The following is a 72,089-nucleotide window of genomic DNA, read 5'->3' as shown; positions in this document are numbered from 1 at the left end:
AAAAGGTGAACTACAATTATATATTCTTCAAGCTCATCATAATTTTTTAATAGTCAAGCATTTTGGATACAATAAGACTTTGGAGCTAATATCTAGAGATTTTTTGTGGCCTTAAATGTGGAAGGTAGTCAAAGACTTTGTACAATCATATGATATTTTTTTAAGATCCAAAATTCCTTGTCATCAACCTTATGGACTTCTTTAGCCATTATCAATTCAATAACAATCATGGTCTTTATTTCTATGGATTTTATCATCAATCTTTGAATCTCAGGCTTATATGATTCTATATTTGTGATAGTAGATTGTTTTATTAACATGGTACTTTTTGTACTATGTATAAAATCTATCACAAGTAAAGAAATGATTAAGATTTTTTTTGACAACATCTATTGTTACCATGGATTACTCAATAATATTAAATTGAATAAGAGGACTCAAATTATATCAAGATTTTAGAAAATCCTTTTAAAGATATTAAAGATGGATATAAAGCTCTCTTTGGCTTTTTATTTTCAATTTGATGGATAAACAGAACTAGTGAATTAAATTTTGGACCAATATTTGAGGTATATCCTCAATTATTATCAAGATTATTGAACAATTCTTTTGTCATTAAAAAATTTTATGTAGAATAATTTCATATATTCTTCTATTCAACAAATATCTTTCTTTGCCAATTATAATTATCATCCATGACTTGATACTTTTGATTTTTCAAAAGTTGATAATCTTGAGAGAGAAGATTAAACAAATTATTTATTAAAACTACATGTAATAATCAAGGTATAATTAAAGAAAGCTCAAGAATCACAAAAGATCAATGTAGATGCCTATTACAAGGAACAACCATAATTTAACGTGAGTAATAAGGTATCGCTACTTCATCATAATATTAAAATTACTTGTCTTTGTAATAAGTTGGACTATCATAAGCTTGCACCTTTTTTTATTAGTAAATAAGTCAATTATATCTATTAGAATCTATAAAGATCCATTTTGTGTTCCAAGTATCTCTTTTTGAGCCATATAAATCATTGAATATCTTAAAAAAGAAAATAAATGCCACATCCTTCTATAAAAGTAGATAATAATCAAGAATTCAAGATAAAAGAAGTCTTAGATTTAAGGTGGTGCCAAAATAGGTATCATGGATATATTTAGATATTTTAGTAAATACTTATATGATTAGGTAGAAGTAGATAAAAATAAATAAAAGTAAGTTAATTTCATAATACCTTTTAGGAAAGCTTCTTAAAAGCTTTATAGACACTGCTTTGACTTTACATGTGTTTGTAGTTGATTGATAGGTTAGAAACTTAGTCAACAAGTTAATTAAGTGTTAGTAGCTTCCAAAAAAAAACTAACTATGTGGCATACATATAGAAAACTTGCCTTACAAGTTAAGATATGTGTCTTGCAAAGTCAATATGTTTTGGAGGTCCTACAAGACATGACTATGTAGCTCCTAGTTAAGAATATATATGGAGGCAAGAATAAAGCCTTCTTCTTTCTTATCAATACTATTTTAGTCCTTAGTCTTATTTCTAGACTTTCTACTCATCTTGTTTTTGATAATAGCCATTTTAATTCAATAATATATCATCTTTGAGTGACTTTTTAATTCTTTTCAATGTCACAAGAGTGTATTGAGGATTTCTTTTTTTAAGATTCATGTCCTTAACAATTTGACAAAAGTGCTAATTTATTGTTTCTATCTTGTTTTAAAAATGAGTAGATTATCTCACTTCTATTATTACATTTTGAAGGTTGTAGATTACTAATCTTTAAACAAAAAATCTTATTTTTTAGTACTGATCTTTTTTATAAAAAAAGTAGATTATTCCTCTTTATAGAAATTTTTATTTGATATTAGTGATTATAGATTATCCTCTTCTAATTTAATTTTTTGAACTTGTTTGAATTGTCTATAGAAGAAAAGATTATAGAGGCTACTCTTAGCAGAAGTGAAAATAGATTTGAAACTATTGCAACATGAGCTTGTTAATACTTTAAAAGTAGAAATCATTCATATTTTCAATATGAATCATGGAAGAAGTTGTACTTCTATAAGTATGATGGGCACAAGAATTAATATGCTTAACAAGTTTGATGGAATAAGATCAAAATTTTAAAGATTTTTGCAATAAGTCAAGCTTTATTTAAAGTTGCATCTCTTCCAATATCCCAATGGATTTATTCAAGTGAGATTTATAGATACACTTTTATCTAAAAGTGATCTCTTTTAATTTATATCTTTAATAGAAAAGGATTTGTAACTCCTTTACAATTTGAATTCATTCCTAAAAGTGTTTATGACAATATTTGGAGAAAGTGATTAAAAAAGAGTAGTAAAAATCAAGCTCTTATCTTTGTGGCAAGCATAACAGTTAGCCACCATATATGCTACTGAATTCTAAAACCTAGCTTATGACGTAGATTGGAATGACAAAGTCCTTATCAATCAATTTTAATATGGATTGAAGAATAATATCAAAGATTTATTAGTAACAATGTAAAAGATAAAAAATTTAGAACAATTTATTACTCAATCCATTGCATGCAATAATTGATTATTTGAAAGACATCAAGAATAAATACTTGATTAAAGAGAAACAAATCAAATAATGACTGTAGCTCCTAAGTTTTTAGAAACATATTCATTAAGGTCCAAACCAATTCAAATTAATACAATATAATTTAAATTCTTCATGGAGCAAAAAAAGATTCGATGACATCAAGAGGGCTTATGCTTATATTGTGGTGAAGTTAAATACACTATTCAACATTGTCCAAAGAAACAATGCAACTACAAAATATAAATCATGGTTGCCAAAGAAGACAATGTCTTAAAAAATGAGTATTTAGCCATAATAGGCACCAAGCAACTAAAATCTTACATAATTTCAAGTAAAGATCTTATTTTTTATTTAGATCCTTCACCTTATTTTACATTAAAAATTTATTTAAGACCAAAAAATCACAAAATCTTAGTTTTATTAAATTGAAGAGCCTCAACTTTTTTTTTATAGATAAAGATTTTATCAAAAAATAAGACATATTGTTAATTGAAAAAACTAAACCTATATATATAGAAGTCATAGATAGTCATTTTCTATCTTTTGGAGATTTTATGTATAAGATTGTTCCTTTAGATGTAGTAATTAAAGATCATATTATCATAGTAATATTTAATGTAATAAGATCTTCATCCAATTTGATTATTTTAGGATTATCTTGGTTAGAAAAGTATAATCTTTAAATAGATTAGATTTCTCATAACCTTAATTTTTTTTAATAGTTTAATCCAAAGTCCCATTAGTAAAGTAAAAATACATAAGTCTACTACATCCAAATCTTTTGTGATAGGTGCGATAGTTTTTATGCATGTCACAAATAAAGGGTTATCTTTTGCTTTATATGCCACATTTCTTTTTAATGGTGAAAAGATGTCAAGTGATATTTGTAGCCAATATCATGATTTCTAAGACATTTTTGAAAAGAAGAATACAAATATTCTTCCTAAGTATTATTCTTATGATTGTTCCATCGATCTTCACAAAGAAGCTCAACCACTATTTGGACCAATTTATAACCTATCACAAAACAAGTTAGCTGCACTCAAAGAATACATTGATAAAAACTTGACTAAAAATTTTATACATCATTTTAAATTTCTAGCTTAGACTTGTATTTTATTTTTAAAGAAAAAAGATAAATCTCTGTAAATTCGTATAGACTATCAAGGATTCAACAAGATCGCCATTAAGAATATGTATCCTCTACCTTTGATTTTAAGACTTCTTGATCAATTGAATCAAGATAAGAACTATGTAAAAATAGATGTATAAGAACCATATAATATGGTATACATTAAAAAAAAAATGAATAAAAAATTACATTTTTATTTAGGTATAGACATTTTGAATATAATGTCATAACTTTTAGATTCATGAATGCATCAATTGCTTTTCAATATCTAATAAATAATATCTTTTATGAATTTCTTGATAATTTTATCATCTATTATTTGGACAACATCTTAATCTCTTCTAAGAACATAATAGAGCATGTAGTTTATGTTTTTCATATATTACAAAAACTTAGATATACAAGATTATATGCTAAGTTAAAAAAGTGTGTATTTGACACTACTCAAGTTGACTTCCTACGATATATCATTTCTAACAAATGGCTAATGATGGATCCAAAGAAGGTCTAGACTATCATGAATTGCAAGATTCTAAGAATAATAAGACTCATACTATACTTTTTGGACTTTGCCAATAATTGTCAAATCTTCACTAAGAATTTTTTTCAAGTTGCAACTCTACTTACATGTTTGATTTAAAAAGACAAACTTAAGTTGAGTAAAGAAGCCAAAACATTGTTTGATGCTTTAAAAATGGGAGTTTATTTTTGCACCAATCTTACATTGTGTTGACTTCTCCAAGGCATTTTTTATGGAAATAGATGCATCAAAATTTGCCTTAGATATAGTATTATTACAAATAGGAGCAGATAACAAATTCCATCCAATAGCTTTTTATTCCTAAAAAAATTCAATAGCCAAGATTAATTATGAGATCCATGACAAAGAGCTTCTTGCAATCATAGATCCACTTCAAGAATGGAATCATTATTTAGAAGATATCTTGAATCTAGTTACAATATATACAAGTCATAAAAATCTCAAGTATTTCATGTCAATATATATTTTGAATTATCACCAAGTTCATTGAAGCATATCTTTATCAAGATTTGATTTTAAGATTATTTATTGACTCAAAAAATAATAAGATTTTTCAAACATCCTTTTTAGATGTTCTTATATTACACTAAAAAAAGGAGATGTATTTTTTAATCAACAAAGAATTTTTTTTTTTAAAGCCAGAGTATTTTTACCTTTGAGTAATAAAATCAACATTAATTATTGATTCAATCTTTATTGAACAAATTCAATCAAGTATGTCCTCTAATTTTCTTATCCATGATATCAAGAATAATTCTTTTAAGTCTCATAATATTTCTAAGTTTGAATTCAAGAACAACCTACTCTATTTTGAGGAACAATTATACATTCTACAAGGTGAGATACGATTATATATTCTTTAAATTTGTCATAATTTTCTACCAAATTTTTTTTTAGATACAACAAGACTTTAAAACTAATATCAAAAGATTTTTGGTGGCCTCAAATGTGGAAGGTAGTGAAAGACTTTGTACATTTATATGATATTTGTTCAAGATTCAAAACTCCTTGTCAATAATCTTATAGACTTCTTTAGCCATTACCTATTTAGGATGAAATATGGTCTTTTGTTTCTATGGATTTTATCAAAAATCTTTCAATCTCAGGCTTCTATGATTCTATATTTGTAATAGTAGATTGTATTATTAAGATAGCATATTTTGTACTATGTACAAAATATATCACAAGTGAAGAAATAGCTAAGCTTTTTCTTAACAATATCTATTGCTATTATGAATTACTTAAAGATATTATATTAGATAAGGAGATTTAATTTATATCAGGATTTTGGAGAACCTTTTTTAAGATTTTAAAGGTAGATATAAAGATCTATTTTGCTTTTCATCTTCAAATTGATGGACAAACAAAATAGATGAATCAAGTTTTGGAGTAGTACTTGAGGTGTACCATCAACTATCATTAAGATGATTGAAAAATCTTTTTACCATTGGTAGAGTTTATATATAATAATTTGATACATTCATCTACTTAATAAATATTTTTTTTATTAATTATGATTATTATTTATAATTTGATATTTTTTACTTTTAAAAATTGATAATCTTATAGAAAAAGATTTGAAAAATTATTTATCAGAGCTACATGCAATAATGAAGGCATAGTTAAAAGGAGCTCAAGAATGAAAAAAATAATAATACAGATGCTTATTGCAAAGAACATCTACAATTCAATATAGGTGATAAGGTATAGTTACTTCATCGTAATATCAGGACTATTTGTCCTTGTGACAAATTGGATTACCAAAGGCTTGAAATGTTTCATATTAGTGAACAAATCAATCTTCTTGTTTATCAATTATATCTACCAAAGTCTATGAAGATCAACCCTATATTTTTTATATCTCTTCTTAAGTCATATAAGATAATGAATATCTTGAAAAGAAGACAAATGCGACATCCTTCTATAGAAGTGAATAATAATCAAGAATTCGAGGTAGAAGAAGTCTTAGATTTAAGGCAATGCCAAAATAGGTTAAAATATCTTATTCATTGGTACAGATATAATATTAGTGAATGCACATAAAAGCCAATAAAGAATCTTACAAATGCAATAAAAAAAATTAAAAATTTTCATTGATAACATCCATCTAAACTAAGAAGAAGAATAAAAAATCTTTGCTATAAAAGAAATAAGATTAAAAGAAGATAAAACTTTACTTTTTACCTTTCTTTGCAGCTTCTATATATTTGTGATACTAAAAAGATGGAAAACCAAAAATTACTAGATTCAACTGAAGAGCTTTCATTTTGCTGACTTATTAGATAAAACATTATGATTGTTACAACCTTTAAGATGACATAATTGAAATGAAGATCCTCAAGAATAACATGTCTTTCCTTGAATACATGGCGAGATATAATATATTTGATATCACAACCTTGGAAGAGAGTCCTAATGTTTGGTGATTTTATTAAAGATAGGAACAATTCTTGATGGTGTTTCAAATATTTTATTTGAAAGAAGTTACAAAGGCCTCAACAATGATCAAATAATAAGGTAGTCTTCTTGCCTTGATATAGAATACTTTTGATGGCTAAGAAGACCTATCAACTATCTTCAAAGAGAACATAGATCAAAGTATGTGGCAAATATAATTTGTCGCATCTTGGATTTCATCAACACATAATGATCACTCCTCATAGAATTCATCTTTAGAAAGTTAGATAATATCACAGATATACATAGGTATTCTAATAAATACCTATATTATTAGGTAGAAGTAGGTAAAAATAAATAAAAGTAAGTTAATTTTATAATACCTTTTAGAAAAGCTTCCTAAAAGGTTCATAGACACTAAATTGACTTTCTATGTATTTATAGTTGACTGATAGGTTAGAAACTTGATCAAAAAATTAACCATGTATTGGTAGGTTGTGGAACAGGCCAATTATGTGGCATTTATATTGAAAACTTGCAAACTAAGTTGAGATACATATCTTGCAAAGTCAATACATTTTAGAGGTCCTATAAGACATTGCCACATTATTGTATTACATGTTGTCTTGCTTGAAAATGCACCGAGCATCTAGCTATGAAAGGTGAGGTTGTTTTGCCTAATACTTTGAATTCTGTTGAAAAATTTAAGGTTAAACCTTTACAGGAGATGGATTATGGATCTATTGAAGGTTACAATCATGAAGGTTGTACAAATTCATAATATTGTGATATAAGAGGTGATAGGATTATGCATGGATATAATGATGAAAGTCAAATTACATATGGCTATAAAATCGCATATGGATTAGATGAAAGAAGTTTTGAATTTTTACATAACCATTATGAGGAGGTTTATGAAATTACACAAGATTATGGTACTAAATATGATTGTGAAACCACAAAGAATTATGGCAAGAATTATGAAAATTTTCAAGAACATGAGGTTTCACAAGGGTATGAAATTTCTCAATATTATGAAGTAATACAATGCTTTGAGATAATACAAGGTTATGATGTTTCACAAAGATGCATTCCAAAAAAAATGAAGGATGTTTCATATGATTATGTGACAATAGCATAATCCTATTCTACTTCATAGCTATGAAGTAGAACCAAACGTAAGGGTACCAAGTCAATAGCTTTAATCAACTTAATCGTGAGTACTAATCTTTTGGACTAAGGTCAAAGTTACATAGATAATGTACATGTAATGGAGACACAATTGGATTTTGACAAAGATAAGATTCATCATCAAGTATGGAATTCAAAGATAAAAAATCTAAAAATCTTCAAATATGAAGATATAGGCAATAGATTTAAAGATTATATGGACATCTCAAATAGAGCTTCGAAACAAAAGAATAAGGAAAAAGATACAAGCAAGATGTATGTGACAATGTGGAAGACATTTCAAACAAGACTTTTCATTTCAAAATTTGTACCTCGCCAATAATTTGGTCATGTATAAAAGTGGATGTTTTCAATTTACTTGCGCATATTAGGTACATGGGAGTATTGACATTAATTAAAGAATAATGGTGTATTATATATTGACACATACCGGTGTCGTATTACGTGCTTTCTTGCTCAAGAACGCGCCGGGCGTCTGGCTGTAGAAGGTAGTATGGAGATTCGCCGATAGTCAAGCAGTCTATCAGTTTTTGACTACTGGAATATAAACGACTGCAACAATGTACCGTAAATCTATACGGGTGCTCTTCGACTGCTTGTCGAAGTCCTTTTTGCCCCAGCCGGTAGGTCTCTAGACGTTACAGAGAACCCCGTACAACCCAAACTGTTAACCTTCAATACTGCTTTGTACTTACGATCTTGTATCCACTGACTGTCTTATTAGATTAACCCAATAAATTTCATTCACTCCGCATACTCAATCCTATAGACATCCTTTTAATCCTTCAATCACAGACGTAACTCGATTTCACAAAACAGTCAAGAGTATTCAAACCCACTTCATTTAAAAATCCCGATTCACTATTACAACACTGACTTCAGCAGCGATTGCCTCAGTCTTCTCCAAAACTCTACGAAGAAGAAAAATCCAAATTCTATGTCTTTCCTTCCCCGACCCAAAGCATGAAGCTCCTCTCTCTAATTCCCTTGATCTTCAAAAACCTCCAATAAAAAAAACCGAACTAGTAACCTTGCAGAAGCTTGAAAAATCCTTCCCCCCCGATTTCCCCTCAAAAAAAAACCACCCCCAAAACTATATCCCACCTAACCTTATCCTCTGAATTTCTTCAATCTTCCGTCTTAGATCCGGAATTGGCTCCCACCTCAAGCTTGGATCCGAAATTAGCTCTCGCCATCAAGCTTTCTCCTCCGTTTTTGCCTTTAAGAAATCCATTTACCGAAAACAACGTTCCCTGAGACGGCACAGAGAACAGGACAGCCTGAAACAGAATCGAACCTCGTAATCGGGACCACATTGAGTCGCCCGACCAATTCAGGTCCTATATTGAGAAAGATGCCCGTAGTAACCTGGATGTTCCCGTAATTGGGTCAAATTGGTCCTCGCGTCAGATTGGCTAAGACCCGTAGTAAGACCTGGATTTCCCGTAATTAGACTGCACTGGATTGACCGGCCAATTCAGGTCTCATATTGGATAAGAGGACCCGGATTGGATTATCGAAATTGGATCCAATTGGCTCCTCGAACCCGTCTTGTGAATTGGTCCTTCTCTTCCTGCTGACTCCCGTTATTGGAATCGAATGGAGCATTTCAGTATGCCCCGGCTGACTGTAACGGAGTGACTGAACCTGACCACTCAGTATTTGTACTGGAGTTGGTCGATGCTCCCAATATTCGAGGTAACTGAATATTAATAAAATTCCCCTTTCTTTTTATTTTCACTGTATAATCGTGTTACAACACGACATCCACCCCCTCTGAACCTGTGCATCCTCCGGTATGCACCAATTTACCCAATTGCTGTTTGATTCAGAATATATCCCCTACGTCTTTGTCCAGTTCGTCGTCGTTACCTTCATTATTCATATCACTTTCATCTTCTTGCTGCGGAATCTCTGTACCTTCATTAAGGTCTTCCATATTCATCTCCGCGTGTCTTCGTTTAAATATTTTTACTCGCTTCACTGCATTTGGTATTTTCAATTTTGTACCATCTAACTCCCGTAATGAGTAAGTCGCATTATCATGAACAGTTGTTACAATATATGGTCCAAACCAACGTTTTGAAAATTTCCGCAAAGTACTATGTTGATTATCCAGACTATTGTCATAAACAAGTACCCAGTCACCTTCCTCGATTGCTTTTGGTCTCAATCGATGTTGCTTATCGAATCGCGCCTTATTTTGTAACCTTGCTCTTTTTAACCTTTCCAATGCTATCTGCACATCTTCCGTTCTTTGCTCCAATTGTCGAATCCTAATAGCCAGAAGTTCTTCTCTTGTCAATCCATCTTCCCATGGTAGCATACTCCAAGTAAGTACCTTTTCTTCAATCGGCATAATTGGTTTTTGACCTGTCATAAGTTCTACTGGCATATATCCTGTCACCGAACTATATGTTGTTCGATCAACCCATAATGCAAATGACAAAAGCCGTGGCCACTCTTTAACCTTCCCATTACAAGCTTTAATCAATGCTTTCACAATCGGCGGGTGACCGCGTTCGCTTTTCGCATTTCCTTCCGGATTATAAGCAGTAGTCAGTGATAGTTTAACTCCACATCTTTCAAAGAACTTACGAGCTTCTTGTGCATTTAATTCTCCACGATCTACAGTGATTTTTCCTACGCACCCGTAACGGCAAATGACATCTTCAAGCAAAAACCTACAAATCCCCTCTGTAGATTTTGTCCTCAATGCTCTTCCTTCTACTTGATTTGATAAATCTTCACGAGCTAAAACCAAATATCTCATCTGCCATAACCCAACCGGCATAATAACCAAATCAACAACCCATTTAAAATGAATAGCCAGAGGATACGTAGGATGAAGACCATCTCGATGTCGGATATTAGAATACGATTGACAGATTTCACATGACTCTACAAATGAGAGCACATCTCGATACATATTTTTCCACCAATATCGTTCCTTGAGTTTAGCAAAAGTAGCCCAGATTCCTCTATGCCCTGCCCATAAACTATCATAAAACTCCTTTAATAATTTTAGTTTTTCTTCCCTTTTGCCTATCACTCGTTGTGGCATGCCAATTCCTTTCTTCGGTCTCTTCCATAAGAATCCATCTCGAAGTAAAAATCCATATGCTTTTTTTTTTATTTGTTTGAATTTTTCTGTAGACCAATTTCCCTGCTTAGACAAGGTATTCAAATAATGACCAATATCCAATAATTCTCCTTCATAAGATTCTTCAAGAAATAGCTTGTCTTCTTTGTTGAGATTTGATATTGAATAGAATTTCAATCCGACATCATCAATGTCTTCAACCATTTCATCCTCCCTCTCGTATCTTGCTCGAGATAGCATGTCTACTACTAAATTGTCCTTTCCAGTGATATGCTTAAATTCTGGATTTAGTGACTTAATATAAGCAATCCATCTCAACATTGCAATATCTGGCGTTGAACAGTTAATAATCATTCCAAGCAATGGCAAGCAATCTGTTTCAATTACTACTACTGCCCCAATCAAATAGTCCTTTTCAGCTTTCATAGCCGAAACGACTCCCCAAAGTTATCTTTTGACTTGCGAATATGCACGCTGACGAATACTTAAAACTTTAGCCCCAAATCGAACTGCAAATCTACTCCCATTCGAATCATCTTGATCCACCGCCCATCCAACGGCAATTGGACTAGCGTCTACAGTAAGAATCACTGGTCTATTGCACTTATAATCAACCTTCCTCAATATTGGAGGTGACATCAATAATTTCTTCAATCTTTGCATTGCTTGAATATGCCTTTCTTTCCATTCAAATCGGTAACCCTTGCGTAACAGTTTATATAATGGATCCGCTATGTGAGCAAAATGAGGGATCCAGATTCGATAAAATACACATGCACCCAAAAACCTGCGAACCTCTGTTAAAGAACCACAATCCTCTTTCATCCTTCCAATTGCATCAACTTTAGTCGGATCTGGTTTTCTTCCGTAAGATCCGCATAAATGTCCAACAATTACAACCTCTCGCACTCCAAATACGGACTTCATACCCGATAATGTAAGATGAACTTCTCCAAGCCGAGTTAAAATCTTTTCACAATCTTGTATATGATCAAGAATATATCTGCGACACCCCCTCGTATCTAAAGTTTCATCCTTGTCTCCTTCTCTGCATCCTTTTATAGGAACATCATCCAGAAAAGGCATAGTCTTTTCCGGGATAAAATCTCTCAATACCTTATTCATCCCATTCATCATATGCGCAACTGAGTTGATCGCGCCTTGAGGAAGAGTGCACATTCTAACCAATCCAAGCGGTGTCCTCATCGTTGTCATATCTCTACTTCCTTCGGCAAGTTGAAATTGATCATAACCTGAATACAAATCACCCATTGAATAGATCGCCCTTCCAGCAAACGCCTCAGCAAATTCATCCACAATAGGTCCAATTCCTGCATTCCTGACAATTAAAGCATTCACCGGCTGCATATCTTGAATAAACCGTAGTGACCCATTCTTCTTAGGTACCGTAAACCATCGACTAGAATACGGCGCAAATGAAGGTTCTAATATTTTCATCTTTATCTTTTCTTTCAATAGTTCGACCAATTTAGGTAAATGTGCCCTCGGTACTGGAATCGGTCTTAGATTCCAAGGTACATGTGGTACAGTGAAGATAACCATAGGTGTTATAATATTTGGATCCACACACCCAATTTCATGAGATTCGAAGGCAAATGATCTACCTTGTTTAGCCAACATCTTTTTGAAGCAAGTAATTTCCTCCGGCAATAAAGAACCATCAGAACCAATCTTTAATTCTTCAAAAGTCTCTTCAGTAAACTGATGTCCAATACTCATTGGATCTCTTAAACTTGCTTCTTTTGATGCTTCTCCCATTTGTTCTTTAGAATCCTCTGGTAATGGTCCGACAACAGGCTTTACCTTCTTATCTGCCGTTTTATATCTCGTCTCTACTGTGACTTCTGCTGCTTGAAAAGATTCAAGCATGGTATAAACCTCTCTCGAATGAATCTCAACAATCTTATCATTATTCCCTAACCCAATAGATGTAATCAATTCCAATGAATCTTCCAGCCCATTTTCTTCATAAACACCCAAAATCCTCTCATCATCTTGCAATGTACCTATCTTGCATAACTGTCCTTCAATATCATATAATCTTTTTCTTTCTTTTCTTTTAAAATCATCAACTTTTTTATACATAATATTTCCATTCTCCAATATACCAATAAAACTCGCATCAAAGGCACCTTCATTTCGCGAGAGTACCTCCTCTTTTGTACCTCCATAATCTCGCTTTACAGTGGTACCTCCCCAAAATCCTTAAATCCTTCAACAATCTTTGGCAATGGTTTCTCCCTCAACCTATCTCGATTCCGTTCATGGTTAGGAGGTACTGTTAGAAATTATACAGCTTTCCTCCCATCTTCGCTCCGTACCCTTGCATAAGTAGAACCATTGTCAAGTACCTTTGTTTCCATCCGTGTTGCCGTGATATAAGGTTGTCCTAAAATCAACGGATAAGACGTTGTATCTTGAACGAAGAAATGTTGCTCCGTCGCAACATCCCCAATCCGAATTTTGACATCTGGACAAGCTCCATATAATTCGCCTCGTGTGTTATTAGCTGCTCGTATTGCCCATCCATGTTCCATATCAATTGGCCATTTTTGCTTCTTATAAAGATCTTTAGACATGAGATTTATTTCAAAACCATGGTCCACCAAAGCAACTATTGGTTCCTCTATATCTCCTACCTTCACCAATACCTCAGTAGTTGCCCTTGCCCAATGCTTTCGAGTATAATGGCTCAAAGTTTCCATTTCCTTGTCACTAGAATCTTCGAAACGTACTCGCTGATTATACCCATTCTTTTCATTTGTTGGTTGCTTGTAACCAATATCAACCTCTTCTTCATCTCTACATATTCTTGCATCAATAGCATGACTCATTCCAGTTTTGCTCATTAATTGGCTCTTTCGCTTAATGCTGTCAATGATAACATCATGAAACTCCTTCTTTGCAATTCCCAAGACTTCTTTCAATGTGAATTCCACCTTAGCGTTTAATATACGTTCTTCCAACACTCCTTTCAAATTTGTTGCCGCTTCAATGTCAGAAAGTAGCTTATAAGCAATTGATTTGCCCTTATCTTTTGTCTCCGTTGTTTTTTCTCCCAATGATGCTGAGGTATCCTTTACTGGCAATTCTTGTGAAGCTGCCTCCCGAGCCTTGTCTCCTCGAGTTTGCCTCTTAAAAGAATTTCCTTCTCTAGTATCATCAAAATTTCCTCGTCTTTTTTCTTCCATCAAAGCTTCATGTTGGCTCTTAGCAATATATGCATGAACTGAAAGAGACTCAACAGGATCCTCCCAACCTATTCTTCCTCGTATTGTAGCTGCAGTTCTCAATAACGCTTCTCGAGGTAATTTCCCTTCTTGCATTGTAGAAACGGCAGAAGCCCAAAACTCACTAATTTTCGTACTTCCACCAATTTCATCATCTACTCTAGCACCATAACTTGCACTTTCTCGTGCTACTGTTTCATGCCCTTTTAAGTAATCTTGAACCAATGCTCTCATTCCTCCCTTGCCAAAATTGGTTTGAAGAAGATCCTCCCTATCTTTCAATGCTATCTTCCCATCTTTCCAGCAAATAATTCCCTGCCGTATCATATTATTAAATTCATTGCAATCTTTTCTAGTGTGTGAAGCATCATCACACCAAATGCATCTTTGTACATATCCTTGTTTTGAAACATTCTTCGAATTGTTTATAGAAGTATTCTCTTCAAGTCTTGCCAATTTGATTTGAAGATCTCGCATTCCTCATATAATTTCTTCCATACCCATATCTGCTTTCTTTGACAAGGATGTCGAAGGTTGAACTGTAGGCATTGTCGGTGGTGTAGTATGTACTGGAGCTTTGGGTGCTTGTACTAGTTTCGGAATATTACTCCTATCCTTCCTCCTTTCTTTTTTTGTAAGCAACCCCACCGCATCTTCAACGTTCTTCTACTTCATTGTCAATCCTTCATCTTTATCTTTGTCTTCAAGAAGGGGTTCTAATTTCTCTTGCAATTTTCCATGAGCAGCTTGAAGAAATAGATCAACTTTGTTCGGCTCCAATGTCAATTTTTCTACCTTCGATAATTGAGAGTACTGCCTCTCAAATTCCCTTAGTAGCTCTGTTGCTTGCAAATTCTTATTGGGCCGTTCAATCCATTCCAGAAAAAGCTTCTTAGTAACGCGATCAGCATCTTCCAAGAAATATTCGTCTTTCAATGCATGTGAAAAATCCTCCCATGAATTCCCACAACGATCCGTAATCAATGTAATGTGGTCCCTTATCTCCGGTATCGTGGCAAGTCCAAATAGTGCAACCATTTTCTTCTCAGAAACCCGATTTAATTCCATTTCACGAACATAACATCTTAAATACCTTGAAATATTCCTCCCATCAAATTGATCAATTTTATTGACCACTGCTTGCAATGCTTTGGTTGCCAAAGCTTCCTTTCGATCATTGCTTTGCTGTTGCTGTATTGACAATGAGAAGGCTTGAAACAAACTAGCAATAGACGGATCCATGTGCATACCTTGTCCTTTAGAAGACTCCCCACCAGAAACTTCTCCCAAAAATCCTTCAAAATTTTTATTTTCATTTTCCATAAAAATAAAGATAAAATCAACCGAAATTCAATACCTTCTACCTCAAGCTTTCACGTCGGATTCACCACTTATGTCGTATTACGTGCTTTCCTGCTCGAGAACGCGCCGGGCGTCTGGCTGTAGAAGGTAGTATGGAGATTCGTCAATAGTCAAGCAGTCTATCAGTTTTTGACTGCTGGAATATAAACGACTGCAACAATGTACCGTAAATCTATACGGGTGCTCTGCGACTGCTTGTCGAAGTCCTTTTTGTCCCAGCCGGTAGGTCTCTAGACGTTACAGAGAACCCCGTACAACCCAAACTGTTAACCTTCAATACTGCTTTGTACTTACGATCTTGTATCCACTGACTGTCTTGTTAGATTAACCCAATAAATTTCATTCACTCCGCATACTCAATCCTATAGACACCCTTTTAATCCTTCAATCACAGACGTAACTCGATTTCACAAAACAGTCAAGAGTATTCAAACCCACTTCATTTAAAAATCCCGATTCACCATTACAACACTGACTTCAGCAGCGATTGCCTTAGTCTTCCCCAAAACTCTACGAAGAAGAAAAATCCAAATTCTATGTCTTTCCTTCCCCGACCCGAAGCATGAAGCTCCTCTCTCTAATTCCCTTGATCTTCAAAAACCTCCAATAAAAAAAACCGAACTAGTAACCTTGCAGAAGCTTGAAAAATCCTTCCCCCCCGATTTCCCCTCAAAAAAAAACCACCCCCAAAACTATATCCCACCTAACCTTATCCTCTGAATTTCTTCAATCTTCCATCTTAGATCCGGAATTGGCTCCCACCTCAAGCTTGGATCCGAAATTGGCTCTCGCCGTCAAGCTTTCTCCTCCGTTTTTGCCTTTAAGAAATCCATTTACCGAAAATAACGTTCCCTGAGACGGCACAGAGAACAGGACAGCCTGAAACAGAATCGAACCTCGTAATCGGGACCACATTGAGTCGCCCGACCAATTCAGGTCCTATATTGGGAAAGATGCCCGTAGTAACCTGGATGTTCCCGTAATTGGGTCAAATTGGTCCTCGCGTCAGATTGGCTAAGATCCGTAGTAAGACCTGGATTTCCCGTAATTAGACTGCACTGGGTTGACCGGCCAATTCAGGTCTCATATTGGATAAGAGGACCCGGATTGGATTATCAAAATTGGATCCAATTGGCTCCTCGAACCCGTCTTGTGAATTGGTCCTTCTCTTCCTGCTGACTCCCGTTATTGGAATCGAATGGAGCATTTCAGTATGCCTCGGCTGACTGTAACGGAGTGACTGAACCTGACCACTCAGTATTTGTACTGGAGTTGGTCGATGCTCCCAATATTCGAAGTAACTGAATACTAATAAAATTCCCTTTTCTTTTTATTTTCACTGTATAATTGTGTTACAACACGACACCGTTTGTGAGACAGGGTCGAAATTAGACCATTGGTCACTAAAACAATCGCCTAGAGTAAATTAGGAATTCATTCAAAGATCGAAGATTAGAATTTGAGAGCTAGCTTAAAGCTCTTTTTAGAGGCATAAGGGTTTTTTTGGTAAGTTTTTTGAAGGTTCAAAAATTGTTGTTCAAAATTAGGATTTGTACTGGTGTTTTGGATTTTATATAATATAATTAAGGCTAGCAATTTTTGGCTAGTTTGTGCAATTGGTACAACATCTATAGTTCAAAATTTGATACTATTTGGTTTAATAGGTGTGCTAATTGTATACAAAATTTTGTAATAATCTAACGATGTACTTTAGAGATATCTAGTTTTTAGCATAAGAGGATTTTAGAAGTTGGTAGTTTGGAGTTGGGTAGAGTTTCTATGGTATCTAGAGATCTATTAGTTAGATCAAGATGAAATTTGGCATGGTATCAAAGGACTTAAAGATTAATTTTTATACCAATTTTGAGTCAAATTTAATAGTTGAAGAAGGAGAAATCATTTCTGGGATTTTTTCTTTACTTTTCAAGTTAAAGGCTGAGTGATATCAGTGCAATTTTTGGAGGTTTTCTCACAATTTATAAGTTGGATTGGGCTAAAAATTCTTGAGCATATAGAGGACTTACATTGACAATTTTATGTAAAATTTTACAATAAGTAGATGGTCAAATTAGAAGTTACAGCTTGTTAAAGCTCACTAATTAGGATTGGGGCTTATAAAAAAAATCTAAATTGCTTAAATATAAAAGTAACAATGTAATTGAGGTTTATGTGTAATTGAGGCTATTAAGAAGATTATTTTTTAGCACTTTTGAATCAGAATTTAAATTATATTATATGGATGAAACTTATTATGGATTTTTTGGATGTTTGTGAAATACAACCTCACCTTCTACAACTAGGTGCTCGGTGCATTTCCAAGAAAGACAACACGTAATACGACAACATAGCTCTTAGTTAAGAATATATATAGGAGAAAAAATAAAGCCTTCTTCATTCTTGTCAATGCCTTTTTAATCTTCAGTTTTATTTTTAAACTTTCTAATCTTCTTATTTTTAGAAATAATCATTCTAGTTCAATAATATATCATCTTTGAATGACTTTTTACTTCTTTTCAGTATCACAAGAATGTATTGATGATTGCTTTCTTCAAAATTCATGTCTTTAAAAATAGCTTAGAATATCTTATTCATTGATATGGATATGATATTAATGAACGTACATAGAAGTTAATAAAGACTTTTATAAATGCAACAAAGAAGGTTGAGGTTTTTCATCAACTTCATCTATCAAAATGAAGATGTACAAATAGAAAATCTTTAGTACAAAAAAAAAAAGATTCATGAAAGATAACATTTTAGCTTTTACTTTTGTTTGATACTTTTGTATATTTGTGATATTAAAAAAAAAAAGAACCAATAACTAGCAGATTCAACTTAAGAGCTATTATTTGCTGACTTATTGGATGAAACATTGTAATTTTTATAACTTTTAATACAACTTAATCAAGATGAAGAACTCTAAGAATAATATATTTTTTTTGAATAGATGGCAAGATACAATATATTTGATATCACAAACTTGGAAGAGACTTTGAATGTTTGATGATTTTATTAGAGGCTGAAACAATTCTTGATGGTGTTCTCAATGTTTTATTTCAAAGAAGTTACTAAGGCCTTAACAATGATCAAATAAGAGGGTGGTCTTCTTGCTTTAATATGAGACACTATCAATGGCTAACAAGACCTATCAATCATCTTAAAAAAAAACAAAGATCAAAGTATGTAGTAAACACAATTTATTGCATCTTAGATTTCTTCAATATATGATGACCGCTTTTCATAGAACTTATCTTAAGAAGGGAAGATAATATCACAAACACACATATTTATTATAATATTTATCCATATGATTAAATAGAAGTATGTAAAAGTAAATTTATTTCATAATATTTTCTAAAGAGGCTTCCTAGAAGCTTCATAGACACTACTTTGACTTCACATGTATTTGTAGTTGATTAATAGATTAGAAACTTTATCAATAAGTTAATCACATATTGATAGCTTACAAAATAGAATAACTATAAGGCATACATATAGAAAACTTTCCTTCAAAGTTAAGATATGTATTTTATAAAGTCAACATATTTTGGAGGTCCTATAAGATATTGCCATATAACTCTTAATTAAGCATATATATTAGCAAAAGTGAAGCCTTCTTCACTCTTGTTAATGCCTTTCTACTCTTTAGTCTTGTTTCAAGACTTTCTAGTCTTCTTGTCTTTAGCAATAGCCATTCTAGTTTAATACCATATCATCTTTAAGTGATTTTTTAGTCTTTTTGAGTGTCACAAGATTGTATTGATATTTTAGTTCTTTGAGGCTCATATCCTTGATACAATGTTGTAATTAAAAGAAATAATATATATATATATATATAAGATTTTTTATTTTTTTATTTTTTCTATTTCTTCAAATTTCAGTATGTTTAATTTTCAATCATAAGGCCTCTATTATGGTCGTGTTCTTTTACAAAGAAAGAACATCTTTTCCTTAACAAAAACATCAAAAAAGTAGATAGATTAAATCTCAATTTTTCTTATTCACAATATAAAATAACCTAAAACTTTCTTTTTTTTTGTTCTTACTTCATTTCTTTTATAATTCTCCTATTTAATTCATGTTGCATATTTTTGGTGAGGGAAGAGAGATTAATTTATGGACTTAAACTTGACTATATTGAAGTAGTGTATATTCTCTCTACATCTCCCTCATTTCACAAAGCAACAAAAAGAAAGAAAAAAATAATAGCTTTCAATTTTAAAGCCAAGCTATCTTCACAACAAGTGGCAATTGATGCTCCATGGACATGATTGCCTCAAAACCTGAAGTACTTAAGAGACAAATGAAGATATTGCACAATTGATAAGATAAGAATTGATGGATTTATTTATGCTATGGCTGAAAGGATGATATGTGCCACACTTTGAAGCACTCCAACTTTGTTGCTAATATTATAGACAAAAGAAAATAGAGACAAAAGGCCTCATTTTATAATAAAAAAAATAAAACTTTGTTGAAATTGTATTATTAGGGCCTTTGTAGAGTTGTTTCATATGAACCAAGTTTGGATTGAGAATACACATATATTAATTTTTATATATATTTATATTTATAAAAAGATATATGATATAAAGAATAAAAAAGAATTTAAAGTTTGTATGTGTGTAAAAACTTACCTTGATTTTCTTAATATATATACATATGTTAAAATATAATATAAATTAAAATATCAATGTATCTTAGATGTAAATTAATATTGATTTTTTTATTAATTTTAATTTTATCGATAATAATAGTTGACAGAAACATGTATTAAAAATTTATTATAATTACTCAATTAGGTCTAATATTTATTTAATTCCTTGAGCAAGAGTTGGATAAAGTTTGTAAAAAGATATAAAAATAGATATTTGCAAAAGCTTGGAATCGGTAGCTTAAAAAATATTTATCATCCAATAGCTATTATTTTTCAATATATGAGATAAAATTTATTAAAAGATGAAAAAAACTAAAAAAAAATAATCTCAAAACGTCAATGATTTGGTACATTTTATGATCAAATATAATAATAATATATACAATAATCTAATCTGTCATATAAGTAATTAAAGAAGATAGACTCTAATAACAAATAAAATGCACTAGATGCTCTATAATATATATATTATTCTTAATTGGTATTATTGTATTATTGTTAGGATGTTTTTGAGTACAAATTTCTTTAATTTGGTATCATAAAAGGGACACTTGTATATATACATAGTAAGGAAATAGATAATTTTTTCAAATAAATAATCAATAGTCACTTTTAAAGTTTCTAAACTTATTATAATAATAAAAATTATTAAAAAAATGATTTTTAAATGAACACAATTTTTGTAAAATACTTATTACTTTACTTAAAAGTTTTATTTTTGTAATTCAATTTGTTATACTTTTGATACTTTCACATACTATGTTTGTCAATGTTTGAAATTTTTAATTAACTTATTTAATATTTGACATCAATTCTTTTTTTTATCAACATGTTATTTATTTGAATCATAGTCTTTACTAAGAAAAAATCTCATTATTAATGTATTTTTATACCTTTGAAATATTAAGATCCACAACAAAGATTAAAAATGCATAAAACAGGACAGTGGAAACTTTCTCAGATTTTGCATCCATTAGGCAAACTATCACAGTAGCATCTATATGTGAAGATTGTTCAAAGAGACGAGTGGTGGCTCTCCTTCACCACATGGATGGATCTTTGTTTTCATCAAAAAGGTTTATGTTTTGTAGAGTTCACAATCTGTTTTACAATTCATTCCTTCATTTTACAATTGATCAAAGAATTAACTTTTTGCATCGTTTGCATCATTTGGAAACTCAAAGCAAAGAAAGAAGTGAGTCCTTTTGACTTCTTTGCTTCTTCTGGATTACATAATGAACCATTTCAGTTTTGCAAGTTTTTTTTGATTTCATGTAAAACATTTTTTATAGTACAATTTATATATAAGAGAAGAAATGAAGCAGGTTCATTTTTGAAGACACGTTTTCATAATACAATATGTATGTAATAAAAGAAATCAAAGTTATTTTTGTGTATTATATTTAGGATTATTTAGAGATTTTTCTATTTTTATACAAAATCTAAAGTCTCCAAATCAAAATGTTCATTAATTTCTTTTTTTCAAGTGTCACAAAATATAACAAATAAGAGACAACAATCAATGGTCATTTTAAGTAAATATGAGTAATTTGATGGCTAAAAGAACTTTTTTTCATTGATTAAGGATTGCATTTATGCCAATTTAAGTACTCAACTTGCAATTTGGAATTTTTAATATTATTTCATCTCAAATCTCAAGATTATGGTCTTGAAAATAGATTACTACATTCCTTTGTATCAATTTAAATTTTTATAAGTCTAAAAATTACAACTATTGATGACTTGAGCTAATTCAAATCTGATCTTGGTTATATGTTTTGTTTTAATTTAATCCTTATTAACAATATTTGTTTCAAAAATGTGCTAGTAAGCACCATTTAGAATAAGGTGGATGTTTGAAGTGAGTGTAGAAGTTGTCTATTGCAATTGTTAATTGTACATTCGCTTCTTTCATAAAACATTGTTTCAAGTCATACAAAATTTCATCTTAGATGAAAATCAAAATTGTTCATTTTTGTAAGTGATTGAGCCCAACAGAAATTTAAACCTATTCATCTAACTTTTCAAGTAAATATGCTAGAAAAAGACTTGAGCCTTATAACAAAGTTAATCTTGAAAAAGGCATTACTAATAAAAATCACTATGGCATAAGCTCAAAATTGCTTCTTCAAAGGTGCATAGATAATAATAAGAGATCCTTACTTCACTTAGTTTTCTAATGGAGTGGTGGGAGTATTAGTTAAATGACTTCATTGCTAAACATAGCCAATGAAGAAGTATCCATGGGATTATTGTTGATTAAGAATCTTGCTTATTTACAAAATCTTATTATTTATGCATATACAAGATCAAGTTGATCTCTAAGTGACCAAAGTTTTTGTCAAGTTGCCAAATGTATGCATTGAGCTTTTACATTCCATGGTTCAGGATAGCCTATTTGCTTAATTTTTTAAGAACAATTTCAATAGTGGCATCTGTTATGTTTCATTCACAATATGGTCCTTCCTACCTTATGAAACACATTTGTAATTCTTTCTCAACTATTTTCAAGTCTAACATATCACCAATCTATATTTCAGGTTGATAGTATCAATTCAGCAACATGTTACATAAGTAAAGCAAGAGTAGAAATATTCCTATTAGCAACTCAAACATAGAAGTAAGTTATAAATCTGAGATATTTTTGCAACTCAAAGACAATATGGGAGTCGTCATCATGCTCTAATAGATAACAAACCACTCCCATACTCAAGTTTAAATAACTTCAACATAGGCTTAGACATGTAATTGTATTCTATTATAGAAAATCAATAGAATAAGCATTTGTGCTTCTCAAGCATAATTTGCAATATAGCTTGGTAGGCTTTAATTCACAATCAAATATTACATGATAACTCTAGTTTGCTCAAACCTCTAGTAACTTTTGCTACAAACCAACCCTTTCAATATCATTGTTATCAAAATCAAATTACAATATAGACAATAATTAAGGTTTCAAGTTTTACTGTTGGTTATGTGAATTTGTACAAAAAGTATGAAAAAATTAGTTTCAAACTTATAGAACCTTAATTATGAAATCTTAATTATAAAACCTTAATTATGAACTCTTATTACAATAAAATCTTGAGTATATTTTTATTATTTATATATTTATTTTTATTTTTTGTAGTTGTTTTTACATATGTATGCTTATATATATATATATATATATATATATATAAACATCCACATATATACATAAGAATTTTTATTATAATAATGTATAAAAAAAATCACTGAAATTAATATATAATTCATCAAAAATAAATTATTGATTTTCAACAACTTGAGTATCTAATATATCATATATATAAAATAAAACTAATATTTTATTCTAAGAATTTAGAATTAAGATATTAGAAAAAAATAATAAAAATTTCAGATATCTTTTAAAGATTTAAAAAAAAAAAAAAAAAAAAACCAACAAAAAACCAACAAAATCAAAATCAAATATTCTATTGTGTAAATAATGCATTAATACATGTGATTTGAATTGCCAATGTTAAAGTTGGTTCTATTCAAAGATATGCCTCATTTTATTTTAAATAATTTGTGCATTTATTCATGTTGGATAAGTTGACTCCAATGATACTACTAAAAAATATTGCTCCTTACCAAGGTCTTTGCAATGGAATCTGATTGGTGATTACATAATTAATACATCAAGTTTTTAATTCATTGCATAGAGGGGCCTTTGTTTTCATCAAAAAGGTTCATGTTTTGTCGAATTCATATAAAGTTCATGTTGTTTGGTCGCAACTTAGGAGGAGACAAAAACCTCTTATAATTGGCTACATGCATTTATTATTTTTTTCAAAAGTTTCTATTAAATTTTTTAATTAATTTTTAATTCTCTTTGAGTTAGTCAACAATGGATAGACATCTCTTAGTCAACAATGAAGAGACATCTCTTAGTCAACAATGAAGATGCATCTCTTAGTTAACTCTTGACTCTAATCAAGTTAGAATCCAAGAATTAACTTTGTTCAATTTAACCTCTATGTGTCTATTTTCTGGATGAATGAGCATCGATACATCCAAAAAACCAAAATAATGGTGGGTTGTCTTACTTGTGATTTATTTTCATATGCACAGTAGGCTAATTTTCACTAGATTCTATTGCATGACCAACATTGGATTATGCAATCGTGTACTACAAACAAGTACTCACTTGCATTTGATCCAAAGCTAGGGCAACATCAACGGAATTGCACATGATCATACATTGGTAGGTTTGTTTGTCTATGTGTCTGTATATTCAGTACTGTTCATTTGTCCCTTTGTCCATCTGTCCATCCATAAGAAAGACAAATATGCACATTGTATGTGCTACTCTAGTTCTTATTATTGGAATTGTCGTAAGTGCATCAGATTGACAAAGGTGGAGCAAATCTAGACATTGCAATGTAGAAGCTCTCTTCTCATGGTGAGATGTCCAATGAGTGGAAGGGAGGGGGTGATATTCCCATGGTGAAAGTAAATTTTTTACGTATCAAAATGATTTCAAAAGCATTTCCGATTGTGAGGCTTCATATGTTTTTTGGGAATCTTAAGAATGTAATGTTTCATAGATGTTAGGAATTGCACATTTGGTAATCAAGTGTTTCTTTGTCTTCATTTTAAGAATCCAATCAAATTCTGCCAACAAATATATTGTATACGTTCTTTTAGTATGCTTAAGCAAATTTTGCAAGTTTTGCCTTACCAGCACATAGTTCAAAAGGCTATTTCAACCTACTAATTTCAACCTCCTGGCTCAGACGAGGTCCACGGAGACGCAAACAAAACTCTAGGTCGAAAGGTTTAAAATGAAAATCATGGAGTCATTAGTCTCTTCAGCAACTTAATTATTTATAAAATAGTTGCAAGGGATACAAATTTTTAGTTTCCTACTCTATTAGGATCTAATTCGAATGGATTTCAAGTCAAAAAGAGAGGGAGGATCTGCTTCTTCTTAAGCACTCCTGAAATTGATGAAGCATCACTGGAACATGCAGCCTTCAAGAAATTGTTAGGATTCAATTGCATGATCATTCTAGAGCTAATGGACATCAAAGAATTTTTCTTCAAAAGAAATGTTTTTGGAGTGCTTGGAGGTATTTTAAGCAAAAGATTTGGTGCTCAACCTTCGAAGGTGCTTAGCGGTGTTGATGGCTATGCCATTTTTATTTATGTAGAGATGATTTCCATTCAGACACACCGAATCATGATGTGGAAAATGTTGTTTTTATTTTTATTTTACAGGAATCTAAGGCAGTGAGGCAAGCCATGGTTGGAATTCTGGCTGTAAGTGCAATATTTTGTTTGTTGGAGTTCACAACTCCAGCAGCAAATGAGAATTTGTTTTACACTTTCTGTTTTGTCGTCACTTTTTTGAATGATGTTTTGAAAGAGTCCACACTTTTGCTCATTGTAGGCACCGATATGAGTACGTGGTAGGATATTAGATTCTTCACAGTGTTGAATGTTTAGCGTTTTTATAAGTCGATTGCAAAGACAAACACATTGTGCAGGCCACGATGGACAACCCATGGTTTGATCCTAAGTTCCTCCAACTTCTATTCTAGCTTAATCAACTAGCATCTAATTTGATTGACAGCCAGCCCAGTGGCAAAATCCTTCCCAAAATGGCAATGTAATCTAGCTCTGCAATTCGATCGTTACAACACTGCAAACCTTCATGAGATGTGTTGATAGATGTTTCAGCAACTGAATAGAATTTTCACAGCTTTAGTGTCAACTGACGCAAGATGAATGAGAAGCAATAGAGGGATGCTGTATATGATTTGGCAGTTTGATTCTCTACAGCTGATCTCCAAATTGGTATTGCACAGCAAGAAATTGACATCAATGAAAAACACTAATCCGAGCAAGAAATTACTATGTAATACTGAAATTCTTGAAAAGAAATTTTGTTTTGAAATACAAATTTTAATTCTAAATATGCATCACAAGTATTTGATTTCTTGATTTTTTTTTTTAAATTCTAACTTCAGGACATGCAAGCCAAAATTCTTAATTAATAAAATTCAAACAATACATTGTATCACAAGAACTGTCATTATATTAAAATATAATATATTATATTTATTTCACTATAACATCAAAAGTTCACTGAATGAACAATATTCATATTTCAATTGTCCATGTAAAACACCAACATTTGTTCAATAATATTACATACATTAGCCAAAGTTTTAATATATGTATACATATAGTATTAAAAATATTTAGTGCTAAATGATTTCTTTTCTGAAGAGTAAATATATATATATATATATATATATACATATACATATACACAGACACACACACAAATGTATTTCAAAAAATAAAAATAAAAACCAAGATTACAGAAACCATGTTAAATCAACTTTTTGATTAATGTATGTTCTTTTTAAAAATCTAAAATATAGATCACTCACAGAATAAAACCAATTAAGATCTGATCAATTATCAGAATGTAATGATAAAAATATGTTGCTCAATTGAACAAATTGATATTTTGGATAATTATCCTTTTTTTTTCAATCAACTATTAAAATATAACATCCATATGAAATTTATTAATCTTATATAAATATCTTATATTAAACAACTCATGAGAACAAATACATGGGATAAAAACGTGGCCAACTGCATGGGTTTCCACTAAATACTTTGTTATTGTTCTAAAGCAGTTGATCATTCCTTTAGAGACATTCGAGATATTGATCACCTATTTGGAAGAGCTACAATAGTTTTTAGTGGAGATTTTTGCCAAATATTGCCAATGATCGTAAAAGAAACTTAAGAAGAAATTATAGCAGCATCTTTTTGACATTTAATACTTTGATTTCAAATTAAAAAAATCTATACATTAAAAAGAAAACATGAAGTTGAATATAGGAGCACTTCAAGCAAATATCAAGTTTGCAATTGGCTTCGTCAAGTATAGAATGTACATACATGTTGTATATATATATATATATATATATATATATGGTGGTGCATATGAATTCTATATGGTTTCTTTATTATTGGCTAATATTTTTATTTGTCACTTATTAGATTGGAAATAGTACAAACTTTTGCTCAATAATGTAGTTATTTTTTTAATCACATGATTATTGATCAACAATTAATGTCATTTATTGATGTTATTTATCCAAACCTGGTAGAAGATGGTGTAGCAAATGATGCCTTTTAAAGAGATAGAATCATTTTATATGTAATAAAAGATGATGGAGAGGATATTAAGAAGAAGATTATGGCCATATTTCTTAGAGAAGAACATGAATATGTAAGCACTAATGAAGTTATTGTTGAAGATGGTGTTGATAATAATAATGTTTATCAAATTGAATTCATCAAGTGACTTAATCTATTTGGAATGTCCAAATGAAGGCTTTGTCTTAAGATTGATACTTTGGTGATGCTTCTAAAAAAATATTGTTTCTTGCTTAGGACTTTGCAATGGAACCCGGTTGATAATTATATGAATAATGGATTGAGTTCTTAAAGTAAGAATTATTAGAAGAAATTTGCTAGAAACTTGATGTTTATTCCATAGATTACATTTTCTATAACAAAAGAACTTCCATTTATTCTAAAAAGAAAGCAATTCCCAATCTATCTTGCATTTGCAATAACAATAAATAAATTCCAAGGACAATTGGTGAAGCACATTAGTTTGGATCTACAACAACCTATTTTTTTCCATGGTCAACTTTATATAGTACTCTCTTGGTGCACTTCCTCATATTCTATCAAGATTCTTCTTACTAAAAACGAAAATTTAAATTCCATGCTAAATTATTTTTTTTCAAAAGTTTTAATTAAATAAATATCAATAATTTATTTTTTGTATTTTTAATCTTTAATTTATTTATTTATTAAATTTAATACATTTTTATATGCCTTAATATATTTTTATGATTTTTTAATGTAATTTCTTTTTAATATTTTCACAAGTAATTCCTTGAACAAAATTAATTACTTTTTTTGTATATTATCTATGACAATGGCACAAATTTACCTATCTTACTTCATAGCTCAAAGCTCCATTCTATATTTTATTTCTTTCTATTTGTATTATATTATATTTGTATTTAAAAAATATTCTTTGGCTCAAAAAATGCTCTATTTGAGTTACACTTTCTATGGCAATAACATGGATTCATCTAATACAAACTTAAATCTTCTCAATCTTTATACTTATCAACTCAAAATAATTGCCTAAAATTTCAAAGAAGTGATTACTTTGGGTTCATCTTCGTCTTCCTCTTCTTTCTACTTTTTTACATGTTTTTAGTTAATCTTGTAGGCAACTCTTGGAATAAAAGCCTAATTTCAAAACAACAAGAAAGTTGTTAAGTAAATATTTACACAATTGCTAAGATTTAGGGCCGGAAACATAACATGATATACTACTCTTCAATTTGAGATTTGTAATAGATTCCACGTGTAAGAGAAGAAAGGAAAGAATTAGAACGTATATTAAGGAGGGTCCTAGAAAGTTTTGAAAAATGGCTGTTAGGCTACATCAATCAAACATTGATTCAACTTCTATTCAAATGTACCCATTATTTTATAAAATGAACTTCTTTTATGTAAAAGAAGAAAGAGGAGTGGAGGTGTTGAAGGATCCTCATGATTTGTTGGTTGAAGATACAAACGTTTCAGAAATGTGGACTTAAGATTGTCTAACCTTAGACTAGTGCTAAAACCCTATCCAGGCCAGTAGCTTGAAAGAATAAGATTTTACGATGGTTCCAAATTTTCGATGATGAAAAGCCACCTCTGTGTGTGTGTGTTTATATATATATATATATATATATATATATTAACAACTCAATTAGAGTGGCCTAGCTTTTACTGTTCTCATACTTTAAATATCTGTCTATGTGATGCTCTGACTTGTGTCGAAAATCAGGCATTTGTGGAGTAACAGGGTCCTTCATATCATCAAAGAACAGGAGGATCTTTAATATAAATGAGTATAGTATCTTATTTGTTAATTTATTTTGAATAAAAGCAGTGTTCATTGTGGGTAGTGTGACTAAATAATCTTTGAGTTGTACGAATGGATAAAAACATTAAAATACATGACAAATTTTTTAATGCATGACATCCTCATATTCTCAATGTTATCTAAAACGCACCCAAAAATGTAACTTCCTAACTCCATCCACAGTTGACATAACTAAGTTCGTTTATAATCAATCTCCCTCAACACTTTTCATTACAAAATGTTAACCTTTTGATTACTCTCAAGTATGACAATAGTGACTGACTTCTTTAACCACTAAACCATCCACACCCCTACAAACACATATTGTAATAGATTCACTAAGAGTTTCCTTTGTCCAAATAAATAAACAAATAAATAGTTATCGAGCCAAGGATGTGTGCATGGCATGCAAAATTGCTGAGTTGGAGAAACTCAAGCAAACGACATGCCGAAGCATGATCTCAGGCTCTACAGAAGTGGTTAGTCTGCCAGATTGCGAACAAAAAAAGAGTGGGCTCCAGCCGGCGATGCGATGCTGATCCTTCGAAGCATGCACCCCCCAAATTGATGAAATAACCTCTGATTTCCTCACCAAGTGAAATCTACGGAGTCCCCCGATTGCGGCTCATAAATTTTTGCCTTGAATGATTCCGAGCATAGTTCCAATAAGAGTGTCAGCTTTTGAACGAAGTGAGGTGACTTTGCAGTTAGGGGGGGGGGGGGGGGGGGTGGGGAAATCTGCTGCCGATGTCTCTGACGGCGTGGCGCTGGAATCTAGAAAAGAAAAAAACAAAGAACAATACTATGTAATAGTTTTCGAGGGGGCAGTATCCAGGACCTTGGTGGTTACGCCCAGAGAAATTATACGTACCCGAGATCGGAGATGTACTCATGGCCATCTTCCACTTTATCGAGATGAGAATTTGCTGCTGACTTAGTTGATACACTTCGTGATGCTGTTGTCGAAGCAAAGACTGGTTTGCCTCGGCATGACTTTGATCGTCCGCTGTTGTGTTGTACATCCTCTTGCAGATTCCGGCACCGTGTCTCTGTCGTTATCCTCGGTTACGGACTCCTCTCTGCATGTCGCAATCGAAGCTTGCAGAGGTCTCGTGAGCGAATGTAAGGTCTGTAGTTTGTGAGTTGAATGGTGCCGATTGCATGTAGCCAGCGGTCTTCTTCACCAAACCTCTTTCGAATGCGTCGATGACCGCAGTTCCTAGATTTTCTGTGTTGAGGAGTTTTATGCAATGTTTGCACTTACATGCTGAAGTCCTTGCTTGCATTTTTCCCGAATCTGCCACAATTTTAGTATTTCGACTTGGGGCCAAAACATCTTACATAGCAGGTTTTTTCATCATTTGTTTCTGATAAAGGCGACCTTGCGATCAAACATCGTTCCCGTCTCCTCTGGCTCCTGCGTTTGCTTTGCACTGTTGAGCCTGTCCTGTGTCAGTCGTTGCAGTTTGCCATGTGATCGTGCGAGGAGATCGATGCGTAGTTGAAGTGTTTCCAAAGCTGTCGTCAACTCGGAGGTCCTCGGAGCTTCAGAATCTTGTCTTCGATCTGACAGTGATTTTCTAGTTATCTCAATGGCACTCTGTTCCAGCCATTTGTTGCTCGTTTTAGTGCACGTTGGTGATGTTGTGGGGACTCCTCAAGCGGGGAGGAGCTGTTTGCAACTGAACTTCGTCCCTTTGGTGCATTACATACGCTTGTTTTATGCATTAAGTACTTTTGCAGTATCAATTAAAAGGTTGACGTGGTCAATTGCAGAGCAGTATGACGATCGGTGAAGACTTCATGGAGCCGCTTAAAAACGGTGATGTTTACCCTCCATCGATCACCCCAACGGTGTTTACGGTCGTAGATAATTACAGTTCAGTAATTCGAACATTGAGCGATGGACTCGGCAACAACCCAGTCGGCCATGACGTCGAGGCGAAGGGCATGTCGAAGTGGGTGTGGGGAGAGGTACGAGAGCAGCTCTGGTTGGCAGGACCCATCATGGTTATGTATGCGATGCAGTACATAATGACTATGGGGGGTGTTGTCTTCGTGGGTCATCTCGGAGCTTTTTCTCTAGCTGCGATGACGTTGGCCAACTCCTTCTGCGGCATCACTGGCTACACCATACTGGTAAAAACAACGGAGATTTCCTGATAATCCGATGCAGTTCAACAAAAGGAACAGGGCGTTCATTTGTAATTAACTTTGCAAATGGATTCCTTCGATGATAAAAAGAACAAAAAAACAATGTTTCCTTCAGTGTCTCCGACCTGATCGATTCATGATCGTGTGTTGCAGACGGGATTGGCAAGCGCCCTAGAGACGTTATGTGGCCAAGCCCACGGAGCGAAGCAGTACGACCTGCTAGGAATCTACTTGCAACGAGCGGTTTTCATTTTGACTCTTGTAGCCTTGCCCATCGGCCTTGTCTGGCTCAACATGGCCCGCATCCTCGTCGCCGTGGGCGAAGACCCCGTAATTGCCGAAGCTGCACAAACCTTCACTTATTTGCTGTACCCGATCTTGATCATGTTTGGAGTACTGATGCCGCTCATTAAGTTCTTCCAAACTCAAGGAGCAGTGTTCCAGTTAATGGTTTCCATGGGACTGGTCGCAGTATTACATGTGGGACTTTGCTGGCTTTTCATCGACATAGTGGGTTTTGGCCTCCATGGTGCAGCCATGGCGATGAATATATCTATCTTCATTAATTTATGCCTTCTCTTTGCGTTCGTAAGATTTTCTCCTCGATTTGAGAACACATTTACCTCATTCTCAATGGAAGCGTTCAAGGACTTCGGTGAATTTTTACGTCTCGCTGTGCCGTCGGCGACGATGATGTGGTATGCTCTTATCTTTTTCTCAACTTCTTTTGTATGTCATCTTGGGTGGGGTTTTTTTTTATTCATAGATATATATATATTTATATATTCTCTTACTTTTTGAATGGAGAGCGTAGCTAACAAACGCTATTGATGATTTGTCCATGCCCATCTTAGCTTGGAGACATGGTCTTATGAGATTCTGACGCTGTTGTCGGGGCTGATTCCTAACGCCAAACTAAACGTCTCATCTTTCACCATCTGGTTAGTCGTCTACTTTTATCCCTCCATTTCGTGCTGAATTCGTGTGTTAAAATCTCCAGATGTAATCTTTATCAATTTCGTAAGCTAGCGGTGCCATGGTTGCTGATTCATGCAGTTTCGGCCTGCTTTCATTAGCGAACCTGACTGCGCAGGCTCTCGGCGTCGCAACCAGGTACCTTCAGAACACTTAACATTCCTTAAGACATTGTGTGGCAACAGGACAGAGTTTCCATTCATAGTCTGCGAATCAAAGAGCAGTGTTAAAGAAAATCCGAATTGGGTCACGACGTTTATGCATCCAACACAATCGTGCTAATAAATTGGGTGCGGTTGGTCGTTCGATTGAGTTAATTTTTACTTCTTTTACCGCGCTGTTTGTAGTGTTCGAGTCTCGAATGAACTTGGAGCAGGAAAGGCACATGCAGCACGCTCCGCTGTGGCTGTATCCGTGTCTATTGGATTAGCAAATGGTGTATCTGTGGCCAGTTCCATCTACTTACTTCGAGACGTTTGGGGGAATGCCTTCACCAGCGACTTGGAAGTTTCGCAGCTCGTGGCTCACACTGCACCATATCTCGCAGTACTCGCCGTTCTCTATGCCTGCCAAGCCGTTCTTTCAGGTGTGTTGGCATTTCTTTCAGGTCCAAGCACGCTTTGGAAAGGTTTCTATTCAGAAGAGGTAAGCAGAATTAAGGTAACAGGGCGATGATTAGCTCGAAATCACCCTGATAACTATTTTCAGGAAATACAAGTTCTTGGAAATTCTTATGTTAATAGTTGTAGGTGACCAATTTATCTGCTGTACTGAATTGCAATAAACTGCAGGAGTGATGAGAGGTGTTGGATGGCAACGTGCGGGTGCTATTGCTAATTTGGGAGCCTATTACGGTGTTGGGTTACCCACCGCGCTGATATCAGTATTCTTGTTCCGGTCTGATTCAAAGGTAATATCAAGAACTCCAAATTTGTGCCATGAAACACAGTGGATTGTGGCTCATCTTGTTTCCAGTTTCAACCCGATGCTGTATCAACGGCGACTTGCTTGCGGTGTATGCCAAACTCCATCTTCACCCCTAGCACTATCGTGCACACAAGTAACGAGACTGGCTGCACGATGTGAGACTGATCAAAATGCTCTCGACGTGCACTTCTAGGGTTTGTGGCTGGGTATGGGTGTCGCCCTTCTGACACAAACCATAATCCTCATCAGCATCATTCTCAGCACAGACTGGGATAAGCTGGTACAGATTCAACTCAACCTCACGCTTCTACCTCACATACACTACAAACAAGTGATCTTTGAGATGAAACAAGTCCTGACAAGCAAATCTGAGACAGTTTCCTGATGATTTTGGGGCTATGTGGTTGCAGGCACAGGAAGCAGTGCTGCGGTCACATTCATACAAGTCACGGCTACCCGTTTCGGCACCGCCTATGCTCAAGGTTTGTGTCACTTTTCTACACGTTAAAAAAGTCTATTTTGTACTGATCATGCGATTGACTCTGCATGTGGATTTTCACCGACTGGGTAGTGATCAGTACTGCCACCCATGGCAAAACCATCTTTGAACAAGAAAAGCCACTTCTCACAATCCTCTTTTGCATTGGTCATCTCGTTGCAGCCCCTTCTAGAGGAGGAGGAGCAATTACCAAAGAGCTTGGAAGACTGCCCTCGAGCGTTGTAAATTCATCACCTTTGTTGAGTCCTAAATCGAATATTCTTCATAGTATGAAAGCTTGTGATAAAAATATATAAAATCTTATAATTATTTCAAGATGTCGCTCACAACTTGCATTTTAATTTTTAATATTTATAGTTTTTATATTATTTATCTTTTTATTTTAAAAAATATTCTATAAATTTGAATTTAAAATAATCTAAATAATTTTTAATGATATGTAATAAAATTTCTAGTTTATTTTATTAAAAAAATAGTTTATATATATTTTTTAATTTTTGAATTTTAATTTTAAGAACATATTCTCAATATATATATGTGTATTATCATAATGTGTAATATGTTAAGTTATTTGTGCTATTAGTATATAAAGCCAATCTTAAAAGATTTTGATATTTCATGATAAATCTGTATATATATGTATGTCACGGCCATAATCATGTGAGCTAATAATTACATATAGAAATAGGTAGAAGTAAGTAAAAGTAGATAAAAGTAAGTTAATTCTATAATATTTAATATAGAAGCTTCCTAGAAACTTCCTAGACGCTGTTTTGACTTCATAGGTGTCTTTAATTGACTTTTTGGATTAGAAATGTGATCAACAAGTTGGCCATGTGCCACACATGTTGTTAGTTTGAAGATCAAGCTAACTATGTGGCCCACACGTAGAAAAACTTGCCTTGTAAGTCAAGGCATGTGTCCTACAAAGTCAACACATATTGGAGGTCCTATAGAACGTCGCCACGTAGCCTCTAGTTAGATAGTATATATAGAGACAAGAGTGAAGGCTTCTTCACTCTTGTCAACTCCTTTCTTGCTTCTAGTCCAGGTTCAAGAGTCTTTAGTTTCTTGTCTTGTGGCAATAGTCATTCCAGTTTCCTTTTAATATACGTACTTGTTTATATTTTGACTTATTATATCGAGATAGCCTTTTGGTATATATTTTCCCTCATCGAGTCTTTGTCCTTGACAGATTGACAAGAGTACACTTACAATATCAGAGCTTTGTTTTTTCTTGAGTAAGAGTGGATTACCCCTTTCTCTTGACAAGACATAAGCGTATTAGAAGTTTGCGAATTACCCACTTCTAAACTGATATTGTTCTTAGTATCTTCTTTGTTATCAAGTCTTTCTTTTCTTTTGTCATGAGCAATATCAAACAAATTTTTCTTCTTAGTGTCATTATGGCAGAGCTTGTTGAAATGAAGAGTGCAATGGCACAAATGCAAGAGCAAATGAGGGAGTTAATGCTTGCGATGCATCAACTCAATTCACCAACACAGGAAAGAACAAGAATAGCAGAAAGTGGAGATATAGAGATGATCGGAGCTGCTTCAACATCTACAACAAATCACGTTCCTTCTCCAATTGTACAACACTCTATAAGTACTAGAGAACCAAGAATTGCCTTACCTGAGAAATTTGATGGTACGAGATCAAAGTTTCGAGGGTTCATCAATCAAGTACAATTGACAATTGAACTTCAACCGCAAAGCTATCCAACTCCAGGATCACAAGTCAGGTTTATTGGCACTCTACTTTTTGGTTCTGCATTATCGTGGTTTTCGTCTTTTCTTGAACAACGAAATCTAATATTGGACAATTTGGAAGCTTTTTTGGCGGAGTTTCGATCTATGTATGGTGAACACGATGTAACTCGTGTTGCAACAAATAAGATCCGAATTCTGCGACAAGAAAATCGCTCAGTAACAGTATATGCTTCACAATTTCGACAACTTGCAATTGACATCAAGTGGGATGATGCTGCACTCATCAGTCAATTTCTTTATGGATTGCAATACAAAGTAAAGAAATTGATGCTCAACTTACCTGATCCTCAAACTTTGAGTCAAGCAATCGATTTTGCGATAAAATGTGATAATCGACTTTTTGAATTTCGATCTGAGAATCATTCACGGGAACCTCAACATTATTACTCAATGGCAACATCAACATCTTTGCCAAACGTACATTCAGAAGTAGAAGACATGCAAATTGACGCGGTACGTTTTAAACCTCTAACTGAGCAAGAAAAGATTCGTCGTCGTCAAGAAGGATTAGGTTTATATTGCGGAGAACCTAAGCACACTGCTCAACATTGTCCAAAGAAACGACGCAACTATAAAATGAGGGGTACGACGGTCAAAGAAGACAACATGTCGGAAAACGGATTCGTCCAGCTACAATAGGGACCGTGCAGCTGGAACCTTATACAATTCCTAATGAAGGTCCTATCCTCTCCTCAGAACCCTCTCCTTGTTTTATAATAGACTTATATTTAGGACCTAAGAATTACAAAGCCTCTGCTTTATTAGATTCGGGAGCCTCAGCATGTTTTTTAGATGAACAATTTGTTAAAAGTCGTAAAATACCCTTTGTACAGAAACCTAAACCAGTACATGTAGAAGTCATAGATGGTCGTCCCTTGTCTTCTGGAGATGTCACTCATGAAACTCATCCTATAAAAGTAACAATAGACGGTCATGATAGCTACATAGCTTTTAACATAATTAAATCCCCGTCCAATCCAGTTATTTTAGGTTTATCCTGGCTAGAAAAATATAACCCTCGAATAGATTGGAATTCACATAAACTTGACTTTTCCCAGAGCGTTATTAATAGTTCTACAAACCAAGTAAAAAATTATAAGTCTAGTATAGTAAAACCCGTACTGATAGGTGCAAAAGCATTTATACACGCAGCAAAAGAAAGATCAACTTTTGCTATTTATGCTGCACCTATTTCTGAAAACGTAAAGACTTCAAGTGGCATTCCAAGTCAATATCAGGAGTATCAAGACGTTTTTGAGAAAAAAAATGCAGATATTCTTCCTGAGCATCGTCCATATGATTGTTCAATCGACCTCAAGGAAGGAACTCAGCCACCATTTGGACCAATTTACAGTTTATCGCAAGATGAGATGGCTGAACTCAAGACATATATTGACGAGAATTTAGCGAAGAATTTCATACGCCATTCAAAATCTCCAGCAGGAGCTCCAATTCTATTCGTAAAGAAAAAAGATGGATCTTTACGAATGAGTGTTGATTATCGAGGACTCAACAAGATCACAATCAAGAACAGGTATCCATTACCTTTGATATCAGGACTCCTTGACCAGTTGAATCAAGCTAAGATCTATACAAAAATAGATCTAAGAGGAGCATATAATCTAGTACGGATCAAAGAAGGAGATGAATGGAAGACTGCGTTTCGAACCAGGTATGGACATTTCGAATACAATGTCATGCCCTTTGGACTCACGAATGCACCAGCTGCTTTTCAACATCTCATGAATGATGTATTTCGTGAATTCTTAGACAATTTTGTCGTCTGCTATCTAGACGATATCCTGATCTATTCTAAGAACGTCGAAGAACATAAAATACATGTTCGTCAAGTATTACAAAAACTTAGAGATGCAGGATTGTACGCCAAGATGGAAAAGTGTGTATTTCACACTACTCAAGTTGACTTTTTAGGATACATCATTTCAAATGATGGTCTCATGATGGATTCTAAGAAAGTCCAAACAATCATGGATTGGAAGATTCCAAGGACGGTAAGAGATGTCCAATGTTTCTTGGGATTTGCCAATTACTATCGGATCTTCATCAAAGATTTCTCACGAGTTGCAGCTCCACTTACATGCTTGACTAGTAAAGATAAATTTCAATGGAATCAAGAAGCAGAAGCAGCATTTGAAGCCTTGAAGACATCGTTTGTCTCTGCACCAGTCTTATATCGTGTTGACTTTTCCAAGGCATTTTTTATGGAAACAGATGCATTAGATTTTGTCTTGGGTGCAATTTTATCACAAATGGGAACAGATGACAAACTTCATCCGATAGCTTTTCATTCAAGAAAATTCTCAGCAGCCGAGATCAATTATGAGATCCACGATAAAGAACTTCTTGCGATCGTGGATTCCTTTCAAGAATGGCGTCATTATCTAGAAGGTGCTTCTAGTCCAGTCACTGTGTATACAGATCACAAGAACCTCGAGTATTTCATGTCAGCACGCGTGTTGAATCGTCGTCAAGCTCGTTGGAGTATGTCTTTGTCAAGATTCGAGTTCATTATCACTTATCGGCCAAGAAAACAACAAGGTTTATCCGATGCCCTATCTAGACGTTCTTATTTTGCACCAAAAGAAGGAGATGCAGCTTTTGAGCAATAAAGAACGGTCCTCTTGAAACCGGAGCAATTTCATCTCCGAGCAATGAAATCAACATTGACTGTTGATTCAACTTTTCTCAAGCAAATCCAGTCCAATATGTCCTCAGACCCTCTTGTTTATGATATCGAGAATAATTCTTCCAAGTCTCATGATCCTTCTAAGTTCGAGTTCAAGAATAATCTATTATATTTTGAAGGACGCCTATATGTTCCAGAAGGAGAAGCACGTTTATGTGTTCTTCAAGCACATCATGACTTTCCAGCAGAAGGGCACTTTGGATATAATAAGACTTTGGAACTCATATCAAGAGATTTTTGGTGGCCACAAATGTGGAAGTCAGTCAAAGACTTTGTACAATCATGTGATATTTGTTCAAGATCAAAAATTCCTCGTCATCGACCTTACGGACTTCTTCAGCCATTACCTATACCAGAACAACCATGGTCTTCTGTTTCTATGGATTTCATCACAGATCTTCCAAGCTCAAGATCTTATGATTCTATATTTGTGATAGTAGATCGTTTCACCAAGATGGCACATTTTGTGCCATGTACAAAATCTATCACAGGTGAAGAAACAGCTAAGCTTTTCATTGATAATATCTATCGCTATCATGGATTACCTAAAGATATCATATCGGATAGGAGAACTCAATTTGTGTCAAGATTTTGGAGGACCCTTTTCAAGATTTTAAAAGTGGACATAAAGCTATCTTCGGCTTTCCATCCTCAAACTGATGGACAAACAGAGCGCGTAAATCAAGTCTTGGAGCAATATTTAAGGTGTACTATCAACTACCAACAAGATGATTGGACAACCCTTCTGCCATTGGTAGAGTTTGCTTATAATAATGCGGTACATTCTTCCACGCAACAAACACCTTTCTTTGCCAATTATGGCTATCATCCACGACTTGATACTTTTGATTTTTCAAAAATTGATAATCCTACAGCAGAAGATATGGCAAATCGGTTGTCAGAGTTACATGCAATAATGAAGACGTAATTGAAGGAAGCTCAAGAACGACAAAAGATAAACGCAGATCTATATCGTAAGGAGCAACCACAAATCAACGTGGGTGATAAGGTATGGCTACTTCGTCGCAATATCAAGACTACTCGACCTTGTGATAAGTTGGACTATCGTAGGCTTGGCCCCTTTTCTGTTTCTGAACAGATCAACCCAGTTGCATATCGGTTATATCTACCGGAGTCAATGAAGATCCATCCTGTATTCCACGTGTCTCTTCTTGAACCATATAAGACAGTGGATATACAAGGAAGAAGACAAATGCCACCGCCTCCTATAGAAGTAGATAATAATGAAGAATTTGAGGTGGAAGAGATATTAGACTCAAGGCGGCGCCGAAATAAGTTGGAATATCTTGTTCATTGGCGCGGATATGATATTAGTGAACGCACATGGGAGCCATCCAGGAATCTAGGAAATGCATCAGCTAAAGTCAAAGTTTTTCATCAACGACATCCATCAAAACCAAGATGAAAATCTCTCTTATAAAAGAGACAAGATTGAGGCAAGATAACATTCAATTTCCTATCCTTGTTTGTAACTTCTTTGCATTTGTGACGCTAATTAGATGGAGAGCCAACAACCAGCGGATTCAACTCAAGAACCTTCGTTTGCTGACCTGCCGGACGAGACATTACGATTGTCACAACCTTCAAGATGACGCAATCGAGATGAAGATCTTCAAGAACGACATGTTCTTCCTCGAACAGATGGTGAGATACAACGCGTTTGGTATCACGATTTGGAAAGGGACTCTCGATGTTTGGTGATTTTGCTAGAGGTAGGAACAACTCCTGATGGTGTTCCGAATATTCTATTCGAAGGAAGTTACGAAGGCCTCAACAATGATCAAATAACTGGGTGGTCTTCCCGCCCTGGTATGGGACACTACCGATGGTTGAGAGGCCCTATCAATCATCTTTGAAGAGAATAGAGATCAGAGTATGTGGCGAATACAATTCGTCGCATCATAGATTTCCTCAACATATGATGACCGCTCCTCGTGGAACTCGTCTCTAGAAGGGGGGGTAATGTCACGGCCATAATCATGTGAGCTAATAATTACATATAGAAATAGGTAGAAGTAAGTAAAAGTAGATAAAAGTAAGTTAATTCTATAATATTTAATATAGAAGCTTCCTAGAAACTTCCTAGACGCTGTTTTGACTTCATAGGTGTCTTTAATTGACTTTTTGGATTAGAAATGTGATCAACAAGTTGGCCATGTGCCACACATGTTGTTAGTTTGAAGATCAAGCTAACTATGTGGCCCACACGTAGAAAAACTTGCCTTGTAAGTCAAGGCATGTGTCCTACAAAGTCAACACATATTGGAGGTCCTATAGAACGTCGCCACGTAGCCTCTAGTTAGATAGTATATATAGAGACAAGAGTGAAGGCTTCTTCACTCTTGTCAACTCCTTTCTTGCTTCTAGTCCAGGTTCAAGAGTCTTTAGTTTCTTGTCTTGTGGCAATAGTCATTCCAGTTTCCTTTTAATATACGTACTTGTTTATATTTTGACTTATTATATCGAGATAGCCTTTTGGTATATATTTTCCCTCATCGAGTCTTTGTCCTTGACAGATTGACAAGAGTACACTTACAATATCAGAGCTTTGTTTTTTCTTGAGTAAGAGTGGATTACCCCTTTCTCTTGACAAGACATAAGCGTATTAGAAGTTTGCGGATTACCCACTTCTAAACTGATATTGTTCTTAGTATCTTCTTTGTTATCAAGTCTTTCTTTTCTTTTGTCATGAGCAATATCAAACAAATTTTTCTTCTTAGTGTCATTATGGCAGAGCTTGTTGAAATGAAGAGTGCAATGGCACAAATGCAAGAGCAAATGAGGGAGTTAATGCTTGCGATGCATCAACTCAATTCACCAACACAGGAAAGAACAAGAATAGCAGAAAGTGGAGATATAGAGATGATCGGAGCTGCTTCAACATCTACAACAAATCACGTTCCTTCTCCAATTGTACAACACTCTATAAGTACTAGAGAACCAAGAATTGCCTTACCTGAGAAATTTGATGGTACGAGATCAAAGTTTCGAGGGTTCATCAATCAAGTACAATTGACAATTGAACTTCAACCGCAAAGCTATCCAACTCCAGGATCACAAGTCAGGTTTATTGGCACTCTACTTTTTGGTTCTGCATTATCGTGGTTTTCGTCTTTTCTTGAACAACGAAATCTAATATTGGACAATTTGGAAGCTTTTTTGGCGGAGTTTCGATCTATGTATGGTGAACACGATGTAACTCGTGTTGCAACAAATAAGATCCGAATTCTGCGACAAGAAAATCGCTCAGTAACAGTATATGCTTCACAATTTCGACAACTTGCAATTGACATCAAGTGGGATGATGCTGCACTCATCAGTCAATTTCTTTATGGATTGCAATACAAAGTAAAGAAATTGATGCTCAACTTACCTGATCCTCAAACTTTGAGTCAAGCAATCGATTTTGCGATAAAATGTGATAATCGACTTTTTGAATTTCGATCTGAGAATCATTCACGGGAACCTCAACATTATTACTCAATGGCAACATCAACATCTTTGCCAAACGTACATTCAGAAGTAGAAGACATGCAAATTGACGCGGTACGTTTTAAACCTCTAACTGAGCAAGAAAAGATTCGTCGTCGTCAAGAAGGATTAGGTTTATATTGCGGAGAACCTAAGCACACTGCTCAACATTGTCCAAAGAAACGACGCAACTATAAAATGAGGGGTACGACGGTCAAAGAAGACAACATGTCGGAAAACGGATTCGTCCAGCTACAATAGGGACCGTGCAGCTGGAACCTTATACAATTCCTAATGAAGGTCCTATCCTCTCCTCAGAACCCTCTCCTTGTTTTATAATAGACTTATATTTAGGACCTAAGAATTACAAAGCCTCTGCTTTATTAGATTCGGGAGCCTCAGCATATTTTTTAGATGAACAATTTGTTAAAAGTCGTAAAATACCCTTTGTACAGAAACCTAAACCAGTACATGTAGAAGTCATAGATGGTCGTCCCTTGTCTTCTGGAGATGTCACTCATGAAACTCATCCTATAAAAGTAACAATAGACGGTCATGATAGCTACATAGCTTTTAACATAATTAAATCCCCGTCCAATCCAGTTATTTTAGGTTTATCCTGGCTAGAAAAATATAACCCTCGAATAGATTGGAATTCACATAAACTTGACTTTTCCCAGAGCGTTATTAATAGTTCTACAAACCAAGTAAAAAATTATAAGTCTAGTATAGTAAAACCCGTACTGATAGGTGCAAAAGCATTTATACACACAGCAAAAGAAAGATCAACTTTTGCTATTTATGCTGCACCTATTTCTGAAAACGTAAAGACTTCAAGTGGCATTCCAAGTCAATATCAGGAGTATCAAGACGTTTTTGAGAAAAAAAATGCAGATATTCTTCCTGAGCATCGTCCATATGATTGTTCAATCGACCTCAAGGAAGGAACTCAGCCACCATTTGGACCAATTTACAGTTTATCGCAAGATGAGATGGCTGAACTCAAGACATATATTGACGAGAATTTAGCGAAGAATTTCATACGCCATTCAAAATCTCCAGCAGGAGCTCCAATTCTATTCGTAAAGAAAAAAGATGGATCTTTACGAATGAGTGTTGATTATCGAGGACTCAACAAGATCACAATCAAGAACAGGTATCCATTACCTTTGATATCAGGACTCCTTGACCAGTTGAATCAAGCTAAGATCTATACAAAAATAGATCTAAGAGGAGCATATAATCTAGTACGGATCAAAGAAGGAGATGAATGGAAGACTGCGTTTCGAACCAGGTATGGACATTTCGAATACAATGTCATGCCCTTTGGACTCACGAATGCACCAGCTGCTTTTCAACATCTCATGAATGATGTATTTCGTGAATTCTTAGACAATTTTGTCGTCTGCTATCTAGACGATATCCTGATCTATTCTAAGAACATCGAAGAACATAAAATACATGTTCGTCAAGTATTACAAAAACTTAGAGATACAGGATTGTACGCCAAGATGGAAAAGTGTGTATTTCACACTACTCAAGTTGACTTTTTAGGATACATCATTTCAAATGATGGTCTCATGATGGATTCTAAGAAAGTCCAAACAATCATGGATTGGAAGATTCCAAGGACGGTAAGAGATGTCCAATGTTTCTTGGGATTTGCCAATTATTATCAGATCTTCATCAAAGATTTCTCACGAGTTGCAGCTCCACTTACACGCTTGACTAGTAAAGATAAATTTCAATGGAATCAAGAAGCAGAAGCAGTATTTGAAGCCTTGAAGACATCGTTTGTCTCTGCACCAGTCTTATATCGTGTTGACTTTTCCAAGGCATTTTTTATGGAAACAGATGCATTAGATTTTGTCTTGGGTGCAATTTTATCACAAATGGGAACAGATGACAAACTTCATCCGATAGCTTTTCATTCAAGAAAATTCTCAGCAGCCGAGATCAATTATGAGATCCACGATAAAGAACTTCTTGCGATCGTGGATTCCTTTCAAGAATGGCGTCATTATCTAGAAGGTGCTTCTAGTCCAGTCACTGTGTATACAGATCACAAGAACCTCGAGTATTTCATGTCAGCACGCGTGTTGAATCGTCGTCAAGCTCGTTGGAGTATGTCTTTGTCAAGATTCGAGTTCATTATCACTTATCGGCCAAGAAAACAACAAGGTTTATCCGATGCCCTATCTAGACGTTCTTATTTTGCACCAAAAGAAGGAGATGCAGCTTTTGAGCAACAAAGAACGGTCCTCTTGAAACCGGAGCAATTTCATCTCCGAGCAATGAAATCAACATTGACTGTTGATTCAACTTTTCTCAAGCAAATCCAGTCCAATATGTCCTCAGACCCTCTTGTTTATGATATCGAGAATAATTCTTCCAAGTCTCATGATCCTTCTAAGTTCGAGTTCAAGAATAATCTATTATATTTTGAAGGACGCCTATATGTTCCAGAAGGAGAAGCACGTTTATGTGTTCTTCAAGCACATCATGACTTTCCAGCAGAAGGGCACTTTGGATATAATAAGACTTTGGAACTCATATCAAGAGATTTTTGGTGGCCACAAATGTGGAAGTCAGTCAAAGACTTTGTACAATCATGTGATATTTGTTCAAGATCAAAAATTCCTCGTCATCGACCTTACGGACTTCTTCAGCCATTACCTATACCAGAACAACCATGGTCTTCTGTTTCTATGGATTTCATCACAGATCTTCCAAGCTCAAGATCTTATGATTCTATATTTGTGATAGTAGATCGTTTCACCAAGATGGCACATTTTGTGCCATGTACAAAATCTATCACAGGTGAAGAAACAGCTAAGCTTTTCATTGATAATATCTATCGCTATCATGGATTACCTAAAGATATCATATCGGATAGGAGAACTCAATTTGTGTCAAGATTTTGGAGGACCCTTTTCAAGATTTTAAAAGTGGACATAAAGCTATCTTCGGCTTTCCATCCTCAAACTGATGGACAAACAGAGCGCGTAAATCAAGTCTTGGAGCAATATTTAAGGTGTACTATCAACTACCAACAAGATGATTGGACAACCCTTCTGCCATTGGTAGAGTTTGCTTATAATAATGCGGTACATTCTTCCACGCAACAAACACCTTTCTTTGCCAATTATGGCTATCATCCACGACTTGATACTTTTGATTTTTCAAAAATTGATAATCCTACAGCAGAAGATATGGCAAATCGGTTGTCAAAGTTACATGCAATAATGAAGACGTAATTGAAGGAAGCTCAAGAACGACAAAAGATAAACGCAGATCTATATCGTAAGGAGCAACCACAAATCAACGTGGGTGATAAGGTATGGCTACTTCGTCGCAATATCAAGACTACTCGACCTTGTGACAAGTTGGACTATCGTAGGCTTGGCCCCTTTTCTGTTTCTGAACAGATCAACCCAGTTGCATATCGGTTATATCTACCGGAGTCAATGAAGATCCATCCTGTATTCCACGTGTCTCTTCTTGAACCATATAAGACAGTGGATATACAAGGAAGAAGACAAATGCCACCGCCTCCTATAGAAGTAGATAATAATGAAGAATTTGAGGTGGAAGAGATATTAGACTCAAGGCGGCGCCGAAATAAGTTGGAATATCTTGTTCATTGGCGCGGATATGATATTAGTGAACGCACATGGGAGCCATCCAGGAATCTAGGAAATGCATCAGCTAAAGTCAAAGTTTTTCATCAACGACATCCATCAAAACCAAGATGAAAATCTCTCTTATAAAAGAGACAAGATTGAGGCAAGATAACATTCAATTTCCTATCCTTGTTTGTAACTTCTTTGCATTTGTGACGCTAATTAGATGGAGAGCCAACAACCAGCGGATTCAACTCAAGAACCTTCGTTTGCTGACCTGCCGGACGAGACATTACGATTGTCACAACCTTCAAGATGACGCAATCGAGATGAAGATCTTCAAGAACGACATGTTCTTCCTCGAACAGATGGTGAGATACAACGCGTTTGGTATCACGATTTGGAAAGGGACTCTCGATGTTTGGTGATTTTGCTAGAGGTAGGAACAACTCCTGATGGTGTTCCGAATATTCTATTCGAAGGAAGTTACGAAGGCCTCAACAATGATCAAATAACTGGGTGGTCTTCCCGCCCTGGTATGGGACACTACCGATGGTTGAGAGGCCCTATCAATCATCTTTGAAGAGAATAGAGATCAGAGTATGTGGCGAATACAATTCGTCGCATCATAGATTTCCTCAACATATGATGACCGCTCCTCGTGGAACTCGTCTCTAGAAGGGGGGGTAATGTCACGGCCATAATCATGTGAGCTAATAATTACATATAGAAATAGGTAGAAGTAAGTAAAAGTAGATAAAAGTAAGTTAATTCTATAATATTTAATATAGAAGCTTCCTAGAAACTTCCTAGACGCTGTTTTGACTTCATAGGTGTCTTTAATTGACTTTTTGGATTAGAAATGTGATCAACAAGTTGGCCATGTGCCACACATGTTGTTAGTTTGAAGATCAAGCTAACTATGTGGCCCACACGTAGAAAAACTTGCCTTGTAAGTCAAGGCATGTGTCCTACAAAGTCAACACATGTTGGAGGTCCTATAGAATGTCGCCACGTAGCCCCTAGTTAGATAGTATATATAGAGACAAGAGTGAAGGCTTCTTCATTCTTGTCAACTCCTTTCTTGCTTCTAGTCCAGGTTCAAGAGTCTTTAGTTTCTTGTCTTGTGGCAATAGCCATTCCAGTTTTCTTTTAATATACGTACTTGTTTATATTTTGACTTATTATATCGAGATAGCCTTTTGGTGTATATTTTCCCTCATCGAGTCTTTGTCCTTGACAATGTATAATCTTTAAAGTTATTTCAAAAATAGAATCTAGAATATTATATCTATTTTTATACCAAAATGATAAACATTTGTTATTACATAGTATTTGGAACTTTACTTTTACACAACTTTTATTTTTAAAATTTTTATTTAAATTTTTATCAGTTTCTAAATTGATATATCATCATTAAACAGAGTGCTACTTATTTTCTAATTTCCACCATGTCATTATTGAAAAAGATGAATTGATAAGTTGAAAAAAAAAAAAAAAAAAAAAAAAAAAATCATACTTAATTAAAATTAAAATTAAAATTAAAAATATTTATGACATGCAAGAGAAAGAAAAAAATTGCAGACTCCAGAAGGGCTGAATTCCAAATTTAATTTAAATAAATTAATTTCCATATTTACAGCAATTGTTTGTCTCCCCAACTTCCGGTCGCCAGCCGCTAAAAGACGACGACCATGAGACGCTCCAAACAATCTATGAACGACAGCGTTTGTTGGATCCACGTCCACAATTAGTCCATTCTTCGTAAAGTGAGGTCGTTGTCCAGAAACGTTCTCTCCGTCCGCTGGACAATCGTATCGTTCCCCAGTCGGTGGGTACAGTTTGAAAACAATGTCAGTGTGCCAGAGGATGCATTATTGATTTGAGATTCGGGCATGGGTTTTGTCCAAGGTGCGTGTTTTGTCCTCGCCATGACATTGCAAAAGCGTTTTGTCAGAATCACTGCAAGTTGTGGATCACTTGGAGCTGCTAATTGCTGTGAAGGTTAATTAGAGGAGGTGGATATTGCTGGAGGTCTTACAACAATTTGTTTTACTATGTGTTTAGCTGGGGAAGCTTTCAGTCCTCCTGGGAGATGGGATTTCGAGATCGCATGGGATCCAAGCTTGAAACGTGTGCTTCGTAAGTATGTTTTTTTCTTCGATTGTCTGCAGAGCGGGTTATGAAGTGCGAAGGATGCAGGGAGCTTGTCGCGGTATGCTTTAAGTCAATGAGGTTGCTGAGTGTGGATTGATTGGGCTGGGATCGTTTTCAGGCTTCAAGCAAACGCGAAGTCTCATAGATGTTGCTCTCTGCCGTATGATTTGCAGCAGCGGGGCTTCATGTGGTCTTTTGGTGGTGGCCGATATAGACGTGGCTTCGATTCGATATGCAGCGTTTGAAACATGCAGTGTTTGTATGACGAGTTAAGTATGTGGATAGTGAGAAATCTGTCGGACACACGTGCTGTTGCTTTTCTTCCGGATAGGAACAATGTAATGCTGATGAAGGAGCTTCTAGTTCTGCTCTTAGAGGTTGTTGATATAGGTTTGAGTTCTGATTAAATTATTTCAGGACAAGCTGGAAAAGGTTACGTTGACAGTGCGTCATTACTTTGCTGCTTGTTTGGTTATGCTGGACCTTGCAAGGGTTCCTTCGTATCATATTTGCAGAGCTGCGCACCTTACACCATTCACTAAATTATTCCATTTTTCAGTGTTTGGGTCATTCTCTCTGCTCCATCCTGGATATTGATTGGGTCAAAGCCTCGCTGAGAGTATATTTGTGGAGATAGGCATGTCATCGAAATTGTGGCACCGAGACCGCCAGGGGGGTGCTCCAGGTATCCTGTTTGAGTGAGCCCCAGCTTTTATCCAATTTGACAACAGCTGGGAAACTTGAGCCTGACAATGAGGGTTGTGCCATGGCCGGTTAATCTCTGAAAAAAAAAAAAACGCCACATACCAGGTTCAATTTCAAAACGAATGTAAGTTTTGATAGCCTCATCCTCTAACATTGACAATTTCAGCCTCTGATAATTTCCTGCGACGCTACAAGATACTGTCATCTGTAAAAGATTTCATCCCATGAGCAGGACACACAACGAAGAACATAAGCATCGGAGACGTTATCCATGTCTACAAACCTCGCCACAAATAAAGCCATTGCACCAACACTAGAACCATCACTTCATCTAAACCTCACTCTCACGTCGATCTCCAAACAGAAGCTATCGAAATCCAATTATAGATATCGACACAGACAACCCCCAAAACAACCCAGTCAACGCCGCAGTACACTCTCCAGCTGAGTCTCAGCCTCGGAAATAGCGCAGCCATAATCACATACCAGATTTCCTGGATCTGAAACATTGCACTCCAGTCACTAACTAAAGGAATTCGGGTATTCTACCTTAATCTAACATTCAGAACATCAATCCCTCAGCCTCGAGAGATGAGGAGAAGAGAGAGAGACCGAACGACCCAAAATATCGTGACTGAGATTCTGCCCCTCGGAGCCAAAAATACTACCGCTCACCATCCAGAGTGAGATATGTACCCCTGAATGTGGCGTCAATTTGAGCTGCGGCATCAGGAGATCTCACTCGGAGGAGGTCCCACGTTTTCTGTGATGTTTACCTGATGCCGTAAGACCTCGTCACGGTTGAAGCACGTTCGAAAGAAATCCCCGTGTGTCCCGATTCGGGGCAAATGCGATTCCGGTGAGTCCGCGACGTTTTCCCCACTTTCTTTCTCCCACTGCGTTTTTCGTCCCTCTTCGCCTTTGGAGCAGAAGAATCCCTTCATTATTAAAAGATACAGGGTCAACGTTGTTGTTGTTACACGACAGTGTATCAGTCACAGATCTATTGTAGGGGAAGTTATTTGTTTCATCAACATGGATCTAATCTTGGGGAGTGTGTTTTCGGTGCATCTGGACCCTCTTCCTTTGTACCCAGCAGCTTGCCTCAAGGTCCTTCAGATGTTTAACTTTAGTTTGAGGTGATCCTGTTCGTCAGAAGTATGCAGACAGCTGAACTTTTTGTTGAGTACTTATTGTATTCCTTCTGTCATTTTATATCAATATGAAATACTTTCAGCAAGTGAGTTCGACATGTGTGAATACTTGTCGTTTTTGTCATTACCTTTCTGGAGTCAATACACTCCACAAAATGTATCCTATGATGAGCCCCGTTTGGAAACAGACACATGTGATACGAAGAAACGTACATGTAGGCGATATGTATAACCATCGAAAGAACCTCAGTCGAAAGATGGTGATGGGTTGCACATCACAGAGATCAGATGCTTTCGGGTTTTTGTTGCATCACTGGTTCTCACAGCACCCAAACAATAAAATAACCTAAGTCGACGTCGAATTAGAAAGTAAAGAGTCAGTCCTCATGAAACCCTTCGGCTCGCGTAGGACTGGGGCGACAATTCTTCCTCATAACCTGGCTAACTCACCTGTGGTCAAACATGTTACATCACAACAGCAGCAGAAGACGAATGACCGCCACCACAGGGCTCTACAGAGCCACACAGGCCAACGCCATGCGCCGCAGGCCGCAAAATGGCAGTGAGGAGGGGAAGGGTTGGGGTTATGTAGCGGATAGATGAGCTCCAAACCCTAGAATGACCATGACAGTAAATGCCGAGCCTCTGGCATCTCTGTAGATGGGTGCACATCCATCGGTCCCTTGACTCCCCTCTTAACAATCGCTGACCACCTCAGCCGATGTGACTCTTACTGGACGTTTTATTGGATGTGAAATCCCATGGTATGAGGTTGGACACCTTCCACTGGGATTTCACTTCTCAAGCTCCGATACTGCATTGATCAATATGGGGCTGTACTGTGTGTGGAGCATAGACGATGTCTTCTTGCCCTCGTCAACCATCCTCTGAAGAAAGCGCAAGAAGCATCAGCCTTGGAAGGCAATAATCATAGAAGCAACGTATGATCGTTTTTAAAGAGCACACACTCTTTCTATCTTGAAGTAGAAAGAGGGGACTGATCGACACTAGTGAAGGAAACAACAAGATGAAACATAAATGAAGTAAATCAAAAGTATCAAGAGAAGGATTCGAGGAGCGCAGAAGGATAATATACTTAACTCACATACAACTGCGAACTCCCAGGGTATAAGTAGACGAGCTGACCATCACCATCGAAATCAAGTCTCCAAGTGCCAATGGACTGTTGTTAATACCCTCGTTACATTTCCCTCCATTAAGAGATGGATTGTCATTCTAGAATTCAATCATATAAAACGAGCTTCAATGAGTATGAATTGGCTTTCATCGTCACAAACTTGATATAAGGAATGTGAGCTATAGGAATCGATAAATGGGAATGCTTTGAAGTGTCCACATTTTCTTGGGACTTTTTCTTGAATTTTCGGGTTTGCCAAATCTGATGGTTGAGTACATCCGTCAAATTTCAATTTGACGATTTCATACCCACATTACAGAAATTGTCAGAAGCTGCCTCAAAATGTCTAGCAACTTATTCCCGTAATGTACTCATGTATCCTGCAAAACGCTGTTTTTCCTCTACAGGTTTAGAAATCGAAGGCTAGGACGATTCTGCGGAGGACCAAACAGGGAGGCATCCTTGATTAAGTTAAATTGAATCCTTAGCATCCAAATAGGGATTTAAGGGGCTAATCCGATCAGAGTTCTACAGCTTTTAATGGGATTGTGCGTAGTAGTACCTGCATGGGGTCAGTTCTTCGTGGAAACAAGCAGCTTGACTATTACATTATCAGAATCGTCAAGGGAAGTTGTGATTAAGCAATTGGTATAAATGTAGTTCCCAAATATGGAGGGACTATGGCTGGAATAGTTGCTTACCCTGCTAACCAAGCAGATGGGTGTACTCCTTTCTTCGAATCTCTCAAAGGCCCTAATACTAAAAGGCCGTCCTGTGTTTTCGTTTCTTGATCGTGGAGGCAGTGTTCTATGCCCAGGTTGCATTTTGTATGACACGATTAAAGTTTTCGTTTCTTGATCGTGGAGGCAGTGTTCTATGCCCAGGTTGCATTTTGTATGACACGATTAAAGTTTTCGTTTCGTGGGTTTTTGCTAAACAAGAATTCAGGGTTCACACGCCCAATTTGTTGAGCTTTAAGATACACATATATATACGACGTCCTTTACAATTTGGCTTACATCCTTTCGCACATATATTTCCAACTGCATAGATAATAATAATGTTGCTCTTCCGTTTCATTACACAGATGATGTCCTAGTCTCAGTGCATCAATCGAGGTCGTTACTGCGCTCCTGATCCAGAACATGATTTCAACAAAGGATATCAAGAAAGAGATGTTGTATTAGAAAACCTGCGGCAGTTGTATATTCCAAGTTATGTCAAAGTGGCAAGATTGCTGATGTGTTGTTTAGGATGACTTGTAAAGCCAATGTGTGACTTTCTGTCAACACTTTCCCTTACATCAACTATCTTTTTACTTCAATGAACTGTCTATGTAGATGTGATATACAAAGGATGTTCTAACACCCCTCCTTGCTATGGAATCATCCACAAAAAAAAAAAAAAAAAAAAAAAAAAACTTTCTATACTAATTTAATACCTTCGTAATATCTTGTTGCATTCTACAAAGCAACAGCAGTGCTTTATTTTTAATGGATTGGATAGATTTTGCAGTGGGCATTCTTCTTTTTGTTTTATTGAGTGTGTTTTCCAAGTCTTCAATTTTTTTTCGTATGAAGTTTTTAATTGGTTAATAATCTCTGAGTTTTTCCTTGTAACTCTAGGAATTGGTTTTGTGGAGCATGAAGTAGAAGGTTGTTTTACTATGAAGGTAGAAGTGGAATCCATAGTTAATGTTGCAGGTGGTAGAAATGAAGTTTCTTCAGAATCAAGGTCTCAAGAGTCTTGTCTTGTCATTGAGGCAATGTATTGTATTTGTCTCTAGAGGATGAAGCCATGGTTAGTAGCTACAGCTGTTCTAAAATTCATTGTTTTAAAACTAATATCTAGAGATTTGAATGTAATGGAAATTCCCATACTTGTGCTCAAATAATTTGTGGAGAACATAATCCGAGAGTAGAAATAGTGTGGCTGCCAAGAAGAGTCTAATAGTCATGATAGAGTGAAGGTTCTTCTTCTTCTAGTCAGAGGCTACTTGCTACTGAATTGACTTAGAAGATTGAGAAAATTGATAATGCACTAATTGGAATTGAAGTGGAAATTCAGTATATAGTAAAGGATTTTGTCTCAAAAGATGACATTGTATGGAAGCTTATTGAGGATCTTCAATTGACAGCTTCATACTTATTAGATTTTCCTACTAATTTTCTTCATGATGTAATAATTCCAAGATTGATTCAAAATCTTGGTGTAAGTAATGTTGCGTGTCGGTTGCTTCATTCAATAAGGCTGTTTTTTAGTTTATAGGATAGTTGATTGATAGAAATTGATATATATGATATGAGAAGAATTTGAGATAGGAATAATATTTGTAATAGTATATTGATTGAATGGGGTGTGATGATAGAAGCTTACCATCATAATCAAAGATGGATAGAGCTAGCTTTTTAATTAATTTGGGACTCTTTTGAAAAATAATATTTAATCTAGCTCTAAATTTTTCAAATAAACCATGTCTTAAAGGTTTGGTGAACATGTCAGCTACTTATTCCAATAAGGATACATAAATAAATTTTGTTTCTCCTATTTCAATTCATTTTCTAATAAAGTAATGATGAATTGCTATATGTTTTATATATGGATTGATATCAAGATTTTTTGTTGTTTTTATACCTCCTTTATTGTTGCAATAGATAGAGATTGATTTTGATATTTTCAATGCAAAATCCTTTAAAAGTTTATTGAGCCAAATTGATTCTTTTATTGTTGTAGGCAATTCCATGTATTTAGCTTTTGAAAAAGAAAGAGCCACTATTGGTTGTTTTTTAGAAAGCAAAGTTCTTGGACTTGCTCTTAGCATGAATACAAAATCAATTATTGATTGTCCATCAAATCGATCTCTAGTCCAATCTATGTCTATATAACCTGAAATTATTGTTGCTAATTTTATAGTATAAAAACTTTAGTAATCTAATGTGCTTATAATATATTTTAGAATATATTTTGGAGGTGATAAATAAGGGATTTGTAGTCTCATCATAAATCTACTTACAATTCTAATAGAATAAAATACATCAAGACTTGAATGAATAAGTTGGATAAGTTTTTCAACTATGGATCTATGATGGATAAGATCAATAGTATCTTCTTCCATATCTTGTGTGAATTTAAGTCGTTCAACCATTAGAATAGACTTATCTTGACATCCTTCTAAGCCAAAATATTTTATTACTTGAAGAGCATAACTTTTTTGTATCATGAATAAACCTTGAGTTACTGCAAAGATTTTGGCTTTGAAGTAGAATGTAAGATCATATTATTCTTATTCTAACATTTCAAATTTTGATTCTAATTATGATTTCAACCATGTGATTTATTTAATTCAATTTCCAATGAAGAACAAGTTATCAACATAGAGAGCTAGAAGGAGGCTTCTTTCTTCATGATGTATAACATAAAGATTATAGTCTTCTTCTCTTTTTGTAAATCCTTGGTGACATAAGAAAGAATTAATCTTATCGTACCATATCTTGAGTATTTTTTTTTTAAATCATAAAGAGTTTTATGAAGTCTACATATTAGATGTTCATATCAAAGTTTTATAAATCCTTAAAGTTGTATGATGTAGATTTCTTGCTTGAGATCTTTGTGAAGAAATGCAATCTTATGTCCATATAATAAAATTATTATTTATTTTTTATAGAAAGAGCTAACAGTATGCATATGGTGTCCCATTTAATAATTAGAGTAAATTTTTTTTCATATTCTAATTCTTCTTTTAGTTCAAAGCTTCTAACTATTAACCCGGATTTTTTTTTTTTTTTTTTTTTTTTGTAGAGTTCTATCTGCTTTCAATTTTTCTTTGTATATTCATTTTGTAGAGATTGCATGGTATCTTAGAGGAAGAGAGATTACTATCTAAGTCTTATTTTCATAAATAGACTTAATTTCTTTCTGTAGTGAATTTTTCCATCCGTCATTTTGGACTACCTCTTCAAATATTGTAGGTTCAATAAGAAGATTTAACATACCTCAAAAATAATCTTAGAGCCAAATTAGTTTTTTTTTGAGTCACTTGGTAGATGTTGAAATATTTAATGATTCATGGCATTTAATATTCCAAGCAACTTATATTTTTGTCTCAATGTAATAAGTTGAGATATCATCTGCTAAATCTAAAGTTATCTATTCATCAAGAGTTTCAAAATCAATAGGAGGTTGTATGAAGTTACTTCTGATCTAAAGTTGACTTAACTTTGAATTTAAGATTGGTTTGGAGATTAGAAGAGATTGTGGTTTTGTATTTGAAGTTGATATAAAGATTAGAGAAGATTGTTGTGCATGTACAAGGTTTGTGAGTATATTGTCATCTGTATGCGAGAGGATTATTTGCTCAAGTGGCAAGTTGTGTAGTTGTTGTATCTCAATTGTATAGATGTCAAGATTCTTATTTTTGTCAATAGTTTTAGTAGTCTTTGATATTGTTGTTGAAATTGATTATTCATTGAAGAAAGCAGTTATGAAGTCAAAAGTGTCAAGATTTGAGTTATTGCTAAATGAAGTTAAGAATTTATCTTCATCAATATAGAAATTTTTAGTAATTAGAATTTTTTTGTAATTTGATAAAAAGATGTAATATTCTTTTGACATACTATCAATGCTAAGATAAAGTTTCTATTTTGATTGCACTTCTAGTCTATGATATTGTGTGTTGTCCTTGCCGACAAAACATAACCATCCAAAGATACGTACTTTATTAAGATCAAGTTTTGTTCCCATCAATACCTTGCATAGTGTGTGGCTTTCATTTGCCTTGGTGGGATTGAAATTCACAAGGTGAATAATGTTATGAGCAACTTTTATCTACAACTACGTTAATATGTTCCCTCTTAATAACATTGTTCTAATTTTATTCAATATAGTGCAATTTTTCTTTTTAGCTATCCTAGTCTGTTGGAATGTTCAAGCAATACTTAATTGTCTTATGATTCTATTATTTTCAAGATAAGAAATGAAGTTTGCTAAAAGATATTCTTTTCTCTTGTTAGACCTCATATAGAAGATCTAATAGCTAGTTTGTTTTTCAACCATGGTGTGAAATTTTTTAAACATCTCGAAAGCTTGATATTTTGTTGATATAAATAAATCCATGAATATTTGCTATAGTCATCTATAAATAAGATGAAGTAGCAATAGTAACCTAAAGATTCAATTGGCAAAGATCCTCATAAATTTGTATGAATGAGAGCTAATAGTTTAGTAGTTCTTATGAAAGAAATTTTTAAGATTTTGCTACAAGTTTGTTTTCCTTAGTAGTAAATATGGCAATTTTGGTATTCTACATGAAAAAAAGGTATTGTTTTTACTAATTTATGAGAGTTGATAAAAACTAGGCTTTTATAGTTTATATATCATAATCATTTGTTCCATAATTTGAATAAGTTGGTAGTATTATTTAAGTAATTTAGTTCTAGTATGTTATTGGTTTTAGTTGGATAACTATTTGTGTTAAAATTTTGGTCAAGGTATTCTAATTTATACAATTTATTTATTTATTCACAAGATCTTTTAGCTATTATTCTATGCAATTTTTGAAGTTAGATGATATTAAATTTAGTATGACTAAAAATACATAAGTCAGTAATTTATCATAGTCAAAATTTCCTAAGTCAGTAATTTATCATATTGAAAGTAAGTTTTATGTAAACTAAGAGTGTAACAAACATCTTTTAGAGATTTTATTTCTCCATTGAGCAATGATAAGTCAATTAATCCTGGCTTTGCTATTATATGAGAGTAGCTTCTTGTAAATATAATTGTGGTATTATGACATGGATCTATTTCACTAAATGCAGAATAGTTTCCTAAGAAATGACAAGAGGCTCTTAAATCAAGGATCCAATGATTTTTTGATTGATTGAGAGAGAATTTCTAAAGCATCCAAAATTTCATCATCACTTTAAAAGTTTAGTAAAAAGTGTTCACTTGTGATCTCTTCTACAAAATTAATTCTTATATTCTATGATAGAATATTATTGTTATTTGTGAAATATCTTCTTAAAGTAGAGTTTTCACTTATGTGCTAATAGGAGATTGGTGGGAAAGCTTGGCAATAACAAGAAATATGAGTAATTTTTCCACATTTATAGCAAACTATACTATTCATTGTAGATATATGTATAGTATTGTAGTAGTATCAAGGATATGAATCTTAAAGAAAGAAATCCTCAATACACTCTTGTGTCATTGATAAGAACTAAAAAGTCACTCAAAGATGACATAATATTGAACTAGAATAGATATTGTTAAAAACAAGAAGACTAGAAAGTCTTGAAATAAGACTAAGAACTAGAAAGGCATCAATAAGAGTAAAGAAGGCTTTATTCTTGCCTCTATATATACTCTTAACTAAGAATTGCATAGCAATGTCCTATAGGACCTTCAAAAAGTATTGACTTTATAAGACATGTATCTTAACTTATAAGTCAAATTTTTCCATGTCTACACTACATAGTTAGCTTGTTTTACAAGCTACCAATATGTGGTTAATTTTTTGAACAAGTATCTAATCTATCAATCAACTACAAATATATGTAAAGTCAAAGTAATATATATAAAGCTTCTAAGGAACTTCCCTAGAAGGTACTATGAAATCAACCTACTTTTATTTACTTTTATTTACTTTTATCTATTTCTATCTTCTTCTATCTAATCATATAAGTATTTACTAGAATATATATGTATATTAGTAATATTATCCCTTCATTTAAGAACAAGTTCCACAAAGAGCAGCCATTATGTGTTGATAAAATCCAAGATACAACAAATTATATTTGCTACATACTCTGATCTTTGTTCTCTTCAAAGATAGTTGATAGATCCTCTCATCCATTGATAGTGTCTTATACTACAATAAGAAGTCCATCTTCTTATTTTTTTGTTGTTGAGGCCTTCAAAACTTCTTTGAAATAAAATATTTGAAATACCATCAGGAGTTGTTTTTATTTCTAATAAAATCATCAAATATTGGGAGTTTCTTCCAAGGTCGTGATACCAAATACATTGTATCTTGCTATCTATTTGAAAAAGGACATATCATTCTTGAGGATCTTTATCTTGATTATGTTATCTTAAAATTTTTAATAATTACAATATCTCATCTAATAAATTAGGAAGTAAAAGTTCTTAGGTTGAATCTATTGATTTTTGTTTTTCCATCTCTTTAGCATCACAAATATATAAAATCTACAAAAAAAGATAAAAGATAGAATGCTATCTTCCTTGCATCTTGTTTCTTTTATAGTAGAGATTTGTTATTCTTCATCTTAATTTTGATGGACATTGTCAATAAAAAGCCTTAATTCTCTTTGCTACATTTACAAGATTTTTTATTGGTTCCCATATGTGTTTATTAATATCATATCTATGCCAATGAGTAAGATATTTCAATTTATTTTGACACCACCTTAAATCTAAGACTTCTTCTATCTTGTATTCTTGATTATTATCCCCTTCTATAAGAGGAGGTGGCATTTTTCTTCTTTTCAAGATATTTACTATTTTATATGGTTCAAAAAGAGATATGAGAAATATACAGTGAATTTCCATAGACTTAGGTAGATATAATTGATAAGCAAGATGATTGATTTCTTCACTAATAAAAAAAAAGTCTAAGCCTATGATAGTCTAACTTGTCATAAGAACAAGTAGTCTTGATATTGTAATAAAATAATCATACCTTCTCATCTATGTTAAATTGTGGTTATTCCTTATAATAGGCATCTGTATTAATCTTTTATCATTCTTAAGCTTCCTTTAATTATGCCTTTATTGTTGCATGTAGCTCTAATAAATGATTTATCAAATATTTTATAATAGAATTATCAACTTTTAAAAAATCAAAAGTGTCAAGATATAGATGATAACTATAATTAACAAAGAGAGGTGTTTGTTGAGTAGATGAATGTACCAAATTATTGTATGCAAACTTTACTAATGATAAAAGAGTTGTCCAATTATCTTAATGATAGTTGATGGTATACCTCAAATACTGCTCCAAAACATCATTCACCTACTCCATTTGTCTATTAGTTTGAAGATGAAAAGTCAAAGAGAGCTATATATCTATCTTTAAAAACTTGAAAAAGGTTTTCCAAATTCTTGATATAAATTGAGTCCTCCTATTCAATATAATATCCTTAGGCAATCCATGATAGTAATAGATGTTGTTAAAAAAAAGCTTAGTCGTTTCTTCACTTGTGATAGATTTTGTATATGATACAAAATATGCCATGATGGCAAAACAATCTACTACCATGAATATAAAATCATATAAACCTGAGACTAGAAGATTTGTGATAAAATCCATAGAAATAAATGACTATGGTTGTTTTGGAATAGGTAAGGATTGAAAAAGTCTAGATAGTTGATGGCGAGGAGTTTTGAATCTTGAACAAATATCACATGATTATACAAAGTCTTTGACTACGTCTTCCATTTGAAAACACCAAAAATCTCTTGATATTAGCTTCAAAGTCTTGTTGTATCCAAAATATCGAGCTACTAAAAAGTCATAACAAGTTTAAAGAACACATAATTGTGCTCTACCTTCTAGAATGTATAATCATCCTTCAACATAGAATAGGTTGTTTTTTGAACTCAGACTTGAAAGATTTATTCTTCATATTATAGACAAGAGGATTAGAAAACATACTTCATTGGATTTTCTTAACAAAGATTGAATCAATAATTAATATTGATTTTATTGCTCAAAGGTGAATATGATGTGGTTTTAAGAGAATTATTTTTTGTTCATTAAAAGATGCATCTTCTTCTTTTGGTGTAAGATAAGAACGTCTAAAAAGGGCATCTAAAAAATTCTATTGTTTTTTTGGATTGATAAGTAATCTTGAAATCAAATCTTAATAAATACATGCTTAATGAGCTCCGTGACAATTCAAAATACATGCTGACATGAAGTATTCAAAATTCTTATGAGTAGTATACATAGTGCCATATGACATATTTTCTTTCTTATGAATGTACCAAACACCTAGCTATAGAAGGTGAGGTTGTATTTCACAAACATCCAAGAAATAAGATTGTGAGAAAACCTCCAAAAACTGCATTGATGTGACTCAGCCACCAACTTGAAAGGTAAAGCAAAAGTTCTAGCAATTATTTTTCCTTCTCCAATTTTTAATTTCAATTCAAAATTAGTATGTAGCTTGATCTTCAAGTCTTTCAATGCCATGCCAAATTTCTTCTTAATCCAACTAGTATATCTCCAAATATCATAGAAATCCTATCCAACTCCAAATTGCCAACTTTCAATATGTTTTTGTATCAAAATCCAGATAGCTCCCAATTACATCATTGAATTATCAAAAAAAATTATATACACTTAGAAAACCTAATTATCTAAGCATTATCAAAATTTGAACTATAAATGTGACACCAATTTTATTAACTAGATGAGAGTACTAGCTCTAATTTCATTGCATAAATTCCAAGTTGTCAATACAAAAATTGACTTCCAATAACAATTACTAATTCTTTCCAAATCCTACCAAATTCAACCTTATGTCTATAGAAAAAGCTTCAACCTAGCTCTCAAATCCTAATCTTTGATCTTCAAATGAATCCCTATTTTGTCCTAAGCGGTTGTTTTAGTAGCTAGAGGTCTAATTTCGACCTTGTCTAACAAACAATCAATCCTCGTATATCAATCTAACCTATCCTAAGGAGTTTTTAGTCCAATCTTATCCTTAATTTAATCCTACTATCAACTATAGTAATTATTTATCTCTTCTAACTTGATTTTATCAATTTATGGTCTTTCTAAGGTAGTTAAAGAGTCTCTATAGCTAGAAGATAAAATTACTAATTAACCTTAAACCTACTAACTATTAAGATAAAAAATAACCTAAGAGGCTATTATAAAAGCCATGTTTAGATACCTTGAATTATTATTGAATCAAGATAATAATTTATTAATTAGAAATTTAATTTTGATTATAATTTCACTATATAGTTGTATTATATCACGAACATGGTGACTAAACTCAAGGCGTCTTTTAAATAATGATACTATTCTTCAAATGAATCTATGATTGCAAGGAGTTCTTTGTCATGGATTTCATAATTAATCTTGGTTGTTGAAAAAAAATTGGAATAGAAAGCTATTGGATGGAGTTTGTTATCTGCTTCTATTTGTGATAATACTGCATCTAAAGCAAAGTTTGATGCATCTATTTTCATAAAAATACCTTAAAAAATTTAATATGATATAAAATTAGCATAGAAATAAATTCTTTTTTTAAAGCATCAAACAATACTTTGGCATCTTTATTCTACTCAAATTTATCTTTATAAGTCAAATGTGTAAGTGAAATTACAATTTAAGAAAAAAAATTGATGAAGATCCGAAAATAATTGAGAAAGCCTAAAAATTATTGCACATTTCTTATTATTCTTAAAATCTTTCAATCTACAATAGTCTAGACCTTCTTTGGATCTATCATTAGCTTTTTGTTGGAAATAATGTATCCTAAGAAAACAACTTGTGTAATATAGAATATACACTTTTCTAACTTCACATATAATTTTACATCTCTAAATTTTTGTAATACACAACAAACATGAACTTCATGCTCTTTTATATTCTTAGAATAGATTAAAATATCATCCAAATAACAAACAACAAAATTATCAAGAAACTCACAAAAGACATCATTCATTAGATGTTAAAAAATAGTTGGTGCATCTATGACTCCAAAAAGCATGACATTATACTTGAAATGTCCATACCTAATTTGAAACATAATTTTCTATTTATTTCTTTTTTTAAAGCATATTAGATTTTATACTCTTCATAGATCTATTTTTATATAAATCTTTGCTTGATTGAGTTGATCAAAAAGTCTTAAAATCAAAGGTAGAAGATACTTATTCTTAATGGTGATCTTGTTGAATCCTTGATAGTCTACACAGCTTTGCAGAGATCCATCTTTTTTCTTCACAAATAAGATAGGAGCCTCGGTTAGAGTTTTAAAATAGCATATGAAATTCTTAGCCAAGTTCTTATTAATATATTCTTTGAATGCAACTAACTAGTTTTATAATAGGCTATAGATTGGTCCAAATAATGGTTTAGCTCTTTTGTGAAGATTGATAGAACAATCATAAGAACAATACTTTAAAAGAATATATACATTTTTTTTTTCAATAACATTTTAAAAATCTTAATACTAGCTAGGAATACTATTTGACACATTTTCACCATGAGAAATGGACATGGCATATGTAATAAAAGATAACATTTCTTTTGTAGCATATATGAAAGCTCTTGCATCTACTAGTAAGGTTTTGGATGTATTAGACTTATGTATTTTTACTTGAGTAATGAGATTTTGGATTAAACTATTGAAAAAATTAAGGTTACAAAAAATCCAATCTATCTAAGCATTATATTTTTTTAACCAAAATAATCCTAAAATAACCATATTAGATGGATATCTTATCATATTATATATTATTGTGCTGTTATGATCTTTAATTGCTACATCTTAAGAAATAGTTTCAGGCATAACATCTCTAAAAGATAAAAAATGACCATCTATGACTTCTACATGTATAGGTTTAGTTTTTTTGACTAATGATATTTCTTGTTTCTTGACAAAATCTTTGTCTATAAAACAAGTTGAGGCTCTTCAATCTAACAAAGCTAAGACTTTGTGATTTTTTGGTTCTAAATAAACTTCTATTTTAAAATAAGATAATAGATCTATACAAAGAATAGGACCTTTATTAGGAGTTATGTAAGATTTTAGCCACACAATCCTTTTTGTAGTAGAAGAAACTTATTTTTTAAGACATTTTCTTCTTTGGCAACCATGATTCTCATTTTGTAGTTATGTTGTTTTTTTGAATAATATTAAGTAGTGCGTTTAGCTTCTCTACAATATAAGCATAATCTCTCTTTGTCTTGTCGATTTTTTTCCTACTTTATAAGGAATTTAAAACATATTATTTTAATTTGCATTGTTTCTGGCTTTGATGAATAAGTTTTTGAAAACTTGGGAGCTGTCATTATTATTTGACTTCTTCTTCTTCAACTAAGTCTTTATTTCTGACATCTTTTAAATAATCGATTATTACATGGAATAGCTTAAGTAATAAATTCTTTTAAAGATTTTACCTTTGACATTGTCAATAATAAATCTTTGATATTATCATTCAATCTATATCAAAATTGATTGATAAGGGCTTTGTCATTCAAGTCAACATCACAAGCAAGATTTTAAAATTTAGTAGCATATACGGTGGCTGACCGTAATTCTTTTCATAAAGATAAGAGCTTGGTCTTTGCTACTCTTTTTCAATTAGTTTCTGTGAATGTGGCCATAAATACTTTTAAGAATGAATTCAAATAATAAAAAAATCTTAAATCATTTTTTATTTAAAATACAAACCAAGAGAGAGGATTTCATGATAGAAGTGCACCTATGAATCTAACTTGAGTTAATCCATTAAGGTATTAAAAGAAATGCAACCTTAGATAGAGTTTGACTTATTGCAAAAATCCTTGAAAATTTGATCTTGTTCCATCAAACTTCTCAAGTATACTAATTCTTGTCCCTATTATACTTGTAGAAGCAAAACCCCCTAGATTTGGTTATAAGATTAATTTACTTGCTTTCTTCAACTACACAACTTCTTGACACAGACTCTGAACTTTTTTTGTAAGCATAGAAATAGTACTTCTATGATTTATGTTGAAAACACCTAAGATTTTTATTCTTAGAGTACTAATAAGCTCATGAAGATCTGTAATAGTTACAAATCTATTTTTACTTTTGCTGAGAATAGCATCTATAATCTTTTTTTTTATATATAACTCAAATAAGTTCAAAAAATCAAATTAGAGGAAGATAATTTACAACCTCTAATATTAAATAAAAATTTCTATAAAGAGAGATAATTCACACTCTTTTAAAAAAAGATCAATATTTGAAAACAAGATTCTTTGTTTAAAGATAAATAGTCCATAACTTTTGAAATATAGCAATAGAAGTTAAATAATTCACTTACTTCTAAAACAAGTTAAAAAAAATAAATTAGTACTCTTATCAAACTATCAAAGATATGAATCTTAAAGAAAGAAATCCTTAATACACTCTTGTATCATTAAAAAGAACTAAAAAGTCACTCAAAGATATAATATTGAATTAGAATGGCTATTGCCAAAAATAAGAAGACTAGAAAGTCTTGAAATAAGACTAATGACTAAAAAGGCATCAACAAGATTAAAAAAGGCTTCACTCTTGCTTCTATATATACTATTAACTAGGAATTATATGGCAATGTCCTATAGGACCTCCAAAATATATAAACTTTGCAAGACATATAACTTAACTTATAATGCAAGTTTTTTGTATGTATGCTACATAGTTAGCTTGTTTTACAAGCTATCAAGACGTGATTAACTTTTTGACCAAGTTTCTAACCTATCAATCAACTACAAATATATGTAAAATTAAAGCATTGTCTATAAAGCTTTTAAAAAGCTTCTCTAGAAGATCTTATAAAATTAATCTATTTTTATCTACTTTTATCTACTTCTATCTAATCATATAGTTATTTATTAAAATACATATGTATATCCATGACATGTGGTAGAATCCATTAAAAGAATGGTTTTAATTCTACTATAGTGCAAAAAGTATTCAATTCTATTTTTTGTTGTACAAATTTTAGATTCTTAATAACAATGCCTTATTCTGATTGCCACGGATATAATCATGTAAGCTAGTAATTATATATACAAATAGGTAGAAGTAAGTAAAAGTAGGTAAAAGTAAATTAATTCTATAGTATTTAATATGAAAGTTTCCTAGAAGCTTTATAGACGCTGCTTTGACTTCATAGATATCTTTAATTGACTTTTTGGATTAGAAACGTGGTCAACAAGTTGGCCATGTGCCACAGATGTTGTTAGCTTGAAGATCAAGCTAACTATGTGGTCCACACATAGAAAAACTTGCCTTATAAGTCAAGGCATGTGTTCTACAAAGTCAACACATATTAGAGGTCCTATAGAATGTCACCACGTAGCCCCTAATTAGATAGTATATATAGAGACAAGAGTGAAGCCTTCTTCACTCTTGTCAACTCCTTTCTTTCTTCTAGTCTAGTTTCAAGGGTCTTCCGTTTTCTTGTCTTTTGGCAATAGCCATTCCAATTTCTCTTTCAATATATATACTTGTTTATATATATTTTGTTACCTCTCTTTGAATGAAGGCTCACTTATCTGAATTGTTTTTTCATCGAGTTCTTGTCCTTGACAGATTGATAAGAGTACACCTACAATATCAGAGCTTTGTCTAATCTTAATTAAGAGTGGATTACTCTTTTTTCTTGATAAGATATAAGCATATTAGAAGTTGCGGAATACCCTCTTCTAAATTGATATTATCCTTAATATTTTCTTTGTTCTCAAATCCTCTGTTCTATTTGTCTTGAGCGATATTAGACATCTTCTCTCTTCTAAGTATTATCATGGCAGAACTTGTTGAAATGAAAAGTGCAATGGCACAAATGCAAGAACAATTGAGGGAGTTAATGCTTGCGATGCATTAACTCAATTTACCACCACAAAGAGCAATAAGATTGGCAGGAAGTGAAGATATAGAAATGGTTGGAGCTGCTTCAAAATCTGCACCAAACCATGTCCTTTCTCCTATAGTGGAACGCCCTTCAAATTTTAGAGAACCAAGAATTACCCTACCCGAGAAGTTTGATGGCACTAGATCCAAGTTTCGAGGATTTATCAATCAAGTTCAACTTGTGATTGAACTTCAACCCCAAAGCTATCCAACTCCAAGATCGCAAGCTAGATTCATTGGTATGCTTCTTTCAAGTTTAGTACTATCGTGGTTTTCATCTTTTCTTAAATGATGAGATCCAATATTGGATAATCTAGAGGTTTTTTTGGTGGAGTTTCGATCCATGTATGGAGAACATAATGCAATTCGTGTTGCAACCAATAAGATCCATATTTTACAACAAGACAATCGATCAGTAACATTATATACTTCACAATTTTGACAACTTGCAACTGATATTAAGTGGGATGATGCTGCACTTATTAGCCAATTTCTCTATGGATTACAATATGAGGTAAAAAAATTAATGCTCAACTTACCTGATCCTCAAACATTGAGTCAAGCAATTGACTTTGCTGTGAAGTGTGACAATCGCCTTTTTGAATTCCGATCTGAGAACCATACAAGTGGACCTCAACATTACTATAATTCAATGGCAACACCAACACCTCTTCAACACATACATTCGGAAGTAGAGGATATGCAAATTGATGTAGTATGTTTCAAACCTCTTATTGAGCAAGAAAAGACTCGTCGACGTCAAGAAGGATTATGTTTATATTGTGGAGAACCAAAGCACACTATTCAATATTGTCCAAAGAAATGACGCAATCACAAAATGAGGAGTATGGCTGTGAAAGAAGACAATATGTCGGAAAACGAGTTTGTCCAGCTACAATAGGGACCGTGCGGTTGGAACCTTGCACAACATCTAGTAAAGGTCCTATTCTCTCCTCAGAGCCCTCTCCTTATTTTACATTAAATGTTATTTTAGGACCTAAATATTACAAAGTCTCTGCCTTGTTAGATTCCGGAGCCTCAGCGTATTTTTTAGATGAAGAATTTACTAAAAGAGATAGCATATCTTTAGTAAAGAAAACTAAACCTGTTCATATAGAAGTCATAGATGGTCGTCCATTGTCTTTTAGAGATATTACTCACGAAATCCTTCCTATAGAAGTAATAATCAATGGTCATAATAGTTTTGTAGTATTTAATATCATTAGATCTCCCTCTAATCCAATCATTTTAGGTTTATCGTGGTTAAAAAAATACAACCCTCAAATAGATTGGATTTCCCGAACTCTTACTTTTTCTAAAAGTATAACTAACAATGTAGTTAATCAAGTAGAGAGTCATAAGTCTAGTTCAATTAAATCCATATTTATAGGTGCAAAAGCTTTCTTGCATGCTGCTATGAAAGAATAACCATATATTATTTATGCCACATCCGTTTCTACTGGTGAAAAGACTTCAAGTGGCATTCCAAGTCAATATCAAGAATTTCAAGATGTATTTGAAAAAAAGAATGCGGATACACTCTCAGAACATCGTCCCTATGATTGCTCAATTGACCTTCAAGAAGGAGCACAACTACCATTCGGACCAATCTACAGTTTATTACAAAATGAGTTGACTGAACTCAAGGAATATATTGAAGAAAATCTAGCCAAGAATTTCATACGCCATGCTAAATCTCCGGCAGGAGCTCCAATTCTATTTGTGAAGAAAAAAGATGGATCATTGCGGATGTATGTTGATTATCGACAACTCAACAAGATTACCATCAAGAATAGGTATCCACTACCTTTAATATCTCGACTTCTTGATCAGCTGAATCAAGCTAAGATCTATACAAAAATAGATCTTCGAGGAGCATACAATCTAGTACGCATCAAAAAAGGAGATGAATGGAAGACTGCGTTTCAAACTAGGTATGGATATTTTGAATACAACGTCATGCCTTTTGGACTTACAAATGCACCAGCAGCTTTTCAACATCTAATGTATGATGTTTTTCAAGAGTTTTTGGACGATTTTGAGGTCTGTTATCTAGACGACATCTTGATCTATTCTAAGAATCCAGAAGAATATGAACTTCATGTTCGTCATGTGTTACAAAAATTAAGAGATGCAGGACTCTATGCCAAGATAGAAAAGTGTGTATTCCACACTACTCAAGTCGATTTCTTAGGTTACATCATTTCAAATGATGGACTTATGATGGATCCTAAGAAAGTTCAAACTATTATAGATTGGAAGATCCCAAAAACGATAAGAGATGTCCAATGTTTTTTGAGATTTGCTAATTACTATCGGATCTTCATCAAAGACTTCTCTCGAGTTGCACCTCCACTTACACATTTGACTTGTAAAGACAAACTCCAATGGAATCAAGAAGCAGAAGTTGTTTTTGAATCTTTGAAGACAGCATTTGTTTCTGCATCAATCTTGTATCGTGTTGATTTTTCCAAAGCATTCTTTATGGAAACAGATGCATCGAACTTTGCTCTGGGTGCAGTTTTATCACAAATGGGAATAAATAAAAAACTTCATCTAGTAGCCTTTCATTCAAGAAAATTCTCAGCAGTAGAAATCAATTATGAGATCCACAACAAAGAACTTCTTACAATTGTGCATTCTTTTTAAGAATGGCGTGATTATCTAGAAGGCGCTTCCAGTCCAATCATCGTTGTCGTATTGTAACACGAGTATACCTTGAAAATATAAAAAAATGGGACTTTTATTAATGTTCAGTTACCTCGAATATTGGGAGCAATGACCAACTCCAGTGCAAATACTCAGTGGCCAGGTTCAGTCACCCTGTTACAGTCAACCGGGGCATACTGAAATGCTCCATTCGATTCCAATAACGGGAGTCAGCAGGAAGGGAAAGGACCAATTCATGCGACGGGTGATCCTGGTTCGAAGAGCCAATTGGATCCAATTTCGAGAATCCAATCCGGGTCCTCTTACCCAATATGAGACCTGAATTGGTCGGGCAACCCAATGCAGTCTAATTACGGGGAAATCCGGGTCTTACTACTGGACTCTTATCCAATATGAGACTTGAATTGGTCGGGCAATCCAATGCAGTCTAATTACGGAAAAATCCAGGTTACTACGGGCATCTTATCCAATATGAGACCTGAATTGGTCGGGCAACCCAATGCAGTCTAATTACGAGAAAATCCAGGTCTTACTACGGGCCTTAGCCAATCTGACGCGAGGACCAATTGGACCCAATTATGTGAACATCCAGATTACTACGGGCATCTTATCCAATATGAGACCTGAATTGGTCGGACGACTCAATGTGGACCCGAGTACGGGGTTTCGATTCTGTTTCAGGCTGTCCTATTCTCTGTGCTGTTTCAGGGAACGTTGTTTTCGGTAAATGGATCTCTTAAAGATAAAAACGGAGGAGAAAGCTTTGATGGCGAGAGCCAATTTCAGATCTAAGCTCTCACAGTGGGAGCCAATTCCGGATCCAAGACGGAAGATTGAAGAAATTCAGAGGATAAGGTTAGGGGGAGAATAAGTTTTTTGGGGGGGATTTTTTTTTAGATCGGGATTTTTTGAGGGGGGTTTTTTTTTAGATCGGGATTCTTTGGATCGAAGATCTAGCTTCAAGCTCTTTTCAAGGTTACTAGTTCAGTTTCATTGGAGGTTTTTGAAGATCAGGGGGATTAGAGAAGAGCTTCATGCTTCGGGCGGAAAAAGAAGACAGAGAATTGGGTTTTTCTTTTCTTCATAGGATTTTGGGAAGACTGAGGCAATCGTTGCTGAAGACAGTGTTGTAATGGTGAATCGGGATTTTTTAATGAAGTGGGTTTGATTACTCTTGACTGTTTTGTGAAATCGAGTTACGTCTGTGATTGAAGAATTAGAAAGGTGTCTATAGGATTGAGTATGCGGAGTGCATGAAATTTATTGAGTTAATCTAACAACACAGTCAATGGATACAAGATCGTAAGTAAAAAGCGGTATTGAAGATTAACAGTTTGGGTTGTTTGGGGTTCTCTGTAACGTCTAGAGACCTACCGGCTGGGACAAAAAGGACTTCGACAAGTAGTCGAAGAACATCCGTATAGATTTACGGTGTATTCTTGCAGTTGTTTATATTTCAGCAGTCAAAAACTGATAGACTACTTGACTATTAGCGAATCTCCATACTACCTTCTACAGCCAGACGCCCGGCGTGTTCTCAAGTAGGAAAGCATGTAATACGACAAAAGTGGTGAATTCGACGTGAAAGCTTGAGGCGGAAGGTATTGGATTTCGGTTGATTTTATCTTTATTTTATAGAAAACGAAAATAAAAATTTTGAAGGATCTTTGGGATGAGTTTCTAGTGGGGAGTCTTCTAAAGGACAAGGTATGCACATGGATCCGTCTATTGCTAGTATGTTTCAAGCCTTCTCATTATCAATGCAGCAACAGCAAAGCAATGATCGAAAGGAAGCTTTGGCAACCAAAGCATTGCAAGCAGTGGTCAATAAAATTGATCAATTTGATGGAAGGAATATTTCAAGGTATTTAAGATGTTATATTCGTGAAATGGAATTAAATCGGGTTTCTGAGAAGAAAATGGTTGCACTATTTGGACTTGCCACGATACCGGAGATAAGAGACCATATTACATGGATTACGGATCGTTATGGGAATTCATGGGAGGTTTTTTCACATGCATTGAAAGACAAATATTTCTTGGAAGATGCTGATCACGTTACTAAGAAGCTGTTTCTGGAATGGATTGAACGGCCCAATAAGAATTTGCAAGCAACAGAGCTACTAAGGGAATTTGAGAGGAAGTACTCTCAATTGTCGAAGGTAGAAAAATTGACATTGGAGCCGAACAAAGTTGATCTATTTCTTCAAGCTGCTAATGGAGAATTGCAAGGGAAATTAGAACTCCTTCTTGAAGACAAAGAAGAAGATGAAGGATTGACAACGAAGTGGAAGAACGTTGAAGATGCGGTGGGATTGCTTACAAAAAAAGAAAGGAGGAAGGATAGGAGCAATATTCCAAAAACAGTACAAGCACCCAAAGCTCCAGTACGTACAACACCACCGACAATGCCTACAGTTCAATCTTCGACATCCTTGTCAAAGAAAGCAGATATGGGTATGGAAGAAATTATACGAGGAATGCGAGATCTTCAAATCAAATTGGCAAGACTTGAAGAGAATACTTCTATAAACAATTCGAAGAATGTTTCAAAACAAGGATATGTACAAAGATGCATTTGGTGTGATGATGCTTCACACACTAGAAAAGATTGCAATGAATTTAATAATATGATACGACAAGGAATTATTTGCTGGAAAGATGGGAAGATAGCATTGAAAGATAGGGAGGATCTTCTTTAAACCAATTTTGGCAAGGGAGGAATGAGAGCATTGGTTCAAGATTACTTAAAAGAGCATGAAATAGTAGTACGAAAAAGTGCAAGTTATGGTGCTAGAGTAGATGATGAAATTGGTGGAAGTACGAAAATTAGTCAGTTTTGGGCTTCTGCCGTTTCTACAATGCAAGAAGGGAAATTACCTCGAGAAGCGTTGTTGTGTTGTAACACGAGTATACAATGAAAATAAAAAGAAAGGGGAATTTTATTAATATTCAGTTACCTCGAATATTGGGAGCATCAACCAACTCCAGTACAAATACTGAGTGGTCAGGTTCAGTCACTCTGTTACAGTCAGCCGGAGCATACTGAAATGCTCCATTCGATTCCAATAACGGGAGTCAGCAGGAAGAGAAGGACCAATTCACACGACGGGTTCGAGGAGCCAATTGGATCCAATTTCGATAATCCAATCCGGGTCCTCTTATCCAATATGAGACCTGAATTGGCCGGTCAACTCAATACAGTCTAATTACGAGAAATCCAGGTCTTACTACGGGTCTTAGCCAATCTGACGCGAGGACCAATTTGACCCAATTACAGGAACATCCAGGTTACTACGAGCAACTTTCCCAATATATGACCTGAATTGGTCGGGCGACTCAATGTGGTCCCGATTACAAGGTTCGATTCTGTTTCAGGCTGTCTTGTTCTCTGTGCCGTTTCAGGGAATGTTGTTTTCGGTAAATGGATTTCTTATAGGTAAAAACGGAGGAGAAAGCTTGACGGCGAGAGCCAATTTCGGATCCAAGCTTGAGGTGGGAGCCAATTCCGGATCTAAGATGGAAGATTGAAGAAATTCAGAGGATAAGGTTAGGAGGGATATAGTTTTGAGGGGGAAGGTTTTTTTTTGGGGGAATCGGGGGGGGGGGAGCGAGTTTTCAAGCTTTTGCAAGGTTACTAGTTTGGTTTTTCATTGGAGGTTTTTGGAAGATCAAGGGAATTAGAGAGAGGAGCTTCATGCTTTGGATCGGGGAAGGAAAGACATAGAATTTGGATTTTTCTTCTTCGTAGAGTTTTGGGACGACTGAGGCAATCGCTGCTGAAGTCAGTGTTGTAATGGTGAATCGGGATTTTTAAATGAAGTGGGTTTGAATACTCTTGACTGTTTTGTAAAATCGAGTTACGTCTGTGATTGAAGGATTAAATGGGTGTCCATAGGATTGAGTATGCGGAGTGAATGAAATTTATTGGGTAAATCTAACAGGACAGTCAGTGGATACAAGATCGTAAGTACAAAGGGGTATTGAAGATTAACAGTTTGGGTTGTTCGGGGTTCTCTGTAACGTCTAGAGACCTACCGGCTGGGGCAAAAAAAAAGGACTTCGACAAGCAATTGAAGGGCATCAATAAAGATTTACGGTGTATTCTTGCAGTCGTTTATATTCCAGCAGTCAAAAACTGATAGACTGCTTGACTATCGGCAAATCTCCATACTACCTTCTACAGCCAGACGCCCGATGCGTTCTCGAGCAGGAAAGCACGTAATACAACATAAGTGGCGAACCCGACGAGAAAGCTTGAGGTAGAAGGTATTGGATTTCGGT

At 34.1% G+C, this 72,089-nt stretch overlaps 1 protein-coding gene and 1 long non-coding RNA gene across 7 annotated transcripts; both read left to right on the top strand.

The window, feature by feature from the left end:
• Positions 1 to 30,085: 30,085 nt before the first annotated feature.
• Positions 30,086 to 34,934, top strand: LOC112289404 (protein DETOXIFICATION 16). Of its 6 annotated transcripts, none has more exons than XM_024534577.3 (10): positions 30,096 to 30,332; positions 30,982 to 31,344; positions 31,513 to 32,057; positions 32,214 to 32,300; positions 32,416 to 32,472; positions 32,682 to 32,920; positions 33,126 to 33,244; positions 33,455 to 33,541; positions 33,672 to 33,743; positions 33,923 to 34,934. In XM_024534577.3, the coding sequence occupies exons 1-10, from the start codon at positions 30,159 to 30,161 to the stop codon at positions 33,983 to 33,985; spliced, it is 1,806 nt and encodes a 601-aa protein (XP_024390345.1). In that variant the 5' UTR covers positions 30,096 to 30,158; the 3' UTR covers positions 33,986 to 34,934. The 6 variants fall into 6 exon arrangements, with proteins under 6 accessions (XP_090111006.1, XP_024390345.1, XP_024390346.1 ...); XM_024534578.2 differs by having other exon boundaries at positions 30,189 to 30,327; XM_024534581.2 differs by having other exon boundaries at positions 30,199 to 30,332; positions 30,987 to 31,344.
• Positions 34,935 to 47,216: 12,282 nt separating this feature from the next.
• Positions 47,217 to 48,074, top strand: LOC149988031 (uncharacterized). Its single transcript, XR_016505800.1, has 3 exons — positions 47,217 to 47,265; positions 47,422 to 47,496; positions 47,630 to 48,074. It is a non-coding gene; the product is annotated as an uncharacterized LOC149988031 (long non-coding RNA).
• Positions 48,075 to 72,089: the final 24,015 nt, after the last annotated feature.

The sequence above is a fragment of the Physcomitrium patens genome, chromosome 12 (assembly GCF_059467195.1).
Source record: "Physcomitrium patens ecotype Gransden chromosome 12, ASM5946719v1, whole genome shotgun sequence".
Lineage (NCBI taxonomy): Eukaryota > Viridiplantae > Streptophyta > Bryopsida > Funariales > Funariaceae > Physcomitrium > Physcomitrium patens.
The sequence above is the reverse complement of the archived record's forward strand: the minus strand, read 5'-3'. Positions and strand labels throughout refer to the sequence as shown.

Excerpts from the sequence above, each read along its gene's own strand:
- LOC112289404 (XM_024534577.3), top strand. The coding sequence starts at position 30,159 with ATGCTGTTGTCGAAGCAAAGACTGGTTTGCCTCGGCATGACTTTGATC. Across the intron at positions 31,345-31,512 it reads TCACTGGCTACACCATACTG|ACGGGATTGGCAAGCGCCCT; the intron begins GTAAAAACAACG and ends CGTGTGTTGCAG. Across the intron at positions 32,473-32,681 it reads GCTCTCGGCGTCGCAACCAG|TGTTCGAGTCTCGAATGAAC; the intron begins GTACCTTCAGAA and ends CGCTGTTTGTAG.